General features: G+C 37.0%; 7 non-coding genes and 2 pseudogenes across 7 annotated transcripts; all 9 read left to right on the plus strand.

Annotated features, from left to right (window-relative positions):
* Positions 1-16,777: 16,777 nt before the first annotated feature.
* LOC122022186 lies at positions 16,778-16,888 on the plus strand (annotated as a pseudogene).
* An 807-nt stretch (positions 16,889-17,695) lies between these two features.
* LOC122022189 lies at positions 17,696-17,806 on the plus strand (annotated as a pseudogene).
* Positions 17,807-26,988: 9,182 nt separating this feature from the next.
* Positions 26,989-27,199, plus strand: LOC122022176. The gene has a single exon (XR_006122901.1). It is a non-coding gene; the product is annotated as a small nucleolar RNA U3 (small nucleolar RNA).
* An 894-nt stretch (positions 27,200-28,093) lies between these two features.
* LOC122022170 lies at positions 28,094-28,304 on the plus strand. Its single transcript, XR_006122896.1, has one exon. It is a non-coding gene; the product is annotated as a small nucleolar RNA U3 (small nucleolar RNA).
* An 894-nt stretch (positions 28,305-29,198) lies between these two features.
* LOC122022169 lies at positions 29,199-29,409 on the plus strand. The gene has a single exon (XR_006122895.1). It is a non-coding gene; the product is annotated as a small nucleolar RNA U3 (small nucleolar RNA).
* An 888-nt stretch (positions 29,410-30,297) lies between these two features.
* On the plus strand, positions 30,298-30,508 carry LOC122022171. The gene has a single exon (XR_006122897.1). It is a non-coding gene; the product is annotated as a small nucleolar RNA U3 (small nucleolar RNA).
* Positions 30,509-31,382: 874 nt separating this feature from the next.
* LOC122022172 lies at positions 31,383-31,593 on the plus strand. The gene has a single exon (XR_006122898.1). It is a non-coding gene; the product is annotated as a small nucleolar RNA U3 (small nucleolar RNA).
* An 886-nt stretch (positions 31,594-32,479) lies between these two features.
* LOC122022177 lies at positions 32,480-32,690 on the plus strand. Its single transcript, XR_006122902.1, has one exon. It is a non-coding gene; the product is annotated as a small nucleolar RNA U3 (small nucleolar RNA).
* An 886-nt stretch (positions 32,691-33,576) lies between these two features.
* On the plus strand, positions 33,577-33,787 carry LOC122022178. Its single transcript, XR_006122903.1, has one exon. It is a non-coding gene; the product is annotated as a small nucleolar RNA U3 (small nucleolar RNA).
* The last annotated feature ends 38,302 nt before the right edge of the window (positions 33,788-72,089 follow it).

Genomic DNA, 72,089 nt, shown 5'->3' on the forward strand with positions numbered 1-72,089 from the left:
TTACTAAAGTTAAATTTGGATTGCAAATGATGCTTAACATTATTAATCAAAATTTTCCCTTTAGAAGTTAAACTTGAATTGGGAACGAAACTTAACATTCTTACTTCAAGTTCAACCAATATGATCTTCCTAAGTTAAACCATATTACAGAAGTTGATCAAATATCTATTTCAAGGATCGGCTTCCAAGTCAAACGTGGGGAGGCACAAGGCCTTCTTGGGATGGGATCATCCACCACTACCTAGACAAAGTCTTTCAAAGAAATCGGATATTTAAACTTCTCATAGTAAACAAGGTTTAAACTTCTCACGGCGATGACACCCTTTGCCCCTCACAGCGACGGCATCCCACTGTTTCCCATCGGCTGATTTTCCGACGCCCTGTGCCCTAGCACTGTCGCCGACCACCAGGTCCGACCCAGCGCCTCCATCGCCTGATCGCCGCTGAGCACCATCTGAGGGGAACCTCGACAACACCCACTCCAGATCCAGCCAGTCAATTTCTCCTCTACCCTAGTGTCGGCAGCCAACCCGCTCCTCTTCCCTAGCGTCGACAACCAAGCATTCTTCCCTCTGTGATGCCATCGACCACCACAGCCGACGTTGACTTCACTGGACATTGCCACCCCGTGCCCTAGATTGGGTCCACCTGATCGCCGGCGCCAGCCAAGGTGTAGCCGACAAAAGCCGAGCACCCCAGGTCCATTGGTTCTATGCCCTATCTGTCGGCCACAAGTTCTGGTTCCAATCGGCTATTGTCTACTGTCATAGAGGAAAAGATTAGGGTAAGGCATGTAGGGTTCTGTTTTCCCAATTCTTGTGCTAGTGGGTTAATTGATCACATTGGCGTTGTTGGTTGCTACGCAGAATATCATATCAGTTCCCCTGTACAAAAATTTTGTACAAGTCCTAAACCTTTACTAACAACCTATTTTGTTCTTTAGAAATTAAATTAGGAATCGCAAACGGATCTTAACATTATTGATTCCAAATTTAATTTATCTGTTCTTAGTGGTTTAAACTTGGATCGCAAATGATGCTTAACATTATTCATCCAAATCCACCCATGTTACAAATTCAATTAAATATTAATTTCTAAAATTGGCCTCCAGGACTGCATGGCGAGGCACTAGGCCTTCTTGGGTATGGGATCATCCACCACAGCCTAGACAAAGTCTTTTAAAGAAATTTAATATTTAATTTCCTTATATAACCCTAGGTTTAATCAAAAGGAACAATCGAATCACAAATTCGAACAAAAAAAACACAAACTCAAATCACAAATTTGAAACCTAGAATCATATGCCTCTTGTGTTTGGTATTTCAAAAAAAAGTATACAAAGAAAACTAGTATGATGTGGAATAGAATTACTAGTTACACCTTTCTTTATAAAAAATAACCTCTTGATCTTCTACTGTATTCCTCTTCTTATCTCGGATGTCGTGTGGACGATGATCTACTGAGATGAAAACCACCCAAGCTACCTTCTTCTCCAAGCAAGTTTCAGCCTCCACAAGAACTCCAAGAGAAGATGAGGTTCGGCCACCACCAAGCTCCAAGGGATGCTAAGAAACAAGACCTCCTATCTCTCCTTCTTCCTTAAGCAAGATTCGGCCACCAACCAAGCTCCTTGAGATGAAGATGTCGCCGACCAAGGAAGAAGAATAGGAGTGGGAGAGGATGTGAAGGGTCGGCCACTAACCAAGGAAATAGAAGAGAAGAAAACTAGAACATAAGTTATGAGGTGAGGCACCTCTACCCTCTCTTTTATATTCCTTGGTCTTGGAAAATAAGGAAAATTTTATTAAAAACTTCTTTATTCTCTTAGCCAATGAAAGGAAAGTTTAATAAAAAATTTCCAATTCAAACTCAATGTGGCCGGTCACCTCTTAATCATCCAAGCAAGGAAAGTTTTAAACACAAAATTAAAACTTCCTAATTTGTTTCCGGAAATTTTTAAAATAAAAAATTTCTCTATTAATTTTCCCTTCATGGTTGGTTATAAAAGGAAATTTTATAAATTAAAATCTCTCTATTAAAACATGTGGATGATTTTCAAAAAGGAAGGTTATCTTTAAAATTAAAATCTTCCTCTCAATCTATAAATAAGGAAAGATATCAAATCTTTTCTTAATCATTTGTAGAAACTATAAAAGGAAAGATTTAATTTTAAACTATCTTTTAAATCATGAGGATGGTTAAAAAAGGAAAGTTTTGTCAAAAATTAGAATCTTCCTTTCAACTACAAATAAGGAAAGATATCAAATCTTCCACTTAATCTTTTGTAGAAAGCTATAAAAGGAAAGATTTAAATTTAAACTCTCTTTTAAAACCATGGAATCCACATAAGAAAATTTTTTTAAAAAATAAAATCCTTTTAATTTTATTGTGGTCGGCCACCTAAGCTTGGACTCAAGCTAGGGTCGGCCACACTTCAACCCATCCAAACCATGTCTTGTCCGGCCCTTGCTTGGGCTCAAAGCTTGGCTTGGCCGGCCACATAAGGATGGGTAAGAAAGTGGGTATGGATGGGTATAATACTTTATAAATAAAAGGCTACGATAGGGACCGAGAGGAGGAATTAGTTTTAGTCTCCCGATGAAATTAAGCTTCCCGAGTTCGCCCTGAATACCCAACTTAATTTCATCAATAATAATTCATACCACTAAAGAATTATTATTGAACTACCGCGCCAATCCCAAATTACATTTTGAGCTCCTTCTCATTATGAGTGTGTTAGTATCCCTGTGTTTAAGATTCAGAATGTCCACTAATTAAATGAGTTACTGACAATTCACTTAATTAGTATCTACCTCCAAGAGTAGTACCACTCAACCTTATCGTCATGTCGGACTAAGTTCACCTGCAGGGTTTACATGACAATCCTTATGAGCTTCTCTTAGGGATATCATCAACCTAGATTACTAGGACACAGTTTCCTTCTATAATCAACAATACACACTATAAATAATATCATTTCCCAACTTATTGGGTCTCTTGATTTATCGAACTAAATCTCACTCATTGATAAGTCAAAGAAATAAATACTAGATATATGTGTTTGTTATTATATCAGGATTAAGAGCATACACTTCCATAATAACAAAGGCCTTATTCTTTTATTCAGTCAGTATAAAAAGAATTTACCTTAAATGGTCCTGCTCAATACATTCAGAGTGTACTATTGTAATTTTATAGTTAAGATAAACTAATACCAAATTACACTATGACTATTCCAATGGTTTGGTCCTTTCCATTTTAGTTGTGAGCTACTATTTATAATTTATAAGGAATTGATAACATAATATTCTGCGTGTGACACCACACACCATGTTATCTACAATATAAATTAATTGAACAACTACACTTAGCATATAAATGTACATATTTGACGAGTGTGATTCTTATATGTTTATACAAAAAACTAGACTTTTAGTATACACTCAAACAATCTCCCACTTATACTAAAAGACTATGCTGCCATACATCTGATTTCCAACCCTTCAACATGCCCATCAAAAACTCTGTAACGCCCCAAATTTCCTCAATTAGAGTCCTAAAAGTACTTTTTAAAATATTTAAAAATGCTATAGAAATATTCTAGGGATTTTTAGAGTATTTTTATGTAATTTTTGGAGGTCGTTTGGTATTTTTACTAAACGAAGGAAGTTTTGACAAAAAAATGTCCAAGTCGAGAATTGAACCCACGACCTTTGACTCGGTCAAAACCCAGCTGACCAGGTGTGCAAACAGATTTTTCTGTTTATAAAAGGTAGCGAATTTATTTAAGATAGTTAACAGAATATTGGATTATAAAAGGGATAAGTTGATGTTGGATTTGTCTGTTAGAAAAGTTAGAAAAATTTATTTAAGATAGTTAACAGAAATATTAAATTATAAAAAGGGAGAACTTAGGGATTATTTTCCAAAACCTAAACCTCTCCTCTCCTTTTCTCTCCCGACGGCACAGCGTCTCCTGTTTGGGCGAAGGAAAAAAAAAGGGGGGATCTAGGGTTCCTCTCCGGCGGCCGGCCAAGGGAGATTTCCGCGAGATCTTCACATGGTTGTGATCCTCTCGTCAAGGGGAAACCGTGAGCACGAAGGAGGGGTCGAAGCTTGCAATTCCCGTAAACCCTAGAAGTTTTCTTTCCGGTTGTAAGCCCAGGAATGCAAAGGTAAGTGCTTCTCACCTGCAGTAGGAGTAGTTTCGGACCTTTGTTCTTCTTGAATTCGAAGCATGAGGAGCGCTAATAGTGCAGATTTTTAATTAAGCTCATGTGCAGATTTTTATGTAAGCTTATAGTGCAGATTTTAATTAAGCCTATAGTGCAGATTTTAATTAAGCTTATAGTGCAGATTTTAATTAAGCTTATAGGTGCAAATTTTAATTAAGCCTATAGTGCAGATTTTAATTAAGTTTATAGGTGCAGATTTTTATGTAAGCTTATAGTGCAGATTTTAATTAAGCTTGTAGTGCAGATTTCTTAGAGCTTAAAATACAGATTTCTTTAGAGCTTGTAGTACAGATTTCTTAAGAGCTTATGGTGTAGATTTCTTTAAAGTTTATAGTGCAGATTTTTGGTGGAACTTGTAGTACAGATTTTTGATGGAATTTATAGTGCAGATTTTTGGTAGAACTTGTAGTGCAGATTTTTGGTGGAACTTATAATGCAATTTTTAAAGAAAAAGATTATAGTGCAGTTTGGTTAAGTATTATAGTGCAGAATTTATGTTTGCATAGTATGCAGAAATAGTGTAGCATAGAATGCAGAATCTTGATTAGAATAGTATGCAGAATTTTGATTAGCATAGTATGCAGATTTTTGTTTTTGTATTTCAAAGTTAGAATTTGTTTAAACATTTCATTTTTTAAAGAAGCATTCTTTTATTAGAGATATTAACAAGTATAAGAAAGATAAAGAAAAGAAAGAAAAAAGCCAAGGCCTTAAGTAGATCCCAAAGTCAAGACTTTAGGGATTTTGGCACACAAGGTGCTCGTTAAAATGCTAAGGCATTTAAAGAAGAAGTAATTAAGATAAATCAGTTTATAAATCAGTATTTTACTTTTATCAGTGGCACTGTGCTGGACTCTCAGTTGTCCTTGGGTTGGGCTCCCATAGTCGTCCCTAGGTTTAGATAACCTAGTAAACTCTACTAGATTCGGGACTAGCTATCTCGGGTCTAGTTAGGGATGCGCGCATAGCAAGTACAGTTGCCGGGCTCAAGAAGAAAGTTGATTATTATTTTGAAGTATTAAAGTATAAGTTTTTAAACAAGTAAAACAAGCTTCACATAAGTTTAAAATTCTGCAAGTTTAGTTTTCTTTTATGCTAGCATGTTTAGCATTTCAGCCTGTTTGATTCCTTTACTATTGGATGAACATGAGTAGTCTTTAATAAGCATTCAGTTAGTTCATGTTATAGATATATGTACATGCATATTGAGTTTTGTGAGTTAAATAGCGCTTACTAAGTAATTTTGCTTATAGTTGCATTTCCTCTTACTGCAAATAAAGCAAAGGAAAAGTTATAGCAAAGGAAGGCGACAAGGAGGTGCAGATGGATGTGTGATGCCTGGACTATGGAAGCCTTGGGATTTAGCATAAGAATTTATTAACAAAGAGTTGAGTAGAATGTATTAGATGAGTCATTTAGTCTTCCGCTGCTAGTTAATTGTAAGTTTTGAGTTCTCCGAGAGTTTTAGGACTTACTATCAACATGTGAACAAGGATAGTTAAGTAAAGTTAGTAGTCCAGTAGCGCTCCTCCCTCACAGTCCAGTAGTGAGGAGGGTGGGGTGTTACAAACTCTTACCTTAAGGGCCTTAGTGAAAGGATCTCTCAGGTTATCATCTGATGCAATCTAGGCGGCAACAACTTCTCCTCGTTATACGATGTCTCGTGTTGGGTGGTACTTGCGCTCTATTGTGTTTGCTTGCCTTATGGACTTATGGTTTCTTCGAGTTTGCTACTGAACCACTATTATTACAAAAATTGTAATAATTTTTGGATAAAATAGAAATCTTGTCTAAGTCCATCATGAAGTTTCAGAGTCATATAACTTCTATGGCTGCCTCAGAGGCTGCCACATACTTAGCTTCTATGGTAGAGTCCGAAAAAGCATCTATGCTTAATACTCTTCCATAGTTATGACTTCACCTCCTAAAGTAAACACAAAACCCCGAGGTCGACTTACTATTGTCCCTATCTGATTAGAAGTCAAAAATCAGTGTAACATTCAGGGAACAAATTGTCTGCTTGGTAAATCAGCATATAATCTCTAGTCCTTCTCAGGTACTTTAATATATGTTTTACAGCAGTCCAATGTCCCTATCCTGAGTTACTTTGATATCTGCTAACGATGTCCACGGTAAAATAGATATCCAGTCTTGTACACAACATTGCATACATTAGGCTTCCGATAGCCGAAGCATAAGGGACTGCCTTCATGTCCTCTATCTCCTATGATGTCTTCAGAGACATAAAGCTACTCCATGCCTGAAAAGTAGAAAGCCTTTCTTAGAGTCTTGCATGCTAAAACAAGCTAGGATAGTATGAAGCTCGGGATAAGCATAACATTCTTTTCTTATGATCCCTTTGATCCCAAGAATATGTGTATATTCCCCCAAGTCCTTCATATCGAATTGCTTGGACAACCATACTCTTACTTTCGACAACACTTTGATATTGTTTCCAACTACCAAAAATGTCATCTACGTATAGTACAAGAAATATCACCACGTTTCCATCACACTTCTTGTATACGCAAGACTTATTCAGACACTAGATTACTTCATTAAACCGGATGTTCCAAGACCTTGAAGCTTTGCTTCAGTCCATAAATAGATCGATTTAGCTTACATATTAGATACTCTTTGCCCTTTGCAATGAACTCTTCTGGTTGCTTTATATGGATGCTTTCTTCAAGACTTCTATTAAGGAAAGCTGTCTTGACATCCACTTGCCAAATCTCATAATCTATATGAGCAACAATAGATAAAAGAATCCGGATAGACTTAAGCATGGCTACCGGTAAGAGGTTTCCCTTTTTCAACAAGCTTTGCTTTGAAAGTTTCCACCTTCCTGTCTGTCCCTCTTTTTCTATTGTAGACCTATTTTCACCCAATGGCTTTTACACCATTTGGTGGTTCTATAAGCTCCCAGAATTTATTAGAATACATAGATTCTATTTCTATATTCATCGCTCTTTGCCAAGATGTTGCATCTTTATCTTGGAGCACTTCATCATATGTCCGGGGATCAGGTTCATGTTCACCAGGGATCAAGACAAAGACTCTCCCAAAACATGAATTTTCCAGGTTGCTTAACAACCCTCCCACTACGATGAGGCACTGTCTAGAATTGTGTATCATTTGTGATACGTATTGCAGTTTCTTTTGATATTTCATCTTATACAGTTGGTACTAGATTAGACGTGTCCTTTATTATTTCCTTAAGAACAAATTTACTTATGGGCTTGTGGTATAGTCTTCTTCTAAAATCAAGCATTGGTGCTAACCATGACCTTTTGATTTTTAGGACTATAAACCTCCTTTCGTTTCTCTAGAATAACCCATAAACAAGTGAACTCCTGTTCTTAATTCCAATTTATCAGTGTCTCCCTTCAGCATATGTGCTGGACTACCCCAAATCTGAATATGTTTTAGACTAGGCTTACGCCCATTCTATAATTCTATGGGAGTAGAGAGTTCTGACTTAGAAGGTACTATGTTCACTTCCGTTTCCAGAGTTTATCCCAAAAAGGAATTTGGTAATTTTGAATAACTCATCATTGATCTAACTATTTCCATAAGAGTCTTATTCCTTCGATTTACTACACCATTCTATTAGGGTGTACCAGGTGTAGTCAGTTGGGATTGAATCCCGACTTTTGATAAGTGATTCCTAAACTCTCCTAAGAGGTACTCGCCACTACAATCTTATCGTAGTGTATTGATACTTTTACCTTGACGTTTTTCCACATCAACTTTGTACTCTTTGAACTTATCAAAGCACTTAGACTTGTGGCACATCAAGTAAATATACCCGTATCTCGAATAGTCGAAATATTCGAAACCACCTCTTGCCTGGATAGTTAAAGGTCTGCACAAATCAAAATGAACCAATTCCAACACATCTTTGGCTCTATACCCCTTAAACTTAAAAGGCCTCTTGGTCGTTTTTCCTTCCAAGTAAGACTCGCAGGTTGGAAAGTTTTCCACCACCAATGAACCCAAAAGTTCATCGGCTATTATCCTTTGAATTCTACTTAAGTTAATATGACCTAGCCTTAGATGTCAAAGATATGATTGGTTCATTTCTGAATGTTGCTTTCTCTTATTAGAGTTAGAAGATGTGTTATTAATTACCATTTTTTGCATCGTGGGAGTTATTGGATTATAAATTATCAACCAACGTACCAGAACAGATAACTTTCCTATTTATCTCGATAACAACTTTGTTATAAAAAAACAAAATATCAAGTTCTTTGAATAGTTTAGAAACTGAAATCTAGTTCTTTCTAAACTTGGTACATAAAGACAATTTCTCAAAATCCATGTTTTATTCTTATCAGAGGATAAACATCTCCCACTGCAACAGCTGCTACTTTTGCAGTAGTGCCCATGTAGACAGTGATTTTCCTTTCATATAGTTGTCGGGTTTCTTGAAACCTCTGCAATGAATTACAGACATGATCAGTGGCTCTCGTATCTACACATCAGGTACCGATAGATAACACCACTAAACATGTTTCAACAACTAATGAATAAAATACACTTTTATTGTTCTCATTTCTGAGAAGACAGTCCACCTTAGAGTCCAAGTTTTGTTTCCAATCATAATTGGGATTACTAAGTCTATTCTATAGTATAACAGCTAGGGGATTGACTAACATTTGAAGTCATAAGAATCACAAAAATATTTGGTCAAGATCAACACCTCAAAATCCCCGTGAATTTTGTATGTCACGTTAGTGTGGACGTATACAAATTCAATTTTTAAAAGGAGATTTTATCCATTAATTTTATTATCTTGTCAACTTAACTTTATGACAAATAAAATTAATAGTTGGTCTATCTTTGATCAAATATTTGGTCAAAACTTTGAATTTAAAATAATATTGATTCCTCAAAATAATATTATTTAAATTCACCAACACCTCAAACACCGTGAATTTTGTATGCCATGATAGTGTGGACGTATACAAATTCAAACATTTGTAAGAGGAGGGTTTTACCCATTAATAACCTTGTCAACCTATCTTTATGACAAATAAAATATTTCAAATATCGTGAATTTTGTATGCCACGATAGTGTGAACGTATACAAATCCAAACATTTGTAAGAGGGGTTTTACCCATTAATTTTATTATCTTGTCAACTTGACAAATAAAATTACCTCAAACACCGTGAATTTTGTATACCACGATAGTGTAGACGTATACAAAGTCTCAACATTTGTAAGAGGGGGTTTTAATTTTATTATCTTGTCAACCTATCTTTATGACAAATTAATAGTTGATTTTCCTTCGGTCACACAACTAATAGCAGTGACTCCGATGGGGAGGATACTATTAAATGTGCCTAAGTGTATATCATTACTTGATGCTTAATCCATAAATAAGATTGTGCCCCTTCTGATGGGAAAGATTACACGCTCCTAATTAATTTCCTATAATCATCCAAAATGGAAGTTTAATCTAGTGATTTGCAAACAAACTCATCTGATGGGGAGGGAGGCACTCAGAGCCAACACGCAAGTTTGTCGCATCACTTACAAACCAGTAATGGAGATCGTGGAATTTATTTACAAATCTCTCTCCCACTTAGTTATTTAAGGTGAGGAATTTTAAACTATGCACACACACATCACAGTAAATAAAAGCAATAAATATGGAAATTAATTTTCCAACTATTATGGCATTTTCCATCATTGTCCTCTGTGTGCTGTCAACCCTAGCTGCTGCCATCTTTAGGAACCACAATCGGGTCTAGTCGTCGCATCTACCTTGCTTCTCTTTCCGCTGCACCTCTGGTCAACAAATAGTACCACACCTAGCAAGGATACGATCCGCGATAAAAATAGAATTTTACATATATCGATCCTATATTTCACAAAGGAATGTACATGTAATCTAGATCAAAACAAAAATGTAAAATCCTAATAACTAATACAGCTCCTTTTTTATTTAATATTGCAATCATGCACACACAATAAAATGCCCTTGACATATCCAAGGGTCCAATCACACACAATATCTATAAGCCGTAATAATTGAAGCCTGCAACCACAGAGTTAGCACATCCTACTATTATCCTACCTAAATTATGTATGACATATGCATAATTAAACTGAAAACCAAACACATAGAGGCAAACCCTAGCTCTGATACCAATTGTTGGTTGCTATGCGGAATATCATACCGGTTCCCCTGTACAAAAATTTTGTACAAGTCCTGAACCTTTACTAACAACCTATTGTGTTCTTTAGAAATTAAATTAGAAATCGCAAATGGAACTGAACATTATTGATTTCAAATTTAACTTATCTGTTCTTAGTGGTTTAGACTTGGATCACAAACGATACTTAACATTATTGATCCAAATCCACCCATGTTATAAATTCAATTAAATATTAATTTCTAAAATTGGCTTCTAGGACTGCATAGCGAGGTACTAGGCCTTCTTGGGTATGGGATCATCCACCACCACCTAGACAAAGTCTTTTAAAGAAATTTAATATTTAATTTCTTATATAACCCTAGGTTTAACCAAATAGAACAATCGAATCACAAATTCAAAAAACATAAAAAACACAAACTCGAATCACAAATTTGAAACCTAGAATCATATGCCTCTTGTGTTTGGTATTTCAAAAATCATACAAAGAAAACTAGTATGATGCGGAAAATAATTACTAGTTATACCTTTCTTTGTACGCAACTACCTCTTGATCTTCTATCGTATTCCTCTTCTTATCTCGAACATCGTGTGGGCGACGATCTACCGAGACGAGAACCACCCAAGCTACCTGTTGGGGTTGCAAGGTTGCAAACATAGTCCACATTGAAAACACATGGGAAAGTTCATGGGTTTATAAGAAAAAGATATCTCCATTGGCATGAGGCCTTTTGGGTAGAGCCCAAGAGTAAAATCATGAGGGCTTAGGCCCAAAGTGGATAATATCATGTCATTGTGGAGATATCTAAATTCTTTTCGATCCTACAATTGGTATCAGAGCCCGGACTGCCAGAAGGTTTAACCGTCGATTGTACACAAGAGCTATGGTCTAATTGAGCCATATGGGTACAATATTGACCTCGAACAAAGGAAGTGGGGGCTCCTATGTTTGGATCAAGAGGACCAGACACCATATAGGAAGTCCTAGTTGTGACTAGGCAAGGAAGTCCTAGTAGGTCGGGTGGACCGAGGGGCAGGAAGACCTGGTGGATCGATGATCGGATGTGGGAAGCATGTGGTCCTTTGTTTGAGGGGGGGATTGTTGGGGTTGCAAGGTTGCAAGGTTGCAAACATAGTCCCATATTGAAAACACATGGGAAAGATCATGGGTTTATAAGAGAAAGATATCTCCATTGGCAGGAGGCCTTTTGGGTAAAGCCCAAGAGTAAAACCATGGGGCTTAGGTCCAAAGTGGACAATATCATACCATTGTGGAGATATCTAAATTCTTTTCGATCCTACACTACCTTCTTCTCCAAGCAAGTTTCGTCCACCACAAGAACTCCAAGAGAAGATGAGGTTCGGCCACCACCAAGCTCCAAGGGATGCTAAGAAACAAAACCTCCTATCTCTCCTTCTTCCTTAAGCAAGATCCAGCCACCAACCAAGCTCCTTGAGATGAAGATGCCACTGGCCAAGGAAGAAGAATAGGAGAGGGAGAGGATGTGAAGGGTCGTCCACTAACCAAGGAAATAGAAGAGAAGAAAACTAGAACATAAGTTATGAGGTGAGGCAACTCTACCCTCTCTTTTATATTCCTTGGTCTTGGCAAATAAGGAAAATTTTATAAAAAAACTTCCTTATTCTCTTAGCCAATGAAAGGAAAGTTTAATAAAAAATTTCCCTTTCAAACTCAATGTGGCTGGCCACCTCTTAATCATCCAAGCAAGGAAAGTTTTAAACACAAAATTAAAACTTCCTAATTTGTTTCCAGAAATTTTTAAAATAAAAAATTTCTCTATTAATTTTCCCTTCATGGTTGGTTATAAAAGGAAATTTTATAAATTAAAATCTCTCTATTAAAACATATGGATGATTTCCAAAAAGGAAAGTTATCTTTAAAATTAAAATCTTCCTCTCAATCTATAAATAAGGAAAGATATCAAATCTTTTCTTAATCTTTTGTAGAAACTATAAAAGGAAAGATTTAATTTTAAAACCCTCTTTTAAATCATGAGTTTGAGGATAGTTAAAAAGAAAAGTTTTGTCAAAAATTAAAATCTTCCTTTCAACTACAAATAAGGAAAGATATCAAATCTTTCACTTAATCTTTTGTAGAAAACTATAAAAGGAAAGATTTAAATTTTAAACTCTCTTTTAAAATCATAGAATCCACATAAGAAAAATTTTTAAAAAATAAAATCCTTTTAATTTTATTGTGGTCGGCCACCTAAGCTTGGACTCAAGCTAGGGTCAGCCACACTTCAACCCATCCAAGCCATGTATTGGTCGGCCCTTGCTTGGGCTCCAAGCTTGGCTTGGTCGGCCACATAAGGATGGGTAAGAAGGTGGGTATGGGTGGGTATAATACTTTATAAATAAGAGGCTACGATAGGGACCGAGAGGAGGAATTAGTTTTAGTCTCCCGATGAAATTAAGCTTCCCGTGTTCGCCCCGAACACCCAACTTAATTTCATCAATAATAACTCATACCACTAAAGAATTGTTATTGAACTACCACACCAATCCCAAATTACATTTTTGGGCTCCTTCTCATTATGAGTGTGTTAGTCTCCCTGTGTTTAAGATACAGAATGTCCACTAATTAAATAAGTTACTGAAAAATCACTTAATTAGTATTTAGCTCCAAGAGTAGTACCACTCAACCTTATCATCATGTCGGACTAAGTCCACCTGCAGGGTTTACATGACAATACTTATGAGCTTCTCTTGGGGACATCATCAACCTAGATTACTAGGACACAGTTTCCTTCTATAATCAACAATACACACTATAAATAATATCATTTCCCAACTTATCGGGCCTCTTGATTTATCGAACTAAATCACACCCATTGATAAGTCAAAGAAATAAATACTAGATATATGTGTTTGTTATTATATCAGGATTAAGAGCATACACTTTCATAATAACAAAAGTCTTATTCTTTTATTCAGTCAGTATAAAAAGAACTTACCTTAAATGGTCCTGCTCAATACACTCAGAGTGTACTAGTGTAATTTTATAGTTAAGATAAACTAATACCAAATTACACTACGACTATTCCAATGGTTTGTTCCTTTCCATTTTAGTCGTGAGCTACTGTTTATAATTTATAAGGAATTGATAACTTGATCTTCTACGTGTGACACCACACACCATGTTATCTACAATATAAATTAATTGAACAACTACACTTAGCATATAAATGTAGATATTTGACCAGTGTGATTCTTATATGTTTATACAAAAAGTTAGACTTTTAGTATACACTCTAACAGGCGTTTCTGGTTTCCAGCAGCTGCTCTATTCTTGTTCCGGCAGCCAACGTCTTCGATTTTGGATCAACAGTGATATATTCGAATTGAGGTAAGGAGTAGGGTAATGAAATGAATATTGTAAAATGTGGTTGAATTAGGGATTTGATATATGTGTGAATTAGGTTTATGTTTATGTGTTGATTAGGGTTTTACCCTAATTTAGGGTTAGAGATTTTATTTAGCTATTTATAAGAATTGTAGATAAATAAAATATATTTAAATTGGTAATACAGGACTTTGACTAGAGACGAGTATCTCGACGTCGGATTTGGACCGAATACGATCCTCTTATTGGAGGCGGGTACCTTGACTTATCTTTTAGATTTGTCACTTGATGTGCATAGTAATTTCTTAACAAATAGTAATGATTATGTTTTATATCTGCATTGGTATGTCATTGCCCATTTCCTGTGCATGCTTTGATTGTTTCCTGTTTGCATTCATGTTTATACTTTTATATTACTTATGATCATAAAGGTAATGACATACCATGCCATAAGATATACCGGACTTATTTAATACCATATCTGACCTGTGTACCTAGATCTTCTGATTTCATCCATGTATATTTTTGGTACATATTTTATGGAGGTAGATATGGTCAGGATCTTCATGCTTAGTGTCATGCATCATCTGCATGATTGCATGCTATGTGATTGGTAGCCCCATTATTGTTGAGCTCATCGCCAGTTTCATAGATCTGTACACACAACCACTCATGGGTTAGTGGTATATCAGGCAGGGTGTGTGGCAGTTTGCTCTGTCAGTGCTCCGCTAGTCCACTCATGAGTAGCGTGACGCAGCATGGTAGCACGTCAGGGATCCCTCTTCTGGATTGTCTCAGAGAGATGAGAGCATTGAGCTCCCCCACTTATGATTTGGGATAGGAGGATAGGTGTACTCTGACAGCATCCCGTCCACTCGATTACTCATCAGGAGCAGTGATGGCAGAGTGTACGGTTGTCACAGCCCTACCCACTTGGTCTCACCATCATGTGTGAGATGGTTGACTGGCAATAGGGGTGACCAGGACATGTCATTGGCATCATATGCATTGATGCATTTATTGCTTGTGTTTACTGCACTTGTATGCTGCATATTAGATGGATGCATTTGTTTGACATGCATACAGAATTTCTATATCTCTCGGTTATTATTCATACACCAGGTCTTGGTTAGTACAGTTGTTCTCCTATTTATTTCAGTTTGCATTTATTCTTCTTATATCAGGAGACTGTACGCATGATTAGTGTTATTTGTTATTTTCTTTATTATGCATATCAGTAGTTACCCGCTGAGGAGTTGACTCACCCCGTGGTTATTACTTTTTTCAGGTTGAGGTTGTCAGGAGGAGTTCCAGTCGCTAGTCCCCTGTAGATTGCGAGAATGTGTGTTTTTATCTTTTGGTTTTCTTATTACTATCTAGACTTGTTCTGGTTTTTGACACTTGGATATTGTATGGTTTTATTGTCGATGAGTTCTATTGGATATGTTTTCCTACATGCCTGTCTGGACGGCAGAAGAGGTGAGTTGATTTTATCGTTGTGATTTATGTTTTATGAGTGTAGTGGAGTAGGATATAAGTTTTGCACTTTATGAGTGTAGTTGAGTAGGATTTTTGACTTGATTTTTCCTTATCGTTGTATTACTTTAGTTGTATTATTAAACTGTGTGAATGTTGCTTACATATATATAAATATATATATATATAGTTCCGGTCGTGTTGGCCGAGGTATCTGGATGTTGTAGGAAATTTCAGATTGTCATCCGTACAGGGGAGATGCTGTCGAAATTTCTTCTGGCAGGGACTACCTGGCGCGTGACAATTCTGGTTGATGACGTAAGATCCCGAGATCAAAGCATGATTAACCGTTCTGGTCCCTTAGGATTCCTAGCTATAGAGGATTGTTCCCGGCAGATCAACACTCTACTGGGGTGGTCTCGAGATTGTCTGATAGACATCAATATTTTTGTTTCATTTTTTTGCTACGTTTTTTAAATTTCTCCTCAAATAATAATTAAACAGTAAGGGGCATTTGATTCGGATTTGTAAATCGAAATAGCAATGAGTTTAATTATAGGGCCAATGGGAAAAGAATAAGAATTTTATTACGAGTGTTTGGTTAAATCGACGTCAGTAATGGGAATTAAATCAATTTCGAATTTTACATTTGTTTATCACCTCGTTTCGAATTTCGACGTCAGTTTGGTGACATTTTATCATTTGTTTATCACCTCGTTTGATCACTGAGTTTCTGATTTTTAATTTGTTAGTAAAAGAAATCATGGATTTTAATTGGGGCATACGCAGTTTAATTGGATGGATGCGCCATTTAATTAAAAAAATAATTTAAGTATCATTACTTCATATTCAATAATTGATTAATTTATTTATTAAATATGATATTTGGTTAATATATAAGAATAAATAATTATGAAAAAATTTTAAAAATAATTTTAATGAATGATTTTAGATTAGACTTTAATATCTAATATTCAATTATTATTTATTAATTTAAATTTCTGGCCAATCCTGCTTTCCAAGCTTTCAGCTATACGTGATTTGTTTATTTTTTTAAAAAAACTTATGATTAATATTTAAAAATAAATAATTAAGAAAAATTTTTAAAAATAATTTTAATAAATGATTTTCGATTTGAATTTAATATCTAATATTCAATTATTATTTATTAATTTAAATTTCTAACTAATCCTGCTTTCCAAGCTATAAGCTATACGTGATTTTGTTTATTTTTTTAAAAAAAAATTCCAAGTTCAAAATTTGATTAATTTTAGCAGGATCGGCCAAAATAAATTTGTTATTTTTATTCTTTTGTCAGCTATTTTTTTTCTTAATACATTTAAAAAAAAAAGATTGGTGACGTTTTATCAGTTGTTTATCACCTCGTTTGTGATTTTTAATTTGTTAGTAAAAAATATCCTGGATTTTAATTGGGACATGCGCCAGTTTAATTGCATGAATGCTTAATATTGGTCCCACATCCGTTATTTTTAAAGTAGTTGAAGCTTTATTATTGCAGCAGAAGCAAAGTCAAATATGACCTTATTTGAACAGGATCTGTTCTATAGGCTCGTACAACAGTATCCTTGAGTGTAAAGGAGACAGGCAACCACTCTGGTTGATGACATAATATCTCTAAATCAGAGCATGATTAATGGTTCGGGTCCCTTGGGATTCCAATTTTTTATTAATCATGCGACTAAATTAAGAGGCGTGCAATAGAAGGTCAATATTTTTATACCCTATTTAAACATATAAATTTGCTATTTTTATTCTTTTGTCAGCTATTTTTTTTTGATATAGTTTCAAAAAAAAAAGTTTGGTGACGTTTTATCATTTGTTTATCGCCTCGTTTGATCACTGAGTTTGTGATTTGTAATTTGTTAGTAAAAGAAATCTTGGATTTTAATTGGGGCATGTGCCAGTTTAATTGGATGGAAGCTTAGTATTATTCCCACATCCGTTATTTTTGAAGTAGATGAAGCTTTTAATATTGCAGCAGAAGCAAAGTCAAGCACGAACTTACTTGAACAGGATCTGTTCTATAGGCTCGTACAACTATATTCTTGAGTGTAAAGGAGACAGGCAACCACTTTGGTTGATGCTTGGGATTCCAATTTTTTATTAATCATGCGACTAAATTAAGAGGCGTGCAATAGAAGGTCAATATTTTTATACCCTATTTAAACATATAAATTTGCTATTTTTATTCTTTTGTCAGCTATTTTTTTTTGATATAGTTTCAAAAAAAAAAAGTTTGGTGACGTTTTATCATTTGTTTATCGCCTCGTTTGATCACTGAGTTTGTGATTTGTAATTTGTTAGTAAAAGAAATCTTGGATTTTAATTGGGGCATGTGCCAGTTTAATTGGATGGAAGCTTAGTATTATTCCCACATCCGTTATTTTTGAAGTAGATGAAGCTTTTAATATTGCAGCAGAAGCAAAGTCAAGCACGAACTTACTTGAACAGGATCTGTTCTATAGGCTCGTACAACTATATTCTTGAGTGTAAAGGAGACAGGCAACCACTTTGGTTGATGACGTAAGATCTCGTGATCAGAGCATGCACAACAAGAAAATTATCATTTAGCGACGGACTTAGAGACGGAAATATAATTCCGTCTCTAATTAGAGACGGAAATATACTTCCGTCTCTAATTAGAGACGGAAATATACTTCCGTCTCTAATTTCGCTGTTTTAAAATTTTAAATGAGTGAATCTGTAAAAATTAGTGACGGATATTTTGATTCCGTCTCTAAATAGAGACGGATATTTTGTTTCCGTCTCTAATTAGGGATGAAATATTTATTCCTTCGCTATTCAAACAGGGAATTAAGCCCCACCTAGGCGAATTAGAGACGGAACTATTAATTCCGTCTCTAACTAGCGACGGAATTATTAATTCCGTCGCTATGATTGGGATTTAGGGCACGGGTTCTTCACTTCGGCCTCTCCATTTCCTGCATTTCCTCTCCTCCGGCGCTCGAATAGTTGTCGGCACTGGATTCCGACTCGAGCTCCGTCTCCTGCATTTCTTTCCGTCTCCCCCGGTGTCCTCTCCTCCGGCGTCCTCTCCTCCGACGCTCGAACAGTTGTCGCTGCCAGACTCCGACTCGGCTCAACGCAGTCTGTTCGTCATCCTTGCCAACGAGCTTCTTCCTTGCAGAGTGTGCTCCATCGCTGGTAATTTCTCTTTTCTCCTCAATCTCTGTTCCTTTCTTGACTTCCCCGTCCAGTCATCGAATCTCTGGCTGCTGTTCCAGTAGGAATAGTGGAAGCGCCACGACTTCCCCGTCCTGTCATCGAAGCTCAGCAGCATCCCTTTCACAAAGCAGCATCACGTCGCTGGTGATTTCATTTTTCTCCTCAATCTCTCTTTTCCTTTCTTGTTTCTCCTCAAAACATAAAGGGGCTGGATCCCTTGTACATCTTGAGTTAATAATATTATTTGCTTCCCCATTTGTTGAGAGTTGAGTTGTTTTGGTGGCACAATTTGTTCGTATTGCATCAAGTTGTATGAGTGCCAAACTTTTAATTCGGTCTCTGGTACAAATATATGAATACATTCCCTCAAATACATGCTTCATTTTGTTGATTCTGCTGCTTGCAAACTCATGTATAACTTCTGTTTTATAGAAAAAATCTAATTGTGAAATTCATGTTTCTTTTGAGAAGGTTGTTTGTTGCTTTGAATTTGGCTGCCCTTCTGATTGTCAACCAAAATGAAAGAAACCTGTGCATTTTAGTAGAGAAGTCCATTTGTAGGTTTATAATTAGTTCTCATCAACCATGCACAAATATCCTAAAATAGTTCCACCTTATCATCGATAGTGATTTGTCATGATTTTGACTAATGGAGAAGTTATCCCTCAATAAAAATGGTTAAATACATGTAATTGTCTATTGCTTGTGCAGTCATTCATTTATAGATATTCAGTTGTTTGAAAATTAGAACATGATTGTATTTGATTTTCATTCTTGTAAAGTTAGACTGAAATTTAAAAAAAGATAATCAAAATACATATGAGAATATCATTGACTGAGACATAGATATAGCCTTAACCTAACCAAAGATGATCAAAATGGCCTTGGTATAGGGATATGAATATAGAAAGTCAATGGAAGGATTTATATTTCATATTGTAGTAACTTCTAAAGCTTCCAGTAGTTAAAGCCAAACTAATATATTAAAGATAGATTAAAACTAGGCATACAAACAAATCTAATAATCCATGGATAAAAATCAAAAGGTAAGGACCAAGAGGAAATATGAAGAAATTTGAATAACTAAGAAAACAAGAAAGAGAAAGGATTGATGATGATTTAGAGACCAAAAAATAAAACACCATACGACTGCCACCTATTATGATATGATATTTTGATAACACCTATGAAATTGATTTAAAATTATCTAAATGTGTTTTTATTTTATTTTTTTTAATTTAAATATCAACTTCTTAATTATATACTTAATATTTTGTATTCATGGTATGGTTTTTGAATATATTGAATCATATGTGTAGTACCTCTATTATATTACTTATATACTTACTAAGTAATCAATCTTATGTTTATTAGGATACAATGTACTTGAACAAAGATTGGATGTACAATCGATTAGAAAATGGATTTATCCGAGATGAATATTTTGCTGGAGTTGAAGAGTTTGTGAACTTTGCGAAGAGTCATCCAGAATGTATGGATGGTGTCACGTTACGTTGTCCATGTAATCATTCCAAATGTAGAAATAAAGCTTTCCATGATGAGGATACTGTCAAAGTACATCTATGTAAAAAAGGATTTGTTCCAAATTACTACAACTGGTATTGTCATGGAGAGCCTTATTTGTCTCACCGTATTGGAACTTCGGTTGCTTCTTCATCAGACACAACTCATGTAGGGGAATCATCATCTAATGAGAATGCAATGCAATCAATGGTTTATGACGCTATAAACGCTGTTGATCATTCAAATATAGATGATGTACCAACACTTGAAGTTCAGCAAATGTATGACATGTTAAAGGCTAGTGAAAGAGAAGTGTGGGGAGGGATTCCATCTGGTCATTCCCAATTATCAGCTACTGCAAGATTATTGAACATAAAGGCAGAGCATCATTTTTCAGAAAGATGTTACGATGACATCTGTCAATTGATGTCTGAGTTACTTCCTACTGATAACATAATGCCTGATAGCTTCTATACTACAAAAAAATTGGTGAGAGGTTTAGGTTTGCCGGTAGAGAAGATTGATTGTTGCATTAATAACTGCATGATATTTTGGAAAGAAGACAGTGAACTGATTGAATGCAGAATATGTACTCACCCTCGTTATAAGCATAGTAGTCGAATACCAGGGAAGAAAAATAAAAAGATTGCATGGAAAGTTATGTATTATTTCCCGTTAACTGCTAGACTCCAACGCTTGTACGCATCTACTGCAACAGCAAGCTACATGAGGTGGCATCATGAGCATGTGCACGAAGAAGGTATAATGTGTCATCCTTGTGATTCGCCTGCTTGGAAACATCTTGATATAACATTTTCCTCATTTGCAATGGAACCACGTAATGTGAGACTTGGACTTTCTGCAGATGGATTTCAACCATTTGGTCAGTCTGGACAGCAATATTCATCTTGGCCAGTTATAATAACACCTTACAACTTACCGCCCTGGATGTGTATGAAAGATGAATTTATGTTCCTTACTGTCCTTATTCCAGGGCCAACTAATCCAAAAGAAAAGATTGATATTTTCTTGCAACCTCTGATTGCCGAGTTGAATGAATTATGGAATGTAGGGTCACTGACTTATGATGTTGCAAGCAAAACTAATTTTAGATTGCATGCTGCATTATTATGGACAATTAGTGATTTTCCAGCATACTCAATGTTGTCGGGATGGAGCACGGCTGGTAAATTAGCATGCCCATACTGCATGACAGAGTCTGATGCATTTTCATTACCCTGCAGTGGGAAGATATCTTGGTTTGATAATCATCGTAAATTTTTACCAGTTGATCACCCTTTCAGGCGGAATAAGAAAAATTTCATTAGGAATGTTGTAGTCAGAAAACTTCCTCCAACAGTCAAGTCAGGTGAAGAAATCCTTGACCAAATAGACAACTATGGTTTTCTACCAGTAGCTGAGACTAATTCTGATGAGATAAATAAATACATTGTTAGGCAGTGCAAGTGCGGTTGGAAGAAAAGGAGTATTTTTTGGGAGCTACCATATTGGAAGTATCTACTTATTCGACATAATTTAGATGTAATGCACGTTGAGAAAAATTTCTTTGATAATATTTTTAACACTGTGATGAATGTGCATGGAAAAACTAAAGACACTGCAAAATCACGTGAGGAATTAAAAGAACTAGTTAGCAGACCAGAGTTGCATCAGGATGAAACAACCAATAAATTCCCAAAGGCTTGTTATACATTGGACAAAGACGGTAAACAAGTTTTATGTAATTGGTTGAAAGAAATTAAATTTCCAGATGGGTATGCCTCGAATATGGCTCGATGCGTGGATATGAACAGGTTAAAGATGTTTGGAATGAAGAGTCATGACTGTCATGTATTCATGCAAAGACTTATTCCAATAGCTTTTCATGACTTACTTCCTCAAAATGTTTGGCAAGCACTCACAGAATTGAGTCTATATTTTAGAGATTTGACTGCGAGGTGTATTATGATGGATGATATGCTTCGACTAGAAACAGACATTCCTCTTATACTATGTAAGCTTGAACGTATTTTTCCACCCAGTTTTTTTGATTCAATGGAACATCTACCAGTACATTTAGCGTACGAGGCACGAATAGCTGGTCCTGTCCAGTATAGATGGATGTATCCATTCGAACGGTTTTTAAGGAAATTAAAGAATAATGTTCGTAACAAAGCTAGAGTTGAGGGGTCAATCTGTAATGCTTATCTGGTTGAAGAAGCATCCTCATTCTGCTCCTATTATTTTTCTGATAATGTAAAAACCAGACATCGCAAGTGTCCTAGAAATTCAGATGATGCACGACCTATAGACCCATCTATGCTTTCTATTTTCAAGTTTCCTGGCAAGCCAATGGGAGCATCTGTTTCTAGATGGTTAACTCCACAAGAATATCATGCTGCGAGGACATACATACTCTTAAACTGTGATGAAGTCAAACCCTACATAAAGTAAGTTGACTTCTTGAATCAAACATTTATCAAAAAATAAGTTGTTTCCCGATAGTGTATTTTTCTTAAAATTACCTTATTTTTCAGCTTGTATGAACAACAACTACAAGTACAAAATCCATCAATTCGTGCAAGTGAGATAGCTGAAAAGTTGGAGACGGAATTTGCATTATGGTTTCAAATCTATGTAAGTTAGAGCATAATTTTAATTTCTTACATCCATATTAAATTATCAGAGGTTTATTTTATATTCTACTATTGTTATAGGTGTCCGATCGAAGAATATCTAATGTGCAAGATTCCAGGATAATCAATCTTGCATCTGGACCTCTCCGTAAGATAATAGTGTACTCTAGCTACTATGTTAATGGTTTTAAATTTCACGTAACACAACGGGATTCACGCAGACTAACTTTCAATTCCGGTGTTTGTGTGAAAGGATCTATCAACAACAATAATTCTGAGTTTGATTATTATGGGAGACTTGAAGAAATCATAGAAGTTGAATATCCGCTTTACCCATCAAAAGATGTGTGTTATTTAAATGTTCTTGGTATGATCCGACTCCAAGAACAGGTACCAGAATACATCCAAACTACAATTTAGTTGAGGTAAATGCAAACAAAAGCTTCAACAAGTATGAACCTTTCATTTTTGCGGTACAAGCGGGGCAGGTTTTCTATCTTGAATATCCCACGAAGAGGAGAAGAGCTAGTGAATGGTTAGCAGTTTGCCGAACAAAGCCACGCTCTACCATAGAAATGCCCAACTCTATCATGAACCAAAACCATGATGCATTTCAAGATGATACAGTGGAGATATATTCAGTAGATTCTCAGATTCAATCAACATCTCAATTACTTGTAGATGTTAATGTACCTTATGAGGAAATAGATGATGAAGAAATATCCAGCAGCGAGGAACTTATTGAACTAACAGAGTCTAGTGAGGAGGATCTACAAAATGTTAACGATTAAAATTGTTATATCTTCATGTTAAGCATTGTTAAGTTAAATTTTAGATCTAAATATTCATGGTTATATCACTTGTCTTACTCTATTAGTCATTATTATTTTTTTGATAAAAAAATAGTGTGCATGCGTATGTGTTATAATGTAATTCTACAGATATAGACATGTCTGACGCTGGTGGCCAGATTGTTCTACGGATTATCGGGGGTTGGTAAGTATTAGTGTTATTAGTCTTATTCACTGCATTTATTTTGTTAACATATTTATTTAATTTTATTTGTTAAATGCAGTTTTACCCCAGATGGTCATAGAGTAGCTGCATACATCACCTCAAAATTTAAAGAGCGATTTAGTCCCGCTGGTACTACATGGAAGCGGGTAGACCCGGATATGAAGCAATTTTATTACGATGAGTTTTTGGTAAGTCATTTTAATTATCATGATTTTATTATATTTTTATAATAATTTGTGAACATATTATTGAAGAAAGATATACTTGGGAGACAGAGCACGAGGCAGAATTTTATGCTACCTGGAACGCAGCTTGTGCCAAACTATACAAAGACATGTTATACAAAGCAAGACAAAAGGGAATAAAACCATCCTATGTACCTGAGAACATTTGGGATGCATGGAGAGCCATTTGGGCTGCAGACAGATGGCAGGAAAATGCAATGATAGCTCGAGCCAATAGAAGGAGTGAGTTGGCTGGCCCTAGTACCGGAGCGACAAAACATACCGCTGGATCCCGATCGATCGTCGAGCATGCCTTAGACTTGGTGAGTTAGTAATTTTAAAATTCTATAAGAGTTTTGTACCTAGAACATACCACTGGAAATATTTACATCTTTTAATATTCAGGAACATGATCTACAGCGACCTCCTACTTGTTGGGAGATATTTACGAAGACACACAAGTCAAAAGATGGCAACTTTATAGATCGTCGATCGTCGGCATTAGACGTAAGAATCTATACTTGAATATATTTAACTATTAACAATGATTATCTATCATTTCAGTAAATATCTGATAATATTTTTTTTATGCAAATAGGAGGAAATTGCGGCTAGGGTGGCACAGGCGTCTCAGCCTAGTTTAGAGGGAGGTGAGGAGCAGATTTTATCTACTGACCAGATAAATGAAATTTATTATGATGTGGTTGGTGGAAGGAAAAAGACCTCTACCCTCTATGGTCTTGGGGCCCAGGCGAGAGTTGTATATGATCAGGCGATGACTCCTAGGGCCAGGGGTCGTTCCAGCACATCATCGAGTGCATCCGAATCATCTGCTAGAGTAGACGTCTTAGAGCAAGAAAACGCAGATTTGAAGACTCGTCTCTCAAACTTGGAGGCAGATTTTCGAGCAGAGCGACAATCCCGATTGGATCTTGAGAAAATTGGGCGAGATATGCAAGCCTTCTTGGATCAAATGAGTGCAACGCCACATCGTTTTGCCTCTCAGGAGACTCAAGACCCTAATAATCCCCCTGATCCGTAGATTGCCATAGGTATCTTGATGTTTAACTTTTTAATTTTTTTTTGTTCACTAATGAAACTATGTCTAACATTGTATTATATCTTTTCAGGAACATTGATATCTATACAACACCATCATCGTATATCCAAACTAGCACTCAAGTATGTAAAATAAATTCATAATATTAAATTTAATATGTTACACATAATTGTGTACTAGTTTATTCTTTGTTTTATTATTAATCTATCGTATTAACATTTTTGCAGGATTGATTACTACTCGCTAGCTTAGGATTGGATTTTCTTTGCTAGAAGGTGTTGTATTATGTTTTTTAATTTCAGATGTTGTAGTACTATACAATCAGGTGTTTATGGTTAGAGATGTTTGGATAATTATCTTTGTTTTTTAATTGGATATTTAGTTTTAGTTTTGTGTTTGTATTATTATTATTGGAGATGTTGTAAGAATGTAGTGTGCTTGGATTGGATACTTGGTTTGATATTTGCATTCATATATTATTTTGTATTGTCATTGTCTAATTGTGTATGTATTGTGTTATTTGGAAACCATTGTATGTGATGGTCTAGATTGATATGAAATGTAAACAAGGATAATTGTAGAAATCAAATTGTGCTGCTAAAATTTCCAGGTATTAGAGACGGAATATTAAAATTCCGTCTCTAATTAGAGACGGAAATTTAATATTCCGTCTCTAATTTCACTTTGGAATTTACTGTTATAACGATACCTTACGACGGAATTATAATTTTCCGTCGCTGAGTGACCTGAATTTGTCTGAAATGACGATAACTTGCGACGGAACATAACAAATCCGTCTCTAATTAGAGACGGAATATTAAACATCCGTCTCTAATTAGAGACGGAATTTTAATATTCCGTCTCTAATTAGAGACGGACCATTAAACTTCCGTCTCTAATTAGAGACGGAATTTTAATATTCCGTCTCTAATTAGAGACAGAAACTAGAGATCGGATTCTATGGTTAGCGACTGATTATTAAATTCTCGTCGCTATATTTTAGAGACGGAATATATATTCCGTCTCTAATTAGCGACGGAATTTAAAAATCCGTCTCTAAATACGGTCAGCGACAAAACTCGTGTCGACGCAGTTATTCAGTCGCTAATCAGTCGCTAATCTAGTTTAGCGACGGAATAGAGACGGAAAATTCCGTCTCTAATGCTGATTTTTTTTGTAGTGATGATTAACAGCATACAATATTTTTGTTTTATTTTTTTTTGCGTCCGTTTTTATAAGCTTACATTTTTTAAATTTCTCCTCAAATAATAATTAAACAGTAAGGGGCATTTGATTCGGATTCGTAAATCGGAATAGCAATGAGTTTAATTAATTGGTTAATAGGAATAAGAACAAGAATTATATTACTAGAGTTTGGTATAAATCGACGTCACTAATGGGAATTAAATAAATTTCGAATTTTACCCTTAGTCGTTAACGTATTAAAAAAATAATTTAAGTATCTTCACTTCATATTCAATAATTGATTGATTTATTTATTAAATACGATATTTGATTAATATTTAACAATAAATAATTCTGAAAATTTTTAACAAATAATTTTAATGAAAGATTTTAGATTCGAATTTAATGTCGAATATTCAATTAGTATTTATTAATTTAAATTTCTAACTAATCCTGTTTTCTAACCTATCAGCTATATGTGATTTTATTTATTTTTTTTACATTTTTTTTTCCAAGTTCTAAAATTGAATAATTTAAGCAGTCCGATAAAATTTTTTTATTAATCATGCGACTAAATTAAGAGGCGCGCACATGAATAGAAAGCCAATATTTTTATACCCTATTTAAACATATAAATTTGCTATTTTTAGTCATTTGTATGTCATTTTTTTTGGATATATTTTCAAAAAAAAATAGTTTGGTGACGTTTTATCATTTGTTTATCGCCTCGTTTGATCACTGAGTTTGTGATATTTAATTTGTTAGTAAAAGAAATCTTGTATTTTAATTGGGCCATGTGCCAGTTTAATTGGATGGAAGCTTAGTATTAGTCCCACATCCGTTATTTTTGAAGTAGATGAAGCTTTTATTATTGCAGCAGAAGCAAAGTCAAGCACGACCTTACTTGAACAGGATCTGTTCTATAGGATCGTACAACTGTATCCCTGAGTGTAAAGGAGACAGGCAACCACTCTGGTTGATGACGTAAGATCTCGAGATCAGAGCATGATTAACGGTTCTGGTCCCTTGGGATTCCAAGCTGTAGAGGAGTGTTCCTAGCAGATCAATGATCTACTGGGGTGGTCATGAGATTGTCTGACAGACACACAATATTTTTGTTTTATTTTTTTTTACGTCCGTTTTTATAACCTTACGTTTTTTAAATTTCTCCTCAAATAATAATTAAACAGTAAGGGGCATTTGATTCGGATTCATAAATCGGAATAGCAATGAGTTTAATTAATTGGTCAATAGGAATAAGAACAAGATTTATATTACTAGAGTTTGGTTTAAATCGACATCACTAATGGGAATTAAATAAATTTTGAATTTTACCCTTAGTCGTTAACGTATTAAAAAAATAATTTAAGTATCTTCACTTCATATTCAATAATTGATTGATTTATTTATTAAATACGATATTTGATTAATATTTAACAATAAATAATTCTGAAAAAATTTTAAAAATAATTTTAATGAAAGATTTTAGATTCGAATTTAATGTCGAATATTCAATTAGTATTTATTAATTTAAATTTCTAACTAATCCTGTTTTCTAACCTATCAGCTATATGTGATTTTATTTATTGTTTTTACATTTTTTTTTCAAGTTCTAAAATTGAATAATTTACGCAGTCCGATAAAATTTTTTTATTAATCATGCGACTAAATTAAGAGGCGCGCACATGAATAGAAGGCCAAAATTTTTATACCCTATTTAATCATATAAATTTGCTATTTTTATTCTTTTGTCTGCTATTTTTTTTTGGATATATTTTCAAAAATTTTCAAAAAAAAATAGTTTGGTGACGTTTTATCAATTGTTTATCGCCTCGTTTGATCACTGAGTATGTGATTTTTAATTTGTTAGTAAAAGAAATCTTGGATTTTAATTGGGGCATGTGCCAGTTTAACTGGATGGAAGCTTAGTATTAGTCCCACATCCGTTATTTTTGATGTAGATGAAGCTTTTATTATTGCAGCAGAAGCAAAGTCAAGCACGACCTTACTTGAACAGGATCTGTTCTATAGGCTCGTACAACTGTATCCTTGAGTGTAAAGGAGACAGGCAACCACTCTGGTTGATGACGTAAGATCTCGAGATCAGAGCATGATTAACGGTTCTGGTCCCTTGGGATTCCAAGCTGTAGAGGAGTGTTCCTAGCAGATCAATGTTCTACTGGGGTGGTCTTGAGATTGTCTGACAGACATACAATATTTTTGTTTTATTTTTTTTTACGTCCGTTTTTATAATCTTACGTTTTTTAAATTTCTCCTCGAATAATAATTAAACAGTAAGGGGCATTTGATTCGGATTCATAAATCGGAATAGCAATGAGTTTAATTAATTGGTCAATAGGAATAAGAACAAGATTTATATTACTAGAGTTTGGTTTAAATCGACATCACTAATGGGAATTAAATAAATTTTGAATTTTACCCTTAGTCGTTAACGTATTAAAAAAATAATTTAAGTATCTTCACTTCATATTCAATAATTGATTGATTTATTTATTAAATACGATATTTGATTAATATTTAACAATAAATAATTCTGAAAAAATTTTAAAAATAATTTTAATGAAAGATTTTAGATTCGAATTTAATGTCGAATATTCAATTAGTATTTATTAATTTAAATTTCTAACTAATCCTGTTTTCTAACCTATCAGCTATATGTGATTTTATTTATTGTTTTTAAATTTTTTTTTCAAGTTCTAAAATTGAATAATTTACGCAGTCCGATAAAAAATTTTTATTAATCATGCGACTAAATTAAGAGGCGCGCACATGAATAGAAGGCCATTATTTTTATACCCTATTTAATCATATAAATTTGCTATTTTTATTCTTTTTTCTGCTATTTTTTTTTGGATATATTTTCAAAAATTTTCAAAAAAAAATAGTTTGGTGACGTTTTATCAATTGTTTATCGCCTCGTTTGATCACTGAGTATGTGATTTTTAATTTGTTAGTAAAAGAAATCTTGGATTTTAATTGGGGCATGTGCCAGTTTAACTGGATGGAATCTTAGTATTAGTCCCACATCCGTTATTTTTGATGTAGGTGAAGCTATTATTATTGCAGCAGAAGCAAAGTCAAGCACGACCTTACTTGAACAGGATCTGTTCTATAGGCTCGTACAACTGTATCCTTGAGTGTAAAGGAGACAGGCAACCACTCTGGTTGATGACGTAAGATCTCGAGATCAGAGCATGATTAACGGTTCTGGTCCCTTGGGATTCCAAGCTGTAGAGGAGTGTTCCTAGCAGATCAATGATCTACTGGGGTGGTCTTGAGATTGTCTGACAGACATACAATATTTTTGTTTTATTTTTTTTTGCGTTCCGTTTTTAAAAGCTTACGTTTTTTGAATTTCTCCTCAAATAATAATTAAACAGTAAGGGGCATTTGATTCGGATTCGTAAATCGGAATAGCAATGAGTTTAATTAATTGGTCAATAGGAATAAGAACAAGAATTATATTACTAGAGTTTGGTTTAAATCGACGTCACTAATGGGAATTAAATAAATTTCAAATTTTACCCTTAGTCGTTAACGTATTAAAAAAAATAATTTAAATATCTTCACTTCATATTCAATTATTGATTGATTTATTTATTAAATACGATATTTGATTAATATTTAACAATAAATAATTCTGAAAAGATTTTAAAAATAATTTTAATGAAAGATTTTAGATTCGTATTTAATGTCGAATATTCAATTAGTATTTATTAATTTAAATTTCTTACTAATCCTGTTTTCTAACCTATCAGCTATATGTGATTATATTTATTTATTTTACATTTTTTTTTCCATGTTCTAAAATTTAATAATTTAAGCAGTCCGATAAATTTTTTTTATTAATCATGCGACTAAATTAAGAGGCGCGCACATGAATAGAAGGCCAATATTTTTATACCCTATTTAAACATATAAACTTGCTATTTTTATTCTTTAGTCTGCTATTTTTTTTTTAGATATATTTTCAAAAAAAAATAGTTTGGTGACGTTTTATCATTTGTTTATCGCGTCGTTTGATCACTGAGTTTGTGATTTTTAATTTGTTACTAAAAGAAATCTTGGATTTTAATTGGGGCATGTGCCAGTTTAATTGGATGGAAGCTTAGTATTAGTCCCACATCCGTTATTTTTGAAGTAGATGAAGCTTTTATTATTGCAGCATAAGCAAAGTCAAGCACGACCTTACTTGAACAGGATCTGTTCTATAGGCTCGTACAACAGTATCCTTGAGTGTAAAGGAGACAGGCAACCACTCTGGTTGATGACATAAGATCTCGAGATCAGAGCATGATTAACGGTTCTGGTCCCTTGGGATTCCAAGCTGTAGAGGAGTGTTCCTAGCAGATCAATGATCTACTGGGGTGGTCTTGAGATTGTCTGACAGACATACAATATTTTTGTTTTATTTTTTTTTTGCGTCCGTTTTTATAAGCTTACGTTTTTTAAATTTCTCCTCACATAATAATTAAACAGTAAGGGCATTTGATTCGGATTCGTAAATCGGAATAGCAATGAGTTTAATTAATTGGTCAATAGGAATAAGAACAAGAATTATATTACTAGAGTTTGGTTTAAATCGACGTCACTAATGGGAATTAAATAAATTTCGAATTTTACCCTTAGTCGTTAACATATTAAAAAAATAATTTAAGTATCTTTACTTCATATTCAATAATTGATTGATTTATTTATTAAATACGATATTTGATTAATATTTAACAATAAATAATTCTGAAAAAAATTTAAAAATAATTTTAATGAAAGATTTTAGATTCGAATTTAATGTCGAATATTCAATTAGTATTTATTATTTTAAATTTCTAACTAATCCTGTTTTCTAACCTATCAGCTATATGTGATTTTATTTATTTTTTTTCCAAGTTCTAAAATTGAATAATTTAAGCTGTCCGATAAAATTTTTTTATTAATCATGCGACTAAATTAAGAGGCGCGCACATGAATAGAAGGCCAATATTTTTATACCCTATTTAAACATATAAATTTGCTATTTTTTTTCATTTGTCTGCTATTTTTTTTGGATATATTTTCAAAAAACAAAATAGGTTGGTGACGTTTTATCATTTGTTTATCGCCTCGTTTGATCACTGAGTTTGTGATTTTTAATTTGTTAGTAAAGGAAATCTTGGATTTTAATTGGGGCACGTGCCAGTTTAATTGGATGGAAGCTTAGTATTAGTCCCACATCCGTTATTTTTGAAGTAGATGAAGCTTTTATTATTGCAGCAGAAGCAAAGTCAAGCACGACCTTACTTGAACAGGATCTGTTCTATAGGCTCGTACAACTGTATCCTTGAGTGTAAAGGAGACAGGCAACCACTCTGGTTGATGACGTAAGATCTCGAGATCAGAGCATGATTAACGGTTCTGGTCCCTTGGGATTCCAAACTGTAGAGGAATGTTCCTAGCAGATCAATGATCTACTGGGGTGGTCTTGAGATTGTCTGACATACATACAATATTTTTGTTTTATTTTATTTTACGTTCCGTTTTTATAAGCTTTCATTTTTTGAATTTCTCCTCAAATAATAATTAAACAGTAAGGGGCATTTGATTCGGATTCGTAAATCGGAATAGCAATGAGTTTAAGTAATTGGTCAATAGGAATAAGAACAAGAATTATATTACTAGAGTTTGGTTTAAATCGACGTCACTAATGGGAATTAAATAAATTTCGAATTTTACCCTTAGTCGTTAACGTATTAAAAAAATAATTTAAATATCTTCACTTCATATTCAATAATTGATTGATTTATTTATTAAATACGATATTTGATTAATATTTAACAATAAATAATTCTGAAAAGATTTTAAAAATAATTTTAATGAAAGATTTTAGATTCGTATTTAATGTCGAATATTCAATTAGTATTTATTAATTTAAATTTCTAACTAATCCTGTTTTCTAACCTATCAGCTATATGTGATTTTATTTATTTATTTTACATTTTTTTTTCCATGTTCTAAAATTTAATAATTTAAGCAGTCCGATAAATTTTTTTTATTAATCATGCGACTAAATTAAGAGGCGCGCACATGAATAGAAGGCCAATATTTTTATACCCTATTTAGACATATAAACTTGCTATTTTTATTCTTTAGTCTGCTATTTTTTTTTAGATATATTTTCAAAAAAAAATAGTTTGGTGACGTTTTATCATTTGTTTATCGCGTCGTTTGATCACTGAGTTTGTGATTTTTAATTTGTTACTAAAAGAAATCTTGGATTTTAATTGGGGCATGTGCCAGTTTAATTGGATGGAAGCTTAGTATTAGTCCCACATCCGTTATTTTTGAAGTAGATGAAGCTTTTATTATTGCAGCAGAAGCAAAGTCAAGCACGACCTTACTTGAACAGGATCTGTTCTATAGGCTCGTACAACAGTATCCTTGAGTGTAAAGGAGACAGGCAACCACTCTGGTTGATGACATAAGATCTCGAGATTAGAGCATGATTAACGGTTCTGGTCCCTTGGGATTCCAAGCTCTAGAGGAGTGTTCCTAGCAGATCAATGATCTACTGGGGTGGTCTTGAGATTGTCTGACAGACATACAATATTTTTGTTTTATTTTTTTTTTGCGTCTGTTTTTAAAAGCTTACGTTTTTTAAATTTCTCCTCACATAATAATTAAACAGTAAGGGGCATTTGATTCGGATTCGTAAATCGGAATAGCAATGAGTTTAATTAATTGGTCAATAGGAATAAGAACAAGAATTATATTACTAGAGTTTGGTTTAAATCGACGTCACTAATGGGAATTAAATAAATTTCGAATTTTACCCTTAGTCGTTAACATATTAAAAAAATAATTTAAGTATCTTCACTTCATATTCAATAATTGATTGATTTATTTATTAAATATGATATTTGATTAATATTTAACAATATATAATTCCGAAAAAATTTTAAAAATAATTTTAATGAAAGATTTTAGATTCGAATTTAATGTCGAATATTCAATTAGTATTTATTAATTTAAATTTCTAACTAATCCTGTTTTCTAACCTATCAGCTATATGTGATTTTATTTATTTTTTTTACATTTTTTTTCCAAGTTCTAAAATTGAATAATTTAAGCAGTCCGATAAAATTTTTTTATTAATCATGCGACTAAATTAAGAGGCGCGCACATGAATAGAAGGCCAATATTTTTATACCCTATTTAAACATATAAATTTGCTATTTTTTATCTTTTGTCTGCTATTTTTTTTGGATATATTTTCAAAAAAAAAAATAGTTTGGTGACGTTTTATCATTTGTTTATCGCCTCGTTTGATCACTGAGTTTGTGATTTTTAATTTGATACTAAAAGAAATCTTGGATTTTAATTGGGGCATGTGCCAGTTTAATTGGATGGAAGCTTAGTATTAGTCCCACATCTGTTATTTTTGAAGTAGATAAAGCTTTTATTATTGCAGCAGAAGCAAAGTCAAGCACGACCTTACTTGAACAGGATCTGTTCTATAGGCTCGTACAATTGTATCCTTGAGTGTAAAGGAGACAGGCAACCACTCTGGTTGATGACGTAAGATCTCGAGATTAGAGCATGATTAACGGTTCTGGTCCCTTGGGATTCCAAGCTGTAGAGGAGTGTTCCTAGCAGATCAATGATCTACTGGGGTGGTCTTGAGATTGACAGACATACAATATTTTTGTTTTATTTTTTTTTTGCGTCCGTTTTTATAAGCTTACGTTTTTTAAATTTCTCCTCAAATAATAATTAAACAGTAAGGGGCATTTGATTCGGATTCGTAAATCGGAATAGCAATGAGTTTAATTAATTGGTCAATAGGAATAAGAACAAGAATTATATTACTAGAGTTTGGTTTAAATCAACGTCACTAATGGGAATTAAATAAATTTCGAATTTTACCTTTAGTCGTTAACGTATTAAAAAAATAATTTAAGTATCTTCACTTCATATTCAATAATTGATTGATTTATTTATTAAATATGATATTTGATTAATATTTAACAATAAATAATTCTGAAAATTTTTTACAAATAATTTTAATGAAAGATTTTAGATTCGAATTTAATGTTGAATATTCAATTATTATTAATAAAATAGTTATCATTTGTGTTTAAAATAAATCCTTACGCCTTTAATCTTTTCCCTCCAAAATCATTTTTGAAAAAGTCATTTTGATTTTTTCACCATCCGCCAATAATAGTGAAATATAATATTTTCCAAAATCTGAAATAATATTTTTTATACATTTTATTAATATTTTTTTATTTTTTTAAAAAGTAAAATTGGTGATGATCCTTTTTGAGAAACTGACAAAACGGAAAGTTGGGGAGAGAACCCAATGTTGATGAAAAAGAGTACTTGGAGACTTCCAATCCGAGAAAATCAAAGTGGATCCAGAAGAAGAAAATTACAGAATACCTCTTTGTGCAAAGACCCATGGGCGGAAGGAAGAATCCCCGGAAGAATACCAGGATTTGGAGCTGTAACAACCTCCTGCGCACAAGAGACCAGCCAATACTATTGTCAGCGATCTAAGATCGGGGAGGGAATCCCTAGCTAGGCCCTCCGACGCTCAAGTTAGTGATTTCTCTCGGTGGGGAAGAAGGAAGAAGATGAACAATAACTCTAAATTAGGATTTGCAATAGATGACTATGTGTGTTGTGAGCGTGTGCATACTTGGCCAATGAAGAGGATTCCTCTTTTTATACCACTTCATCTAACCTCCATAGTCATGAAGTAGACCTCGGTTTGTTAGAGTTTGTTATGAGATGACATAAGCCATGTACTTGCATAAAATAATTTTTAAGGAATCTTTCTTATACCCCAGATGTACCTTTTTTGTCGCTTAATACCTGCAGAAGAGTCTAGAAACATTCTTCCCACCAAATTAATCAACCTGTTATACAATCACATGCTGCAGATATTTTCATAAGCTATTTATAAATATTCCCGAAATATTTGTTCCGCCCTATCTTATAAATTATATCGAGGTATATTTATCGCTTATGCCTGCCCGCCCTATTTTTGCTATGTTATATACAACCCGATATTATACTATGATTTGTATCGGGCGGAATTGAACCTACGTTATGTTCGGGCGGATTATTATTACTATTCAACCTATGTCCTATTCGTCCAATAATATACTATAAATTATGTACGACTTTGTTTCTTTATATACCCAAGCGATCATATACATCCGACTCATACTAGTCTATATCCAGATGTACTAATTCAGACAATCCTGACCATCTATCTTAAAGTGCAAACTCGATCGACATTGACCAATCTTTCTTAAAGTATTATCCCGACCGATATTGACCTATTTTTTTAAGGTATTATCCCGACCGATATTGACCTATTTTCTCGAGCATATTACCCCGGCCGATATCCATGCTTGTTTAATCCTGCTATCTCTTTTCTCCTTCCCACCGAGGACCTATTAAACCTAACCTATATCACTAGCATTCTCTTCAAGTCTAGTCGAAGGAGGTATCAGCCGACTGACTAGACATGCATTTATGTTTAGTTGAGTTACACAACTTGAGCAATATTACGTGCTCATTCGGGCTTTGCCTATTAAGTGTTACTTGTTTTTTATTTAACTGATGATATGCTCTAAGTTATATAAGTCTAAATGCCTCCAATGCGATCAACATATTATGTTCAAATTTCATCCTCTTTCAACAAGGATGCTAGGCTTGCTATTCGTAGGTAATATGAAATTTCTAGGGAATATGACATCATAATTCCTAAACCAGATGAGCATCCTCACCATCTCCTTGCTAACTGCGTAACTTTCTTTAGGGATCAGTTGATAGGGGGCTTAAAGTTTCCCATTCCTCCTTTTCTGATTGATGTAAGCCAATACTTCGACATTCCTCTTCAACAATTTATGCCTAATGCCTTTCGTTATTTGTGTGGCGCATACATGTTGTCTCGTACATTCGATATTCCTCCTACTCCTCAAAATGTTTTCATGTTTTCCTATCCAAAGGTGGCAGAGCCAGGTGTTTTTCTTTTCCAATCTCGGACTAAGATGGTCCTTTTTGATGATATGCCTTCTTCTCTTAAAGTCTGGAAATCTCGTTTCTTCTTTATAAAGTTTCCGGGACCTATTCCTTGGTCCCATGCTTGGAGATCTTCTTTACCTCCTTTACCTGATATCAAGGAGTTTCATCTTCACCCTTCTTTTTCCCTTTATTGTGAAAAATTGCTATGCCGTCGCCTTTCTATCACTAAATGGCTACGGAGCGACCTTCTGTACTGTTTGGTTTGAGCCCGGTCAAATTTAAGATACACGGCTCCTTAGGTAAAGTTCTTGTTTCTTCTCCTATTACTTTTTACTAACTAAAACATTTTCTTCCATTTTGTGTAGTGGCTGATTTTTATGCTGCTCTGATTGATGAAGAACTACTTATATAAGAGGCCGAACTTCATGGTAAAGAGCAACAACTTCTTACTGCAATTAATCCACCATCTTCAATTGGAGTTTCGGTTCCTCTGGTCGAAGCTTCCAGCTCTCAAGTGGTTCCTGAAGTTCCTGAGGACCTTTCGGTAGGAACTCCTGCTGTCCCTTTGCCAGCTACTTCTTCGTCCGTGGCTGTTGCTCCTTTACCTACCGCTTCTCTTCCTATTATCGAGCTTACATCCCCTGTAATCTCAGAAAAATCCCCTGCTAAGGTTGCCCCTAGCAAATGCCCGGGGTGCAAACTCACCAGAGCTCCCCCTTCTAAAGGAGACTCATTCTTCCTTCTGAGGAATTGCTTTCAGAAGGTTTTGCTCCTACTACCCTTCCCCCTACTAAGCCTACTTTGGTTGATCTTTATCCTTCCCTTATTTTCTCTTCCTCTCCTTCTTCCAGCAGTACTGCTCTCGATGGTACTTCTTTTACTTTTCTCCTATCTCTTCCAGAATCTGGGTCTTTACCTACTTCATCCTCTTCTTATTTGGTTTTCGCTCCCCCTTCTATTCCAACCTCTTCCCTTTCTATAAGTTCTTCTTCTGTTCTTGTCCTCCCTATATTGCTGGGAGGTTCTTTCACTACTGTCCGGGAGGAAATTCGCCCACTCTTTGGAGGGCTTAGCCCTTCCGAGATAATTGATCAATTTTCTCATGAGGAAACCAAGGTATTTTTACTATTATTTCTTTATGGTTTATCCCTGACTATTTTATGACCCATTCTTATGTTCTTAGCAATTGATGGCCAATATGGGTCTGGCTAGACTAATAAACAACTTATATTCGGAGAACGAGAAGCTTAAACAATAGGTTGCTGAGATGTCCTCTACCAAACTTTTAGAAGAATCTAAGAAACAGTATGAAGCCCAGCTTGAGAGCCTTCAATCTCAATTTAAATCGGCTACGGACCTCAACACTGAATTATCTGAGACAAACAAACTAAAGTCTGATTATGAGTTTGCATTAGCTGACAAACTTAAAACTCTACATTTGAAAGATGATGAAATAGCTTATTTGAACGTCTCCTTGAACACAGCTAAAGCAGATGTCTCCACTAAAGATACCGAATTGAAGACTTCTCAAACAACCCTAGTTGTTTATAAAGCTGGTGAAGATGATCGTTTCAAGGAGTGAGCCACAACCCTAATTAGATTTACTGAATTCAATAGGCCAATTGTGAAACCTATTTTGGCAGCTTATACTGCCAAAGCTGAAGAAGTCGTTGAGCAATTACGATAGAAAGGCTTCCTGTCCCATAATCCCCCTCCCAACTTCTTGGATCGACGCAAGCTGATTGATAATAGACCTGATAATCTGTTTCCTCAATTATCTATAGAATAACTCTTTTACTTTACTATAAAGTTAACTATGACTTGTTATGACAGTTCCTATCAGAAACTGGTTTATTTTTGTGAAGTTAAACTTCTTATTTGTTCCTGATGTTAATTTTTTTTTGTGTTAATGAATTTACCCGACCACTTGGTTCATATGCTTATTTTATGCTTTTATCTTTTCACATTTATATGTTTAAAATTATTCTTCCCCTGTTATCAAACTTGTTTTTTTTGGTGATTTACTGCCTCCTTCTTGAATTTATCCCCTTTTCGTAACTGGCTTTCTCTTGCTCACCTTATCCTAACATGTCAAATATTGCCCGGTTTATCGCTATTAATTAACTATATTTAAATAAGGTCCTAATTTTTAATCAGTACATTATAATACCATCAATCTCGACCGGTCTATTATAATCGGTCGATTTACCATTATGTTTGCAAATATCGTCCGATACTTTATACTTAACTAGATTTCGTCCGATCTAACATAATCGTCCAGGTATGTTGTTTAATCAGATAGGTAGTCTTAAGCCACTCGATCGACCTTATACCTGACCAATTTTCCCCCATACCTCATTGAATCTTTTAAGAATCAGGTGCAGAAGAGAGGAAAACCTATCACGTTTTTCGAGAATGATTGCTGAGCTTATCACCCTCTCCTTGGGATCTAACCTTCTTTTTGAATTTGATCTCATTCCTCGATGATATCACCTCTTTATGCCAGTTATAATTCTGTGTGTTCTTCTTTGTTGGGTTTATGCTTTTTCTTTTCCTACCCTCTTTTGTACCTAAGTTCTGCATGAACTATCATTGGTCTTTAGGTTTCTCCTTTTTCCAGTTCTTCTTCCATCTCTGTTTAAGGGTTTTTGGTATAAGGCATAGAGGAAGGGAAAAAAGATTTAAGACGCTATCTTTTGCTCCCAGCCTATCCCTTCCTCTTCTTCTTCCTTTGTTCGCCTTCCTTCTACTGTTTAGCCATGGCCACTTCTTCCCCAGCGTGGTTTCTTTCGTGTGCTTCTCGCCTTATCGATTCAGAGGAGGTGGAATTGAAAATGAACTACGGTTTTCCCTCCTAAATGGTTCGTCCTTCCTCTCATAATGGTCCGCATCTCCCTCCTCCAGGAAGTATATCTATCTTTTGGGATCAAGCTTTACAAGGTTTCCGATTCCCCCTTCATCCCTTTTTTGCTGATGTTAGTATCTACTTTGATATTCCTCTTAATTGGCTTATTCCTCAATCTTTTTCTATCCTTGTGGGTTTTGTTGGGGCATCCAAACTACTAGATTTTCCTTTATCTCCTCGCCTTTTTCATCACTTCTTCGTTCCCCACCAGGTAGACATTAGTATTTTTTAGTTTTGGTCTCGTCCTAAAGCTATTTTGTTTAGTGGGATTCTTCCTCAAGAGGAATGACGTCACAAATTTTTCTTTATGCGTCTCCCTTCTCCCCCTCCTTTTCCTATCAACTGGATATACGATCTCCCTCTAGTTCCTAGCACTACCCACCTCCTTATTGATCCCTCTATCTCTTTTGCCTTATCCAAGCTAAAGGGGGCCAAATTTTGTTTATCGACCTTGATTGTTGAGGATCTAATGTTTCCTTTTGGACTAAGACCCATTGAAACCCCCTTGGAGGTCTCCTTTGGTATGTCCAGACATTCTCGACTATGTTTATTAGCTATTTGCTAACTATTCTTCCTACTGACACCTGATTCTTATGTTTCAGCTGATGCTCTTCTACCTGCTTTTATGTACAAGAATACCACTATGACCAAATCTTTTTTTGAATAAATTTGGAGAAAAATTGCTACAGGCTCGTCGAGCAAATCTTACCATCTCTACTCTTGGCTTGTTATCTGAGGAAGAACAAGCAGTGGAAGCTCCTGCTTCCTCGAAAGAGGAACAACCTTTTGTTGTCATACACAAGAAACCCAGGCTTACTAAAGAGGTTCCCTTTCGTGATAACTTTGGTACTTTCGTGCAGACCCCCATCATTCCTTCAGCTATTTCTTATGAGAGAGGTAAGAAAATAATGCCCCTACTCACCTTATTCCCAACCTTTCTCTTAATATGATGAGACTGAGTCTACTTATTCCTTCCTCTTCTAATTTTGTTTCAGCTGCTTCTGCTTCCCTGCTGACTACTACTGCTTTTGCATCCTCTCAACCTATTCCCTTGGTCTTACCTCCTATAGCTTCTGGACCTCGAGCTAAAAGAGCACCCTGCAAGAGATCTTCTCTCAGTCCAGGGCTATCAGCTATCCATACCTCAACAACCGACTCAACTCTCCTTGCTTTGCCATCTTTCTTCCCGTTTGGCTCTTCCTCTGTTGTTCCAATTTCTACTACTTCCCTTCCCTCTCTTCCTTCTTCTTCTACACGACCCTCTTCCCCTTCTATCCCCACATCTCTTTTTAGGCAGGCTTTAGGTTTGCCCTCTCAACTAGGACAAGCCTCAGATCCTCCTACTTGGGGTTCTATACAGCTACAAGGCCTGTTGGCTGAATCTTGGCTATATAGCCAAGAACTATTGAAGGGCGCCAGTATCTCAAGCCGCGTTGACAGTCATAGTCATCAAGCTGCTGCTGTAAGTATTTTTAATTATATGTTGTTAACTTCTTATCATTCCCTCTAACTGCATTATTATTTTATTTAGTTCTTTGCCTCAAGTTTTCATCTAGATCAGTTGCTCATTGCTTTAGAAAAGGATAACAACAAGTTGAGGGCCTAAGTAGAGGCACTGAAAGCCACTCTTCCTCCTTCCCACATTGATCTTACTCAATTACGAGAGAAGATAGCTTTAAAAAACTCAACAAATAGAGACTATGAAGAAGGAACTACAACATTGACAACAATTATTGGAAAACAAAGAGCTTGAAAGGAAAACCTTGGAGTTACAAGTAGATCGGTTAAACTCCAGCCTCCAGGTGGGAACTGCTTTGAAAGACAAAGCTATTTCAGATGTTTCTCATAAAAACATTATCTTAGAGAAAGTGGAGAGGCTTCACAATATCTTTCTTTCCGAGCAGGCTCAAGATTCAGCATCAAAAGAGTTTGCTCTTCTACAAGAACAAGAACAGAGAAAGGCTCAGGATGCAGAGATATCCTCACTCCAAAAGGAATTAGAGCAGCTTAAATTAGAAAGAGACACTTTCAAAGATCAAGCTGCCAAACTACAAACCGAATTTCAAAGTTATAAAGAGCATGAGGAAGATCGATGGGAAGACAAGCACCTAACCTATCTGGGGTCCCCAGGGTTTAATGGCGAATATGTCCATCGTATCATAAGGACTTTAAATCATACTGTGGCCGGGGTTATTCAGCAATTACGGGAAGGTGGTTATCTATCTCACGAACCTCCCTCTCATTTCATAAATCGTCGTAGACTTAACAAGGAATTGCCCGAAAACTTGACAAGCAACTTTAAGTAAGCATGATTGTGTATTTATAAAAGACTTGTAATCAAGTACTTGCATTTTTGTAAAAATTTGTACTTACCTGTTTTTCCGACCTTGGTTATCTTGCTACTGCTTCCCTTGAAGTGATCATAAGAGCTAAGAATAAGTATTATCTTGTTCAAGAATTCTTCCTTATTTCTTGAAGTTATGAACTATTTTAATAAACTCTTCCATTGGTGGTATCTTGATTGATCATATGATCCTGAACAATAAGGCTTTCCATAAACTCCTTGAACTTTGATCAGGCACGACTGTATATAAAGAATCTCAAAAACCTCAGTACTTCGGAGTGGCGTGTACTCCCGAGCAACTTTATATGAAGAACCCCATAAGTTGTATACATTTCGGTCGGGCATACAATCCCGAGCGATTTTATATAAAACACTTTATATGATTGCGACTTCTGATCAGGAGTGTAATTTTGAATTATATATATATAAAGCATTCCCACTGAATTTTGAATCCCGGTCGGGAGTATAATCCCGAGTGGTTTTTCATAAAGAAATCCAGATGACTTTGAATTCCGGTCGGACGTGTAATCCCGAATGGAGAATTCAATCAGCTATGATTTTCATTCGAGCATGTAATCTCGATCGATCAAATTTCGGTCAAGCTTGTAATCCTGATTGATTTGAGCCAGTAGGGTGCTATACTTCAAGATATTTTTCTATCAATTATATTTTTGATAGTTTAAAGTCTCCATCTCCTCTCGACAAGGCTCGTCTGGGTTACTTTAAGAGATTTCTCGATCGACTGTATTTTTGATAGTTTAAAATCTCCAGTTCCTCTCTAGAAGGCCTGCCCGGGTTACTTCAAGAGATTTCTCGATCGACTGTATTTTTGATAGTTTAAAGTCTCCGGTTTCTCTCGAGAAGGCCGGTCCGGGTTACTTCAAGAGATTTCTTGATCGACTGTGTTTTTGATAGTTTAAAGTCTCTGGTTCCTCTTGAGAAGGCCCGTCCTAGTTACTTCAAGAGATTTCTCGATCGACTGTGTTTTTGATAGTTTAAAGTCTCTGGTTCCTCTCGAGAAGGCCTGTCCGTGTTACTTCAAGAGATTTTCTGATCGACTGTGTTTTAGATAGTTTAAAGTCTCTGGTTCCCCTCGAGAAGCCCCGTCTGAGTTACTTCAAGAGATTTCCCAATCGACTGTGTTTTTGATAGTTTAAAGTCTCCGGTTCCTCTCGAGAAGGCCCATCCGGGTTACTTCAAGAGATTTCCTGATCAATTGTGTTTTTGATAGTTGAAAGTCTCTGGTTCATCTCGAGAAGGTCCGTCCGGGTTACTTCAAGAGATTTCTCGATCGGCTGTGTTTTTGATAGTTTAAAGTCTCCGATTCCTCTCGAGAAGGCCTGCCCGGGTTACTTCAAAAGATTTCCCGATCGACTGTGTTTTTGATAACTTAAAGTCTCCGGTTCCTCTCGAGAAGGCCCGTCTGGGTTACTTCAAGAGATTTCTCGATCGATTGTGTTTTTGATAGTTTAAAGTCTCTGGTTCCTCTCGAGAAGGCCCGCCCGGGTTACTTCAAGAGATTTCTTGATCGACTATGTTTTAGATAGTTTAAAGTCTCCGGTTCCTGTCGAGAAGGCCCGTTCGGGTTACTTCAAGAGATTTCCCGATCGACTGTGTTTTTGATAGTTTAAAGTCTCTGGTTCCTCTCGAGAAGGCCCTTCTGGGTTACTTTAAGAGATTTTTCGATCGACTGTGTTTTTGATAGTTTAAAGTCTCTGGTTCCTCTCGAGAAGGCTCGTCCGGGTTACTTCAAGAGATTTCCCGATCGATTGTGTTTTTGATTGAAACTAAAAATGCTTTACCCTAACCTTGTGATGATTTAACGTCTTCGATATTTCTTAAGGTATCCCGGTCGACCATTCCTTCAAGCCCTCAATTGACAGCCGCTTGAGCTGAATAAGAATGTCTACCCAGTAATCACCACATTGTTTAAACCGTGTTTGTCTTTCGAGCGATATTTGGCCTGCATTGTATTCACAAAATTAAATGAAGTGTATAAATTGCAAATATACTTGTTATCTTTTCGCTCGGCCGGGCGAAGGGGACTTGCTTAAAGTAAACTTGATTTGTTCCCTGGGGCATGTTAAGCTTCACGTGATTGGGTGATTGGAATATACTGAGGAGGAATTAATCCGCTCATTCAGGGATATGTATACTCCTCTAGCGATATAAACTTGTTAACTTCGGTAGGGCTGTAAATGATTTGCACTCCATGGATGCTCGAGAATTCTTCCCTCTGCGTCCTGGAGATAATATGAGCCAAATGCAAGTTTTTCTACCACCTGGTAGGGTCCTCCCCATTGTGGTGTCAATTTGTTAACATTCCCAGCGGGCTTGATGTTAGAGTGTATACTAAAAGCCTAGCTTTTGGTATAAACATTTATCTAGAAATAAGAATCACATTGGTCAAATGTCTACATTTATGATAAATGTAGTTGTTCAATTAATTTATATTGTAGATAACATGGTGTGTGGTGTCACACACAGAGGATCATGTTATCAGTATCTTATAAATTATAAACAGTAGCTCACGACCATAATGGAAAGGAACAAACCATTGGAAGGTCATAGTGTAATTAGGTATCAGTTTATCTTGACTGTATAATTACACTAGTACACTCAGAGTGTATTGAGTAGGACCATTTGAGGTCGTTTCTTTTATACTGACTTTATAAAGAAACAAAGACCTCGGTTATTATGGAAGTGTGTGCTCTTAATCCTAATATAATAACAAACACATATATTTGATATTTATTTCTTTAATTTATCAATGGGTGAGATTTAGTTCAATAAATCAATAAGCCCGATAAGTTGGGAAATGGTATCACTTATAGTGTGTGTTGTTGATTATAGAAGGAAACTGTGTCCTAGATATACTAGGTTGATAATGTCCTCAAGAGGAGCTCATAAGGATTGTCATGTTAAACCCTGCAGGTGGACTTAGTCCGACATGATAATAAGGTTGGGTGGTACTACTCTTGGACTAAGATATTAATTAAATGAGTTGTCAGTAACTCACTTAATTAGTGGACATTCGATATCTTAAACACAGGGAGACTAACATGCTCATAATAAGAAGGAGCCCAAAAATATAATTTGGGATTGGTGCGGTAGTTCAATAATAGTTCTCTAGTGGAATGAATTATTATTGATAAAATTAAGTTGTGTGTTCTGGGAACACGGATGCTTAATTTTATCGGAGAAAACCAATTCCTCCTCTCGTCCCTATCGTAGCCTCTTATTTATAGAGTTCTATACCCACCTATACCCACCTTCTATACCCACCTAATAGGGGCCGACCAAGCTAGCTTGGGAACAATGGCCGGCCCTAGCTTGAACCCAAGCTAGTGGGGCCGACCAAATTAAATTAAAAAGGATTTTAATTTTAATTTTTATTATGTGGAAGAAATAATTTATTAAAGAGAATTAAAATAAAAATATCTCTCTTGTAAAAGATCTATTAAAGATTAAAGAAAGAGATTAAATCTCTTTCCTTATTTGTAGATTGGTGAGATATTTTATTTTCTCTTTAAAATTATTCACGTGTTGATAAAATTAAAATTATAGAAATTTACTTTTATCAACCATGAAGAGATTTTTAAAGAGAAATTTTATTTTTAAAATTTCCGGAAACAAATTAGGAAGTTTTAATTTGTTGATTAAAACTTGTCTAATTTATTTCCTCTTGATGTGGCCGGCCATTAGAGATTAATTGGGGAAATATTATTTTATTTTTCTCAATTAAATCATGTCAAGGGAATTAAGGAAATTTTATTGTAATTAAATTTCTTAATTTGCCTCGGCCAAGGAATATAAAAGAAGGGGTGAGGGTGCCTTCACGAGATACAACCTCTATTATTCTCCCTCTCCTATTCTTTGGTGTGGCCGGCCAACGTCTTCTCCCTTTCTTCCTCTTTGTGGTGGCCGAAATTCTCTATTGCTTGGAGCTCTTGTGGAGGCCGGATACTACTTGGAGAAGAAGAAGAAGAAGGAGAGAAAGCTTGCATCTCTTGGAGCTTGGTTGGTGTTTTTCTTCTTCCTTGGTGAAGCTTTATTTTTTATGGCCGAACCTAGCTAGGAGGAGAAGAAGGTGGTTGGTGGTTTCTCATCTCGGAAGATCGTTGCCCACACAACGTCCGAGGTTAGAAGAGGAATACGGTAGAAGATCAAGAGGTTTTTCTACAAGGTATAACTAGTAATTTTTCTTTCCGCATCATACTAGTTATTTATGGAAATAATACCAAATACAAGAGGCTTACGATTCTAGAATTTCGAATATGTTTTTCGATGTTGTGTTCTTTTGTTTTTTCTTTTCCTTGTGATTTGATTGTTCTTTTCGGTTAACCTAAAGTTATTTTAGGAAATTAAATATTAGCTTTCTATAAAAGGTTTTGTCTAGTCGGTGGTGGTTGCTCCCATATCCAAGAAGGCCATGTGCCTCGCCACGTCAGTACTGGGAACCGATTATGGAAATTAATATTTAATGAAATTAATAACTTAAGGCGATTTGGGTCGAACGTGTTAAGTTCCGCAGGAGACCCAAGTCAAAACCTAAAAGAACGAATAGATTAAGTTTTGGATCAAACGTGTTAAGTTCCGCAGGCGATCCAAAATTTAATTTAAAAGAACACATGGTAGCTAGGAAAAGGTTCAGACCTTTGTACAAAATTTTTGTACAGTGGAACCTCTAGGTTTTCCGAGTAGCAACCAACAATTGGTATCAGAGCTAGGGTTTTGCCTCTGTGTATTTGGTATTAGTTTAATTATGCACATGTCATACATAATTTAGGCAGGATAATAATAGGATGTGCTAACTTTGTGGATGCAGGATCCAACTATTATGGCTTATAGTTTTATGTGTGTGATTGGACCCTTGGACATGTCAAGTGCATTTATATGTGTGTGCATGATTGTATTATAAAATACAGCAGGAGCTGTATTTAGTTTTATTAGGATTTTATTTTTGATCTAGATACATGTACATTGCTTTTATGGAATATAGGATCAAAATTGTAAAATTCTATTTATGTCGCGGATCGAATCTTGCAAAGCGTGGAACCTTCTAAGGACCAGAGGCTCAGCGGAACAAGGAGCAAGATGGATGCGACAGCTAGACCCGGTGGCGGTGGCCAAATATGGCAGCAGCTTGGGATGACAACACACGGAGGACAACTAGAGATAAAAGCCATAATAGTTGAAAATTAGATTTTCTATTTATTGCTTTTATATTGTGCTATGTGTGCATGTTAGTTTACAAGTTTAGTAGGCTAGCATAGTTAAAATTCCTCATTAATAAATAACTAAGTGGGAGAGGGATTTTTAAGTAAATCCCATGGTCTCCATTACTGGTTTGTAAGTGATGCAAACAAGCTTGCTGGCTCGAGTGCCTTCCTCCATAACGGATGAGCTAGTTTGCAGATCACTAGAATGTACTTCCATTTTGGATGACTATAGGAAGTTAATTAAGAGCGTGTGATCTTCCCCAACGGAAGGGCATAATCTTATTAATGGACTTAGTGTCAAGTAATGGTATACACTTAGACACATCTAATAGTATCCTCCCCATCGGAGTCACTGTTATTATTTGTGTGACCAAATGAAACCAACTATTAATTTGTCATAAAACTAGGTTGACAAGATAATAAAATTAAAGGGTTAAAACCCCTCTTACAAATGATTGATTTTGTATACGTCCACACTAACGTGGCATACAAAATTAACGGTGTTTGAGATAATTTTATTTGTCATAAAGTTACGTTGACAAGATAGTTAATGGGTAAAACCCTCCTCTTACAAATGTTGATTTTGTATACGTCCACACTAACGTGGCATGCAAAATTCACGGTGTTTTGAGGTGTTGGTAAATTTAAATAGTATTGTTAGAGGAATCAATATTATTTTAAATTTAGAAGTCTTGACCAAATATTTGATTAAAGATAGACCAACTATTAATTTTATTCATAAAGTAAGGTTGACGAGATAATAAAATTAAATGATAAAATTTCCTCTTTGAATTTGTATACGTCCACACTAACGTGGCATACAAGATTCATGGGGATTTTTAAGGAGTTGGTCTTAACCAAATATTTTTGTGATTCTTAGGATGATGGTCAATCCCTAGCTGATATACTTTAGGATAGACTTAATGGTCCCAATTATAATTGATTGGAAATAGGATTTGGACATTAAGGTAGACTATCCTCTTAGAACTAAGAACAATATAGGTGTATTTTATTCATTAGTTGAAACATGTTTAGTGGTGTTATCTACCAGAACCTGGAGTGTAGATACAGATGCCATTAATCATGTCCGCAATTCATTGCAGGGTTCCAGGAAACCCGACAACTAAATGAAAATAAAAACACCGTCCACATGAGCACTGCTGTAAAAGTGGCAGTTGTTGCAGTGGGAGATGTCTATCTTTTGATAAAAATAAAACATGAATTTTTGAGTAATTGTCTTTACGCACCAAGTTTAGAAAGAACTAGTTTTCAGTTTCTAAACTATTCAAAGAACATGATATTCTGTCTCTTTTAATAACAAAGTTGTTATTAAGAAAAAGAGGGAAGTTATCTGTTCTGGTACGTTGGTTGGCAATTTATAAATCCAATAACTCTCACGATGCAACAAATGGAAATTAGTAACACATCTTCTAACTTTAAGAGAAAGTAACCTTCGGAAATGAACCAATTATATCTTTGGCATCTAAGGCTAGGTTATATTAACTTGAGTATGATTCATTGGTAGCTGATGAACTTTTGGGTTCATTAGTAGTGGAAATCTTTCCAACCTGCGAGTCTTACTTGGAAGAAAAAATAACCAAGAAGCTTTCAAGTCTAAGGGGTATGGAGTCAAAGATATGTTGAAATTGGTTCATTCTGATTTGTGTGATCCTATGACTATCCAAGCAAGAGGTTGTTTCAAATATTTCGTCTATTTTATAGACAACTATTTGAGATATGGATACATTTACTTGATGTGCCACAAGTCTAAGTGCTTTGATTAGTTCAAAGAGTACGAGGCTGATGTGGAGATACGTCAAAGTAAAAGTATCAAGACACTACGGTGAGATCGTAGTAGCAAGTACCTCTTGGAAGAATTTAGGAGTCACTTATCAAAAGTAGGGATTCAATCCCAACTAACTGCACCTGGTACACCCCAACAGAATGGTGTAGAAAATGGAAGGTATAGGACTCTTATAGAAATAAGTAGATTGATGATGAGTTATTTAGAAAATTACCAAATTCATTTTAAGGGAATACTCTAGAAACGAAAGTGAACATAATACCTTCCAAACTCAGAACTCTCTACTCATATAGAATTGCTGAATAGGCGTACGCCTATTTTGAAGCATATTCGGATTCGGGTAGTCCAGCACATATGCTGAAGAGAGATAATGATAAGTTGGACAGGAATTCACTTGTTTGTGGGTTATCCTAGAGAAATGAAAGTAGGTTTATAGTCTTAAAAATAAGAAGGTCATTGTTAGCATCAATGACCGATTTTTAGAAAAGGACTATGTAATAAACCACGTGCCCATAAGAAAATTTGTTCTTAAGGAAATAATAAAAGACATGTCTAATCTAGTACCAATTGTACAAGATGAGATACCATAAGGAAACTGCAACACGTATCACAAATGATACACAATTACAGAAAGTGCCTTGTCATAGTGGGAGGGTTGTTAGACAACCTAAAAAGATTCATGTTTTGGGAGAGTTTTTGGACTCGATCCCTGGAGGACATGAACCTGATCTCTGGTCATATGATGAAGCACTCCAAGATAAAGATGCAATATCTTGACAAAGAGTAATGAATAACAGAATTAGAATATATATATTCTAATAAAATCTGGAAGCTTGTAGAACCACCAAATAGTGTAAAAGCTTTTGGGTATAAAAAAGTCTATAATAGGAAAAGAGGGATAGACAGGAAGGTAGAAACCTTCAAAGCAAGGCTTGATGAAAAAGGAAACTTTTTCACTGGTAGCCATGCTTAAGTCTATCCGGATTCTTTTATCTATTTGGCAAGTGGATGTCAAGACAGCATTTCTTAATGGAAGTCTTGAAGAAAGCATCCATATAAAGCAACCAGAAGGGTTCATTGCAAAGGGCTAAGAGCATCTTGTGTAAAGCTCAATCAGTCTATGGACTGAGGCAAAACTTCAAGGTCTTGGAACATCCGGTTTATCAAAGTAATTCAGACCTATGGATTTATTTAGTAACCGGGTAAGTCTTGTGTATACAAAAGGTGTGATGGAAGCGTGGTGGTATTTCTTGTACTATACGTAGATAACATTTTTGGTAGTTGGAGACAATATCAAAATGTTGTCAGAAGTAAGGGTATGGTTGTCCAAACAATTCGATATAAAGGACTTGGGAGAATAAATATATTCTTGAGATCAAAGTAATAAGGGATCGCAAGAAAAGAATATTTTACTTATCCCAAGCTTCATACATCGGAAAAATCCTTGCTCGTTTTAAAGCATGCAAAACTCCAAGAAAGGTTTCTTACCTTTTCAGGATGGAGTAACTTTATCTAAAGATATGTCTCGAGACATCAAAGGAGATAAAGGAAATAAAGGCGGTTCTTTATGCTGTTGGAAGCCTAATGAATGCTATGCATGAGATAAGGAATCTGTTTGCCAAGGGCATAGTTGGCAGATATCAAAATAACTATGGACAAGGACTGCAGTAAAGCATATATTGAAGTGCCTTAGAGGCACTAGAGATTATATGCTAGCTTACAAGGCAGTTAATTTGGTCCTTGTGGGTTGCATGGATTTTGACTTCCAATCGAATAGGGACAATAATAAGTCAACCTCGGGGTTTTGTGTTTACTTTAGGAGGTAAAGTCATAACTATGGAAGAGTGATAAACATAGGTATTTTTCTGGACTCCACCATAGAAGCTTAGTATATGGCAAGCCTATGAGGTAGCTATAAAAGCTGAATGACTCAATAATCTCAAGATAGACTTAGATATGATTTCTGGTTTGCCCAAAGATTATTACAATTTATTGTAATAATATTGGTGCAGTAGCAAACTCGAAGAAACCATAAGTCTATAAAGGCAAGTAAACACAATAGAGCGCAAGTACCACCCAATACGAGAAATCGTATAAACGAGGAGAAGTTGTTGCTACCTAGATTGCATCAGGTGATGACCTATAGATCCTTCCACCGAGATCCTTAAGGCAAGAGCTTTTGATGGACATGTTGAAGGGTTAGGAATCAGATGTATGGCAGCAGATATAGCAGCTTAGTCTTTTAGTATAAGTGGGAGATTGTTAGAGTGTATACTAAAAGCCTAGCTTTTGGTATAAACATTTATCTAGAAATAAGAATCACATTGGTCAAATGTCTACATTTATGATAAATGTAGTTGTTCAATTAATTTATATTGTAGATAACATGGTGTGTGGTGTCACACACAGAGGATCATGTTACCAGTATCTTATAAATTATAAACAGTAGCTCACGACCATAATGGAAAGGAACAAACCATTGGAAGGTCGTAGTGTAATTAGGTATCAGTTTGTCTTGACTGTATAATTACACTAGTACACTTAGAGTGTATTGAGTAGGACCATTTGATGTCGTTTCTTTTATACTGACTTTATAAAGAAACAAAGACCTCGGTTATTATGGAAGTGTGTGCTCTTAATCCTAATATAATAACAAACACATATATTTGATATTTATTTCTTTAATTTATCAATGGGTGAGATTTAGTTCAATAAATCAATAAGCCCGATAAGTTGGGAAATGGTATCACTTATAGTGTATGTTGTTGATTATAGAAGGAAACTGTGTCCTAGAGATACTAGGTTGATAATGTCCTCAAGAGGAGCTCATAAGGATTGTCATGTTAAACCCTGCAGGTGGACTTAGTCCGACATGATAATAAGGTTGAGTGGTACTACTCTTGGACTAAGATATTAATTAAATGAGTTGTCAGTAACTCACTTAATTAGTGGACATTCGATATCTTAAACACAGGGAGACTAACATGCTCATAATAAGAAGGAGCCCAAAAATATAATTTGGGATTGGTGCGGTAGTTCAATAATAGTTCTCTAGTGGAATGAATTATTATTGATAAAATTAAGTTGTGTGTTCGGGGTGAACACGGGATGCTTAATTTTATCGGAAGACCAAAACCAATTCCTCCTCTCGGTCCCTATCGTAGCCTCTTATTTATAGAGTTCTATACCCACCTATACCCACCTTCTATACCCACCAATAAGGGGCCGGCCAAGCTAGCTTGGGAACCAAGCTAGGGCCGGCCTAGGTATAATTTGGGCCCTAGCTTGAACCCAAGCTAGTGGGGGCCAGCCAAATTAAATTAAAAAGGAATTTTAATTTTAATTTTTATTATGTGGAAGAAATAATTTATTAAAGAGAATTAAAATTAAAATATCTCTCTTGTAAAAGATCTACAAAAGATTAAAGAAAGAGATTAAATCTCTTTCCTTATTTGTAGATTGGTGAGATATTTTATTTTCTCTTTAAAATTATCCACATGTTGATAAAATTAAAATTATAGAAATTTCCTTTTATCAACCATGAAGAGATTTTTAAAGAGAAATTTTATTTTTAAAATTTCCGGAAACAAATTAGGAAGTTTTAATTTGTTGATTAAAACTTGTCTAATTTATTTCCTCTTGATGTGGCCGGCCATTAGAGTTTAATTGGGAAATATTATTTTATTTTTCTCAATTAAATCATGTCAAGGAAATTAAGGAAATTTTATTGTAATTAAATTTCCTAATTTGCCTAGGCCAAGGAATATAAAAGAAGGGGTGGGGTGTCTTCATGAGATACAACCTCTATTATTCTCCCTCTCCTATTCTTTGGTGTGGCCGGCCAACATATTCTCCCTTTCTTCCTCTTTGTGGTGGCCGAAACTCTCTATTGCTTGGAGCTCTTGTGGAGGCCGGATACTACTTGGAGAAGAAGAAGAAGAAGGAGAGAAAGCTTGCATCTCTTGGAGCTTGGTTGGTGCTTTTCTTCTTCCTTGGTGAAGCTTTATTTTTTGTGGCCGAACCTAGCTAGGAGGAGAAGAAGGTGGTTGGTGGTTTCTCATCTCGGAAGATCGTTGCCCACACAACGTCCGAGGTTAGAAGAGGAATACGGTAGAAGATCAAGAGGTTTTTCTACAAGGTATAACTAGTAATTTTTCTTTCCGCATCATACTAGTTATTTATGGAAATAATACCAAATACAAGAGGCTTACGATTCTAGAATTTCGAATATGTTTTTCGATATTGTGTTCTTTTGTTTTTTCTTTTCCTTGTGATTTGATTGTTCTTTTCGGTTAACCTAAAGTTATTTTAGGAAATTAAATATTAGCTTTCTATAAAAGGTTTTGTCTAGTCGGTGGTGGTTGCTCCCATATCCAAGAAGGCCATGTGCCTCGCCACGTCAGTACTGGGAACCGATTATGGAAATTAATATTTAATGGAATTAATAACTTAAGGCGATTTGGGTCGAACGTGTTAAGTTCCGCAGGAGACCCAAGTCAAAACCTAAAAGAACGAATAGATTAAGTTTTGGATCAAACGTGTTAAGTTCCGCAGGCGATCCAAAATTTAATTTAAAAGAACACATGGTAGCTAGGAAAAGGTTCAGACCTTTGTACAAAATTTTTGAACAGTGGAACCTCTAGGTTTTCCGAGTAGCAACCAACACTTGACACGTTTCCATACTAGATCTCTTACTTGAAAGAATCTCGGGATGACTCTCCTGTTGCAATTTTGCCTCATTCGTTGTTGGTATGATGTAAGACGAGTTGTAGCTTTATCTCGAATTTCTTCTATTAGATCTAGCTCCATAAGTCGCCGCCCCGCATTGTCATCGTCATATAGTTGCCTTCTATCAGATTCTACTCCCACCTCGATAGGAATTACAGCTTCTCCTCCATAAACCAATTGGAAAGGCGTGATCCCTGTAGCTTCTCGGGGCGTAGTACGATATGCCTAAAGAACACTGGGCAACTCATCTACCCAGCTGCCACCAATATGATCCAGTTTGGTTTTGAGGCCTCTTATAATCTCTCTGTTAGTTACTTCTGCTTGGCTGTTACTCTGTGGATATGCCACAGAGGTGAATGCTTGAGTAATACCGTAACTTTTACACCAGTTTAAGATTCTATCTCCTTGAAACTGCCTTCCATTATCAGAGACTAGTTTATGAGGAATACCGAATCTGCAGACAATATTTTTCCACAAGAATTTGATAACCGCATCCTCAGTAATCCGAGCAAGTGGTTATGCTTCTACCCATTTAGAGAAATAGTCCATTGCTACTAATAAAAATCTTCTTTGTGCAGTTGCCATAGGAAATGAACCCACTATATCCATGCCCATTGGTCAAAGGGGCAGGAAACTATAGAAGTTCTTAATAATTGTGTAGGATGATATGAAATATTCTGATGTTTCTGACAGAAAATGCAAGTTCTTACAAATTTGGCAGCATCTTTATGTAGAGTAGGCCAAAAATATCCTGCTAGTAAAATTCTGCGAGCTAAAGATCTTCCCCCTATGTGACTGCCACATGAGCCCTGATGAACCTCTTACAAGATAAACTGTATATCTCCTGTTCCAATACATTTAAGTAAAGGTCTAGAGAAAACCCTTTTATATAACTGCTCCCCCCATAGTGTATTGGGAAACTCTCTTTTTAAATATCCTTGCTTGTTCTGCATCAATTGGAAGAATACCCTGCTGCAAATATAATATGATTTGTGCTCTCCAATCACCTTGTATCTCTATATCAGCTTGTCTTTCAATACATGATACTAACAATGTCTACTCAACTGGCCGATCTAGGATCCATGGTGTTATAGCAGAGGTCAACTTAGCTAATTCATCTGCTACTTGATACTCAGATCGAGGAATTTTTTGTATATTTATTTCTTGAAATTGAGCCTTCAATTTATCAAATGCCTCAGCATATAACCTAAGTCTATCATTATTAATTTCAAAGTTAACTGATAATTGTTGGGTTGCTAACTGAGAGTCAGAATAGATATAAACCCGGGCTGCTCCCACATGCCGAGCAGCTTGTAACCCTGCTATCAGTGCTTCATATTCTGCTTCATTATTAGTGGTCCTATAATTCAGCCTGACAGAAAGTTAAAGCTTATCTTCCCTTGGAGATGTAAGGAGAATACCAATTCCACTACCTTGTCTGGTTGAAGATCCATCCACATATACTTTCCAAGTACTCTCTTCTTTAGGACCCTAAACCTCTATGATGAAATCTGCCAACGCTTGTGCTTTGATGGTCGAGCGCGATTGGTACTGTATATATACTCACTAAGTTCAGTCGTCCATTTGATCAACCGACCAGATGCCTCTGGGTTAAGCAACACCTGCCCGAGAGTACTGTTGGTCAAGACAATAATTGCATGTGCTAAAAAATATGGACGCAACCTCTGGGCAGTTAATACTAATGCATAGGTCAACTTTTCGAGTGTAGTATATCGACACTCGGCTCCCTTTAATAAATGACTAGAAAAATATACAGGGTGTTACTCTTTCCCTTCTTGTTTAACTAACACAGAGCCTACAACATTTTCATTGCCTGATAAATACACCTATAGGGTTTCTCCTACTATAAGCTTAGCCAACACAAGAAGGGTGGACAAGTAGTCTTTCAATTCTTGGAAGGTTTTGTCACATTCTTCATCCCACTAAAATTTGTTAGCCTTCTGGAGTATTTTGAAGAAATGGAAGCTACAATCGACCGACCTTGAAATGAATCTAGACAAGGCGGTGATCCGGCCGGTGAGTCTTTGAGCTTCCCTCATATTGCGTGGTGGCTCCATATTTTGAAGTGCTTTGACTTTGCTTGGGTTGGCCTCTATTCCCCGCTCGGACACCATATAACCCAGGAACTTTCCACTTTTTGCTCCAAACAAACATTTGCCCGGGTTCAACTTGAGGCCATACTGCTTTAATGTTTTGCAAGTTTCTTCTACATCCCTACAGAGATCAGTAGCCTGAAGATACTTAATTAAGATATCATCAACATATACTTCCATATTTCTTCCACTATTTCCGGAAGACCTTATTCATAAGTCTTTGATAAGTTGCTCCTACATTTTTTAGTCCAAACGACATAACATTATAACAATAAGTACCTTCAGATGTTATAAAACTGACCTTCTCTTGATCCTCCATAGCAAAAAGGACCTAATGATAACCCTGATAGGCGTCCAACATAGAAATATATTCACATCCAGCCGTAGAATCCACTAATTGATCGATCCGGGGCAATGGATAATAATCCTTTGGGCAGGCTTGTTAAGAACATGAAAATCAATACATACCCTCCATTTGTTTCCCGGTTTAGAGACCAGGACAACATTAGCCAACCAGCTGGGGAATTGCACCTCCCTGATGTAGTCGACTTCCATCAGTTTAGCCACCTCTTCCTTGATGATTTGATTTTGCCCTACACTGAAATTCCTCTTTCTTTGCATGACAGGCCGAGCATCTGGGAAGACATGTAAAGAATGCTCCATTATTGAAGGAGAAATGCCCATAACTTCTTTGGTCATCCAAGCAAAGACATCATTATTTTTTTTCAAGCATTGAACCAACTCTATTTTCAAGGTAGGATCAAGGTTGGCCGCTATATAGGTGACGGCTTCAGGTCGACCGGTCTGTATCTGGACCTCTTCCTTCTCCTCATAAACCAGGACATGTGACTTCTCTTGTATGGTACTGACCTCCATTCTTTGCATTTTTCGGGCAGCATCAGCTTCAGTTCTGACGATCTCCACATAACACTTACGAGCTGTCTTCTGATCACCACGTATTTCCCCAACCTGATCACCAACAGGAAATTTAATTTTCTAACAAAAAGTAGAAATAACTGCCCTAAACTCATTTAAGGCCGATCGACCCAATATCACATTATAGGCGGATGGGGCATCCACCACCATGAAGTGAGATCTTCTTGCCCTCATTAGGGGCTCCTCCCTTAAAGATATGACCAACTTTATTTGACCGAGCGGTTGTACTTGTTGGGAGTTTCGAGCCGTAAAAATCACTTTTTGCATTGCGGAAACCTCAAAGTCTTGCCACGGATCCATGCGAAGATATATAAAATAAATCATGTACATGTTTCTAACCTAGATCTACCTTAGATCTACATGAATAAGAAGCGTTACCCTTGTTGCGAAGCCCTTCGCTTATCCCGCTCGTCCAAAAGGTTGCCGGATCTCGAGAGTGTCAAGCGTACACTCCTCTATACATATCCACACAGACAATAGGTGGAGAAGAACCACTTAGAGTGTTCTAGCACTCTTGGGGTGGCTCGGCAATGGAGGAGAGGGAGAGAGAGATAGAAGAGAGGAAGAACAATGATGATTCATTTATTTTGAAAAATAAGAGTAAAATGACTTAAGTATTTTCATCTAATGAAAATACTTAATGCTCATTAACTCCATTAATGAGCCTCATTAATGAGTCTTAATGAGTATTTAATGAATATTCATTCTTCATTAAATGGCCATTTTGAAACTGCTCTTCTCTTCATAATTTGAATCGAAATTTGAATCTAATATTCAAATTGAATTCATAATTCAATGAATGTCACTATTTATCATTGAATTCAAAATTCAATTAATATCATCATTAAATCTCACTTGAGTCTAACTCAAGTCTAGCCTCACTTGAGTCTAACTCAAGTCTAACTTAATCGAGTCTTACTCAATTAATCTAATTTGGATTACACTTAATCCAATTTGGTTCATCATATGAACCTAATCCTCTTGGTTCATCATATGAACATAATCTCCATCTAATTGCCCTTTGTGTGTGACCCTATAGGTTCTTGTAACGTTGGCAATGCTCCTAAACCTATTTAGAAGCATAAGTAATGAGCGGTATCTAACAACACATCATTACTACCCAAGTTACAAGAATGTTGAGATCCAACATCACCTTTGTGACTACTAATTGTGACTCTCACAATATGTGACAATGTCCTTCTATCCTTGACATCTAGATTGATCAACTGAGGCATAGACCGTGTCATCCTCGAATCAATCTATGTCTTGAACTCCAAGTAGACTCACTATAAACAAATGAGCTCAATATCTTATATTGACTCATTTGGGCATGACCATACACTTAGTGGTCTCACTCTATCAAGAATCATGATGTCACTCCTGTCATATAGGAGGGATAGATCCCATCTACATCACTCACATCCCTCCGTATAATTTGTTACATACCCAGTAATCGCCTTTATAGTCCACCCAGTTACGGGTGACGTTTGATGAAGCCAAAGTATGCAACTCCTTATATAGGGAACCATGGTGACTTCAGGTTCAAGGACTGATAGTCATACTAATAGTCACATGAGAAAGTATATGACACTCATATAACAATCCATGATACTTTCTCATGGCGGGTCATTCAATATACATTCTCCAATGCATACCCATGTGTCAACTTGATATCTCTATATCCATGACTTATGAGATCAAGTCATCGAGTTGACCTACATGCTAGTCTCATCGCATTAACATTGTCCCTGAATGTTAATACTTGACTAGGAATGATTAAGAATAGTGTTCTCTATATCATCTCACTATCAATTCAACCAATTGATTGATATAGATAAGAACCTTCTACTCAAGGACGCTATTATACTTAGTTATTTGACACCAATACAAGTAAGTATAATAACCATAAAGAAATTCCTTTATTAATATATAGGAATATGATATAACGAGTCCATACAACAATCATCATATGATTGACTCTAGGGCTCTAACTAACAATCTCCCACTAGCACTAGTGCCAATTAGTGTAGGCTCTAAGCCCAATGACCTAGTGTAACCATCATGCTTTCTCTGTGCCAAAGCCTTAGTCAAGGGATCAGTTAGTTAGCCTCTATGAACTCTTCCATCTCAGAGTACCACCATTCAAGCAAAACACGAACCCAGACTGCGATATATAATCATCCTGGTCAGTTTGGAAGCTAGCATCAATGTAACCCTTTATAGCTAGCTCGTCATCGCCTCCAAATATCAAGAAATATTCTTTAGTCATTCTTAAGTACTTAAGAATATTCTTGAATGTTATCCAGTGACGTTCACCTGGATCTGACTGGTATCTGCTCGTCATGCTCAAAGCATACGAAACATCAGGACGAGTACATAGCATGACGTACATGATAGATCCTATGACTGAAGCATAAGATATCTTATCCATGCGGCCTCTCTCCTCTCTAGAAGAGGGACTTTAAGTCTTTGAAAGACTCACACCATATGACATCGGCAGAAATCCTTTCTTGGAATTCTGCATGGCAAACCGTAGTAATACCTTGTCAATATATGTACTTTGACTTAAGCCAAGCAATCTCTTAGATCTATCTTTATAGATCTTTATGCCTAGAATATAGGCTGCTTCACCTAAGTCCTTCATTGAGAAACAATTCCCTAGCCAAGTCTTTACAAACTGCAGCAAAGGGATGTCATTCCTAATGAGTAGTATGTCATCCACATACAATACAAGGAAGACAACTGTGTTCCCAATAACCTTCTTGTAGACACAGGGTTCATCTTCATTCTTGATGAAATCAAACTGTTTGATCACATCATCGAATTGAAGATTCCAGCTCCGAGAAGCTTGCTTTAGTCCATAAATGGACTTATACAGCTTGCATACTCTGTCAGTATACAGTGGATCTACAAAACCCTCAGGTTGTGTCATGCACACATCCTCGAGCAAGTTTCCATTCAGAAACGTGGTTTTGACATCCATCTGCCAGATCTCATAATCGTGGTATGCTGCAATAGCAAGCATGATCCGAATGGACTTAAACATCGCTACTGGAGAAAAGGTTTCATCATAGTCAATACCATGAATTTGCTTGAAACCTTTAGCTACCAAGCGACCCTTATAGGTAATATGTCCATCCATATCAGTCTTTCTCTTAAAGACCCACTTACATCCAATGGGTTTGACACCTTCAGGTGAATCAACTGTTGGTGCAACCTTAGGTCAAGGTTGACTTGTTTGACCTGACTCGAGTTGACCTGACTCGAGTTGTGTTTTGATGTTTGACGATGTTTGACGAGAAGAGAGTTGTATTCTTGATGTTTGACAAGAATAGGTGTTTGGGAGATTGTAGGTGCAACCTTAGGTCAAGGTTGACCTGATTCGGGAAAAGTCCAAGCAGGGAGCTTGGCACGCGAAAAATCCAAGTATGGAGACTTGGCACTGGAAAAGTCCAAGTACGGAGACTTAGCACGGGGAAAAGTCCAAGCAGGTAGCTTGGCACGCGGAAAGTCCAAGTATGGAGACTTGGCACGGGGAAAGTCCAAACAGGGAGTTTGGCACGGGGAAAAGTCCTGGTGAGTGAAGCCAGGCAGTCGGAGAAGTCCTGGTGAGTGAAGCCAGGCAGTCGGGAAATCCTGGTGAGTGAAGCCAGGTGAAAATCCTAGTGAGTGAAGCTAGGTGAAAATGGAAGTCCTGGTGAGTGAAGCCAGGCATTCGGGAAAGTCCTGGTGAGTGAAGCCAGGCAGTTTGGAAGTCCTGGTGAGTGAAGCCAGGCAGATTGGAAATCCTGGCGAGTGAAGCCAGGTGAAAACCCTAGTGAGTGAAGCTAGGTGAAAGTCCTGGTGAGTGAAGCCGGGCAAGGGAAAATCCAGATGGATCAAGGGTGATCGGACATCTGGTGATGAGAAGTCCAAGTAGGTCATAGGAGTGACCGGATACTTGGTACGGAGAGAAAAGTCTAAGTGGGTCAAAGGGATTGACCGGACACTTAGCGGGGAGTCCTAGCAGGTCAAGGGAGTGACTGGATGCTAGGCGCAATGTACCAACAGGTCAAGATTGACCGGATGTTGGTTTGGACTTGGTTTGGGTGAAAACCATGAGCTGGATCGATCTGGTGATCGATCCGGTGATCCATGAATATTCGATCGGTGCGGTGACCGATCGCTATCGATAGCATCTTGTGTGATAACGATCGATGCGGTGACCGTCGAGTCGATCGAAGCGAGCGAGGCGGGCGCAGAGGGCTGATCGGTGCGGGACCGATCGGCCCTGATCGGTCCCGGACCGATCGGAAGTTCTAATCGATGCGTGGACCGATCGGTGGATTCCACGATCGGTCCACGGACCGATCGAGCACTGACGCAGCGGCTAGATTTCTTCGTGCTTCTTTCTCCGCGGTATAAAGGAGGCTGCTGCTGCGAACCTCGCCCTTCTTCTTCCTTCTTCTTCTTCCTTGGATTGAAGCTTCTACTGCTGAGTTCTGAGCTTTGTTGAGCTCGCTTCCGAAGCTTCGCGTGAGCTTCCAGTCGTCGATCAACTGCTGCGTTTGGGTTCTGAAGTTGCTGCTTCATCGCCTCCGATCGACAGAGAAGGCAAGCGAGTGTTGCATTCATATTGTTGTTTGTATTTGCTTCTTGCTTTCCTTGTACTCCTTTCTTGTTGTTACAAGTATTGTGGCGAGGTTTCTCCACCCACAAGGAGCATTTATTAGCCGGTTCTCCGGGGACTCATCCACCGACGGATTGATAGGCTTCGTCCACCTTACGGACACGCCGAGGAGTAGGAGTTTATCTCCGAACCTCGTTACATCGGTTTGTTTGAGGTTTGTCTTATTTCCCTTTCATTTCTGTGTTTATTTTCCGCTGCGCTAACACGTTTTGTAGAAAGAAACGACGATTTGGGGTCGGCTATTCACACCCCCCTCTCTAACCTCCGTACGAAGGATCCTAACAAGTGGTATCAGAGCGAGGCGCGCTCTTCGTCGGATTAACACCCGTGGGAGCACAAGCTAGAGAATGGATAGACTCGGAGAAGACATTACGTTTCCACCCTTCTACGAGTGCTGCGACTTCGCGTATTGGAAGGTAAGAATGAGGTATTTCCTTATGACTAACATTGAAAATTGGAGTTGTGTACAATTAGGTTTCAAGCCTCTAATGGACAAGAAAGGAGAAACCCTAGAGAAGAAGGAGTGGACCAAGGAGCAAATCCACCAATCAACCATCAATGATGAGGTAACGAAAATCATTGAATTCTCTTTACCTAATGATATTTTGTGTAAGATAGGAGGATACAATAATGCCAAGGAGTTGTGGAACAACTTGGCCAAACTCCATGAGGAGAGCCCCACTTCAAGCCATGAAGAGGAGCCTAGTGAGCCAAGTAGCTCACATCGTGGAGGTGAGGAATTAGAAGTTGAGGGCTACTCAACATCTAAAGAAGAAGAGGAGGTGAGTTCTTCTTCAAGATCGGAGCACGAAGAAGAAGCTTCTACCTCCGGGAGGGATGAAGAAGAGAGCATCCATCCATCCTCAACCCTAGGTAACTCAAACACTTTAAGTTCAAGTAAATTGCATATAATGTGTTTTGAGTGTAGGGAATTTGGACATTACAAGAGTAAATGGCCAAAGACTAAGAAGACTCCACCGGCGCCAAAGATCAAGGAAGTCGGAGTCCCAAAACGCAAGGGCAAGGAGCACGTGGTGTGCTTCCAATGCAAGCAACGGGGACACTATAGGAGTCAATGTCCAAGGGGGAGGCAATCTCACAAGGACAAAAGACCAAGCACGTGTAAAGGGGGAGCGAAGGCAAACCCTAAGGTATCCTCTAAGGTTTATTCTTGCACTTCTAATAAGATACATGCTAGTAGTCTTATTGCAATTGTCAAGAATGATAAGCATGATAATAATAGAAATCAACATGTGTGCTTAGGTGCTAAACATCTTAGCCTAGATAAGAACAATACTAGGAAGGCCAACCCTAGGATTAACTCATCTAAGGCTAAGGAGAACCTAGGTAGAAACCCCAAGACAACTAGACATATGCCTAGGAACACCTCAAGAAAGAATGATAAATTAAAACTTGAGGTATTAGAGAAGGAGAATCAAGTCTTGAGGTCAAGACTTGATACTTTGGAAAAGGCTCTTAAGAACTTAGAAAAGTCAACTCTAGGGTCTAAGGGTCAAAAACCCAAGTCAAAGGACAAGAGAGGTTTGGGTCACAAACCTAAGTCCCAAGTGGTCAAGCCCACTTATCATAATGTTCCATTCGATTATGGAACAAAATCTAGGGCTAGGAAGACCACCACCAAGGTCACAAGGGGAGTCACCCCTAGAGTTGATCTTGATGAGTCCCAAATGACCAAGGCTTTAAAGCCTAAGAGGGTCATTAGGAGGGTTGCTAGGGAAGTTATCCCTAGTGAATATTTAGTGAACCCAATGAGCTCAAATAGGTATTGGGTACCTAGGAGCATCTTCTCTACCCCTTAGATGGGTTAGAGAGTGTCAACTCCGATTAGAAGGGTAGTTAACCCAACTTTGAGGAAATTGACACTCAAGGAGCATTTTCAAGGTTTTTGGGAACCTTTGAAAATGAAATGGAACAATCATTAATATTTACTCCTTGGAAGAGTAAAATGTGCCATCATGGAAAATGATGATGTTAATTTCAATTGGCACAATTTGGGAAAATCTAGAGAACTCTTGAGGAAAAATGAAACATGCCAAGATTTGAGGATAAATTTGATCTTTAAGTGGCATGAATAAATCTAGAGTTCAAGAAGTGTCAAAATTAGGATTTTGGCATATTAGGGCAATCAAGGGTTAAAGCTTAAGTATTAGCTAAGGCTAAGGATACTTAGATAGATAATCTAGGTATGTCTTATTCATGCTAAATCTTGCCATGATTATTTGCCCTCACATGTCATAACATCATGTTTAATTTTATCATTTGATATGTCATGATAAAGCTTAGGTTCTTTATATGTCATGCTTTAGTTTAAGTTTCATACTTTATGCCATGACATCATGACATTGGCACATGCTTTTATTTATGATATTATTTCATGTCATGTCATCATCTCTTGCATTAATAATCAATGAATTTGATTTAAGGATAAAAACACATTTTGATATTGAGATCAAAGTGTAGTTTAGCAAATGCATGAGAACTTAGCCTAAGATAACCTAAACCCATATCTCACATCAAAATTGACTTGGATGTGTTTGATACACTTTAGATGTGTGTGATATATTAGGATCATGAGTTAGGATCAAGGTACATAGTTCTTGTACCTAGATGAGCCTAATTCAAGAGATTGGGGATCATAGGGAAAGCTTGTGTACAAGTCATGTGCATATAGCCCTAAGATTGTGGTCCCAAATTAAAGGGTTTAAAATCATTTCAAAATTGATTTGAAAAACCTTGGTGAAGCTTTTCTAGTGATAGCATTCATCATTGAACAAAGTGATACAAAGTTTTGAAACTTTGAGCTATTTCAAAACTTTTCGAACTTTGTATCAAGATTTGAAAATGGAAGTTATTTTCATAGAAAACTATTTTTCCTTGATAGTATATGTTATGAGGAATATATCCTCAAAATTTTATAATTTTTGGAATTTTTGGAATTTGTTGTGAGTTTACGAATTTGGAGAAAATCGAACTCGAGTCATCAAAATTTGGATCGGTCCTTGACCGATCCGAGGCTGGATCGATGCGAGGACCGATCGAGGAGTCTGATCGGTTGGTGACCGATCGGAGTCTTAATTCTTGAATTTATTGTGGTGCGAAATTTCAGCTGTGGGAGTTGAGTTTCGGGTTTCTAAAGGTTTGAAACTCTCCAAGACATTGTTGGTGCAATGGTCAAGGGGGAGTTGACCTTTAGGGAGAGTTTTACCTATTAGTCAAGGGGAAGTTGACTTTTAGGGGGAGTTTTTACTTTTTACTCCTAAAGACTTGAGTGATATGGGATTATCACTAAGTTGAGAGTTGACTCTAGTGTCAAGGGGGAAATTAAGGGTTTCAATGAAAGGTATGAGACTTTCATTAGGAAGAAACTCTTGACCTTGATTCCCTCTTTTTGATGTGTGTCAAAAAGGGGGAGAGATGTCCCAAGGGGGAGAGTGTAGGTTTTGGAATAATGTTCAAGGAAGAACATTGGAAAACCTAAGTTATGTTATCGGGTTAACCTAACTTGATTTTGGATTTTATCAAACATCAAAAAGGGGGAGATTGTTGGTGCAACCTTAGGTCAAGGTTGACCTGGTTGACCTGACTCGAGTTGACCTGACTCGAGTTGTGTTTTGATGTTTGACGTTCGAGGAAGAGTTGTATTCTTGATGTTTGACAAGAATAGGTGTTTGGGAGATTGTAGGTGCAACCTTAGGTCAAGGTTGACTGGTTGACTGATTCGAAAAGGGAGCTTGGCACGTGAAAAGTCAAGTATGGAGACTTGGCAAAATCCAAGTACGGAGACTTGGCACGGGAAAAGTCAAGTATGGAGCACGGGAAAAGTCAAGTATGGAGACTTGGCACGGGAAAGTCAAGCAGGGAGTTTGGCACGGGAAAAGTCCGGTGAGTGAGCCGATGTCGAATCCTGGTGAGTGAAGCCAGGTGAAAATCCTAGTGAGTGAAGCTAGGTGAAAGTGGAAGTCCTGGTGAGTGAAGCCAGGCATTCGGGAAAGTCCTGGTGAGTGAAGCCAGGCAGTTTGGAAGTCCTGGTGAGTGAAGCCAGGCAGATTGGAAATCCTGGTGAGTGAAGCCAGGTGAAAACCCTAGTGAGTGAAGCTAGGTGAAAGTCCTGGTGAGTGAAGCCGGGCAAGGGAAAATCCAGATGGATCAAGGGTGATCGGACATCTGGTGATGGGAAGTCCAAGTAGGTCATAGGAGTGACCGGATACTTGGTACGGAGAGAAAAGTCTAAGTGGGTCAAAGGGATTGACCGGACACTTAGCGGGGAGTCCTAGCAGGTCAAGGGAGTGACTGGATGCTAGGCGCAATGTACCAACAGGTCAAGATTGACCGGATGTTGGTTTGGACTTGGTTTGGGCGAAAACCATGAGCTGGATCGATCTGGTGATCGATCCAGTGATACTGCGAATATTCTGATCGATCTGGTGATCGATCCAGTGATACCGCGACTATTCTGATCGGTCTGGTGACCGATCAGGAGTCGATCAGAAGCCGAACAGGAGCGAGGCGCAAGAGGGGCTGATCGGTCTGGGGACCGATCAGCACAAAGCCTGATCGGTCCCCAGACCGATCAGGAAGTTCCCTGATCGGTCTGTGGACCGATCAGTAGGTTCCCTGATCGGTCCACAGACCGATCAGGGCACTAGCCGTTGCGACGCAACGGCTAGATTTCTTCTGTGCTTCTTTCTCCGCAGGTATAAAAGGAGGGCTGCTGCTGCGAGCCTCTGCCCTTCTTCTTCCTTCTTCTTCTTCCTTGGATTGAAGCTTCTGCTTCTGTGCTCTGAGGTTCTGAGCTTTGTTGAGCTCGCTTCCGAAGCTTCGCGTGAGCTTCCAGTCGTCGATCAGCTGCTGCGTTTGGGTTGTGAAGTTGCTGCTTCATCGCCTCCGATCGACAGAGAAGGCAAGCGAGTGTTGCATTCATATTGTTGTTTGTATTTGCTTCTTGCTTTCCTTGTACTCCTTTCTTGTTGTTACAAGTATTGTGGCGGGGTTTCTCCACCCACAAGGAGCATTTATTAGCCGGTTCTCCGGGGACTCATCCACCGACGGATTGATAGGCTTCGTCCACCTTACGGACACGCCGAGGAGTAGGAGTTTATCTCCGAACCTCGTTACATCGGTTTGTTTGAGGTTTGTCTTATTTCCCTTTCGTTTCTGTGTTTATTTTCTGCTGCGCTAACACGTTTTGTAGAAAGAAACGACGATTTGGGGTCGTCTATTCACACCCCCCTCTCTAGCCTCCGTACGAAGGATCCTAACATCAACCAAAGTCCATACTTAGTTGGTGTACATGGATTCCATCTCGGATCTCATGGCCTCTAGCCATGACTCAGAATCTGGTCTCATCACTGCTTCCTGATAGGAGGTAGGCTCATTCTCAACGAGCATAATATCGTCATGGTCAGGCAAGAGAAATGAGTATCTCTCAGGCTGACGACGTATCCTATTAGATTTGCAAAGAGGTAGGTCTACTTGAACTAGTTCTTGTTCCTCAACTCCTTGTGGAGTAATCTCACCATCCACAATATTTTGTGGTTCCAGTTCAACTTCTATCAAGGCATCAGTGCTATGGTCCATATCTTGAACATCTTCAAGATTGAACGTACTCCCACTAGTTTTTCTAGAAACAAAGTCCCTTTCTAGAAATACCTCAGTCTTAGCCACAAACACTTTGTGTTGGCTGACAATGTAGAAGTAATATCCCTTCGTTTCCTTGGGATATCATATAAAATATCACTTATCAGATTTGGGTCCCAGATTGTCCGAGACTTGACGTCGAACGTAAGCCTCACAACCCTAAATCCTTATAAAAGACACCTGGGCATCTCTCCCAGTCCATATCCTATATGGTGTCTGATATGGGTTAGGTTTTGTGGGTCTCCCGATGAGGAAAGAAAAGGAGGAAGGAAAAGCAAAAGTGATAGGCTAATATCGGCCGGGACATACCTTTAGGATGAAGGTAGGCTAATATCGGCCGGGACATACCTCGATAGGAGGTAAGCCTATATCGACCGAAATACGCCTCCCAAGAGAAAGATATATATACTCTAAAGAGAATAGACTAATATTGGCCGGGACATACCTTCAGGATGAAGGTAGGCTAATATCGACCGGGACATATCTCGATAGGAGGTAAGCCTATATCGACCGAAATACGCCTCCCAAGAGAAAGATATATATACTCTAAAGAGAGTAGGCTAATATCGGCCGGGACATACCTTCAGGATGAAGGTAGGCTAATATTGGTCGGGACATACCTCGATAGGAGGTAAGCCTATATCGACCGAAATACGCCTCCCAAGGGAAAGATATATATACTCTAAAGAGAGTAGGCTAATATCGGCCAGGACATACCTTCAGGATGAAGGTAGGCTAATATCGGTCGCGACATACCTCGATAGGAGGTAAGCCTATATCGACCGAAATACGCCTCCCAAGGGAAAGATATATGTACTCTAAAGAGAGTAGGCTAATATCGACCGGGACATACCTTCAGGATGAAGGTCGGCTAATATCGGCCGGGACATACCTTCAGAATAAAGATAGGATAATATCGGTCAGGATATACCCCGATAGGAGGTAAGCCCATATCGACCGAAATACGCTTCCCAGGAGGAAGATATATATCCTGTAATGAAGGTAGGCTAATATTGACCAAGACATAACTTTAGGACGAAGGTAGGCTAATATCGGTCGGGACATACCCCGATAGGAGGTAAGCCTATATCGACCGAAATACGCCTCCCAAGGGAAAGATATATATACCCTAAAGAGAGTGGGCTAATATCGGCCGGGACATACCTTCAGGATGAAGGTAGGCTAATATCGGTCAGAACATACCTCGATAGAAGGTAAGCCTATATCGACCGAAATACGCCTCCCAAGGGAAAGATATATGTACTCTAAAGAGAGTAGGCTAATATCGGCCGAGACATACCTTCAGAATGAAAGTAGACTAATATCGATCGGGGATATCCTTTCAAGGGGAGAGCCAGTACAGGCCGGTCGATCAATACCTTGGAAAGATACTGGATAAAATGCAGCTTATTAATATAAAAAGGATGCAAATAGAAGCTGCATAAAGATGCATGAGAAAGGATCATAAATGAATATTTCAAAGAAGATAATTAACGAGGATATTTGTAATATGTAAATACATGACAGGTGTTATATATTTTGGCGGGAAATATGCTTCTAGATTATTTTGCAGGTACTAAACGACAAAGAAGGTACATCTGGGGTACAAAAAAGATTCCTTAAAAGTCATTTACCACAAGTACGCCACTGACATCATCTCATAACGAACTCTAACAAACTGGGTCCACTTCATGACTACGGAGGTTATATGAAGTGGTATAAAAAGGGGAATCCTCTCCGTTGGCCAAGTAAGTTCACATCATTGCACACATTCATAACCCTAATTTTTCAACTACTATTCATCTTCTTCCTCCTTCTTCCACACCGAGAGAGATCACTGACTTGAGCGTCGGAGGGCCTAGCCAGGGATTCCCACCCCGGTCTTAGGTCACTGACGGTAGTGTTGGTTGGTCTCTTGTGCGCAGGAAGTCTCGGAAGCTTCGGATCTGGGTTTTTTCTCTTCAGATTTGGATTTCCTCTTCATCATCGAGCCTTCGTGGAGGAGGACCTTCGGTGACTCTATTTTCTCCCGATCCTCTTTGGGTTTCTCGAATCGGCGTTCTACGAGTATTATTCTTCATCAGCGTAGTGGGTTTCCTTCTTTCGGATCTCCGCCTTGTTCAGCTTCTCAGACAGGATCAGTGTCTTTATCACAGCCTTGGATGGAACACGGTTAAGTGTGAAGGTTGCTGTGTCTAGAGTATATCCCCAAAAGGATATAGGAAGATCTGTGTGACTCATCATAGACCGTACCATATCTAATAGGGTACGATTCCTCCTTTCAGATACACCATTCCACTGTGGTGTTCTAGGAGGAGTGAGTTGTGATTGAATCCCACACTTAGCTAGATAGTCACGAAACTCATGGCTAAGGTATTCACCACCTCGATCTGATTGAAGTATCTTAATACTCTTGCCTAGCTGGTTTTGTACTTCATTCTTGAATTCTTTGAACTTTTCAAAGGATTGTGACTTATGTGTCATCAGATACACATAACCATATCTATTGAAGTTATCAGTAAATGTAATGAAGTACCTATAACCACCTCTGGCAGCGACATTGAAAGGGTCACATACATCACTATGTATAAGTCCTAACAAGTTAGTCGCTTTGTCATTGTGTCCACTAAAGGGAGTCTTGGTCATCTTGCCCAGTAGGCATGACTCGCATGTCTCATATGATTCGAAATCAAATGAGTCCAGCAAACCATCTTTATGGAGCTGGGATAAGCGATTCTCATTTATATGACCTAAGCAACAATGCTAGAGATAGGTTTGGTTCATTTCATTTGACTTGAACCTTTTGATACTTATGTTATAGATGAGGTTCTCTAAGTCTAGAATGTAGAGTCCGTTCATCAGAGGTGCACTACAGTAGAATATATCTTTTAAATAAACAGAACAATATTTGTTCTTTATTACAAAAGAAAAACCTTTCTTATCCAAACAAGAGACTGAAATGATGTTCTTTGTAAGAGCAGGACATAACAACATTCATCTAATTCTAGTACAAGCCTAGAGGGCAGAGATAGATAGTAAGTTCCTACAGTAACAGCAACAACCCGTGCTCGATTGCCTACTCGTAGGTCCACCTCGCCCTTCGTCAATGCCCTGCTATTTCTCAGCGTCTGCACATTAGTACAAATGTGAGAAGCACATCCGGTATCCAATACCCACGATGCAGAAATAGATAGATTGACTTCTATAACATATATACCTTAAGTAGAAGTCTTACTTCTCTTCTTCTTAAGATCTTCCAGATATACTTTGCAGTTCCTCTTCCAGTGTCCGGTTTGACCGCAGTGGAAGCAGGTAGCATCCTTGGCAACCCGTCCTTTAGGTTTTAGTGCATTGCCTTTGCCCTTGGCTTGGGACTTTCCCTTACTTTTAGGCTTGCCCTTGCGTTTATACTTTTGCACCATCAAAATGGAGTTAGGCTTTACCTTCTTAAGGTTGAGCTCAGCAGTTCGCAACATGTTTAACAGCTCAGGCAGTGGCTTGTCAATTTCATTCATGTTATAATTCATGACAAATTGACTATAGCTCTCTGGCAAGGATTGCAAGATCAAGTCTGTGGCCAGCTCTTGGCCAAGTGGGAATCCCAACCTCTGTAGGTTCTCTATGTACCCAATCATCTTGAGCACATATGGACCTACGGGAGTCCCATCTTGCATCTTGCACTGAAACAATGCCTTGGAGATCTCAAATATCTCGTGCCTTGCTTGTTCTTGATATAGTTGACGAAGATGTTTAACCATATCATAAGCAGTCATCAACTCATATTGCTTTTGAAGCTCAGAGTTCATGGTCACGAGCATGAGGCATGACACATCGAATGCATCCTCTTGATGCTTCTTATAAGCATCTCGGTCAGCTCGTGTGGCAGTGGTAGGAGGTGCCTCGGGAATGAGCTGCTCCAGAACATACAGTTTTCTTTCTTGTGTGAGAACGATTCTCAGATTCCTGTACCAGTCCAGGAATTAGCTCCATTGAGCTTGCCCTTGTCAAGGACAGAATGCAGGGAGAAGGTGTTCGTGTTTGTCGACATGGCAATCTACCACAGAAATAATGTAGAAAGTAAATATCATATTCCTTTAATCATTTAATTAAGCCTTTAATTAAATGATGCTCCCGCTGAATTATAGAGCTTTTGTAGAATCAAGTCATGGATGTGATCAAACCACACTACTAGATTCTTACCAATTAGCTATAATTTTCATGGGACAAGATCCACATCATACTATGACTTGAGTTAGCTTTGGCTAAAATGCCCAAGACTTAGTATGATCGGTAGATAATTAATTATCAATTACATCTCTATGCAACTCTTGTTTATAGGATCAAAAATCTCATTTATATTAAAACTTGAGTTAGCTTTGGCTAAATCACCCAAGATTTAGTATAAATGTGATTTTTATCCTATCGTCCAACCGTTGGAAAATGCCTATAGTTTTACGCGATCCAATTGAGTTAGTTATGCTCAATCTAATTGAGTTTGTACTCACCCAAGCTTTGATAGGCGGGACCAAGGTTGTCCCTCCGCACCCTACCAAGATAATATGCGTTGCTCTGCTTTGGCAGATTCAACAACAACAAATGATCGAGGTAGTGATGGGTATCAAAACTTGGTAGGTATCAAAACTTGGTAGGCATATCGAGTTGACTTGATTAAGATCTAATCTAATCGTGGATTCGTATCTTATATGCATCAAGGCACTAATTATCCTACATTATCATGCATCACATACACAAACAATGATAGATAAATAATTATTTTATAATGAGGTCATGGCCCTACTACGATTTTTTTCAAGCCAATGAAAAGATCGGACGGTCAACCTAGGGTTAACGACTTCTTCAAGCGCCTCCCATTGACCGCCATGTGTTGAAATCACCCTCCTCGTATCTCCTTCTTGAGTGGACCTTCCACCGCTTCATTTTGTACATTACAAATGTGAAACTCGAGTTACATTCGAGTCTAAAATCTATTTACAACAAGAATATAAAAGAGAAGGTACGACGCGCAGGTCGCATATCAATACAACACACATAACACACAAAAATGGCGCGCAGGCCATATTATGAATTACAACACAATTCTGTCCAATCAAATTGGGTTTTTGGGCCATGACCATCACAAAAGTATACATAATTCTAAATTATATATTTTACATAAACTTCTATAATTTTACTAATGATTTTATCAATTTTATGAGTCACAACTTCCCAGCGGTCCCGTTTAGCGGTTTTCGGGCGCGATCGTGGGACAATGCCCCTTGCGGGGTTAGGGGCAGCGCCCCTTCTCACGAAATGAATATTGCGAGTGTCCCATCTTGATCTAACAACGTCTTAAGCTGCTGTCCCAAAATGATTTGGGCGAGACCTTGCCGTTTCGGAAGGTTTTTCTCGGTAGTCGAAGCCTACAAGTGTCCAAGCACTTGTTGCTTCGCTTTTACGAGAAAAATACTCAAAAATTCTATAAAAATAGCAAACTTACAGAAACTTATAGATCTAACATATTTTCATAAAAATAAAATACAAACTTGTACATGCTTCGCACGTGGCTCTGATACCACTGTT

Source organism: Zingiber officinale, chromosome 9A (genome assembly GCF_018446385.1).
Source record: "Zingiber officinale cultivar Zhangliang chromosome 9A, Zo_v1.1, whole genome shotgun sequence".
NCBI classification, from domain to species: Eukaryota; Viridiplantae; Streptophyta; class Magnoliopsida; order Zingiberales; family Zingiberaceae; genus Zingiber; species Zingiber officinale.